The 72089-nt window shown below is 43.3% G+C and overlaps 4 protein-coding genes across 4 annotated transcripts in view; all 4 read left to right on the top strand.

The window, feature by feature from the left end:
• Window positions 1-8692, top strand: part of CFAP96 (cilia and flagella associated protein 96) — a 37698-nt gene extending 29006 nt beyond the window's left edge. The window contains exon 8 of the mRNA XM_089669603.1: window positions 8515-8692. Coding sequence (XP_089525729.1) covers window positions 8515-8563 — 49 coding nt within the window. The 3' untranslated portion in view covers window positions 8564-8692. The remainder of the gene's footprint in view (window positions 1-8514) is intronic.
• Window positions 8693-23805: 15113 nt separating this feature from the next.
• On the top strand, window positions 23806-24651 carry LOC149469177 (general transcription factor II-I repeat domain-containing protein 2-like). Its single transcript, XM_089669670.1, has one exon. It carries the CDS (start codon window positions 23806-23808, stop codon window positions 24649-24651), a length of 846 nt encoding a protein of 281 aa, XP_089525796.1.
• Window positions 24652-24747: 96 nt separating this feature from the next.
• LOC149469176 (general transcription factor II-I repeat domain-containing protein 2A-like) lies at window positions 24748-25629 on the top strand. Its single transcript, XM_089669669.1, has one exon. It carries the CDS (start codon window positions 24748-24750, stop codon window positions 25627-25629), a length of 882 nt encoding a protein of 293 aa, XP_089525795.1.
• Window positions 25630-33927: 8298 nt separating this feature from the next.
• On the top strand, window positions 33928-71323 carry LOC149469175 (cilia-and flagella-associated protein 96-like). The gene is made up of 8 exons (XM_089669601.1): window positions 33928-34109; window positions 36836-36969; window positions 43197-43416; window positions 45910-46047; window positions 46280-46355; window positions 48672-48851; window positions 53425-53597; window positions 71146-71323. Exons 2-8 carry the CDS (start codon window positions 36873-36875, stop codon window positions 71192-71194), a joined length of 933 nt encoding a protein of 310 aa, XP_089525727.1. The 5' UTR covers window positions 33928-34109; window positions 36836-36872; the 3' UTR covers window positions 71195-71323.
• Window positions 71324-72089: the final 766 nt, after the last annotated feature.

The following is a 72089-nucleotide window of genomic DNA, read 5'->3' as shown; positions in this document are numbered from 1 at the left end:
CTCAGGGACAGACACAGAATTGTTACTAAGGGACACAGAATTGTTACTGAGGGACACAGAATTGTTACTGAGGGACACAGAATTGTTACTGTGTCCCTCAGTAACAATTCTGTGTCCCTCAGTAACAATTATGTGTCTGTCCCTGAGTAACAATTCTGTGTCCCTGAGTAACAATTCTGTGTCCCTCAGTAACAATTCTGTGTCCCTCAGTAACAATTCTGTGTCCCTCAGTAACAATTCTGTGTCTGTCCCTGAGTAACAATTCTGTGTCCCTCAGTAACAATTCTGTGTCTGTCCCTGAGTAACAATTCTGTGTCCCTGAGTAACAATTCTGTGTCCCTCAGTAACAATTCTGTGTCCCTCAGTAACAATTCTGTGTCTGTCCCCGAGTAACAATTCTGTGTCCCTGAGTAACAATTCTGTGTCCCTGAGTAACAATTCTGTGTCCCTGAGTAACAATTCTGTGTCCCTGAGTAACAATTCTGTGTCCCTCAGTAACAATTCTGTGTCTGTCCCTGAGTAACAATTCTGTGTCCCTCAGTAACAATTCTGTGTTTGACCCTGAGTAACAATTCTGTGTCCCTGAGTAACAATTCTGTGTCCCTCAGTAACAATTCTGTGTCCCTCAGTAACAATTCTGTGTCCCTCAGTAACAATTCTGTGTCCCTCAGTAACAATTCTGTGTCTGTCCCTGAGTAACAATTCTGTGTCCCCGAGTAACAATCCTGTGTCCCTGAGTAACAATTCTGTGTCCCTGAGTAACAATTCTGTGTCCCTCAGTAACAATTCTGTGTCCCTCAGTAACAATTCTGTGTCTGTCCCCGAGTAACAATTCTGTGTCCCCGAGTAACAATTCTGTGTCCCTGAGTAACAATTCTGTGTCCCTGAGTAACAATTCTGCGTCCCTCAGTAACAATTCTGTGTCCCTCAGTAACAATTCTGTGTCTGTCCCTGAGTAACAATTCTGTGTCCCTCAGTAACAATTCTGTGTCCCTCAGTAACAATTCTGTGTTTGACCCTGAGTAACAATTCTGTGTCCCTGAGTAACAATTCTGTGTCCCTCAGTAACAATTCTGTGTCCCTCAGTAACAATTCTGTGTCCCTCAGTAACAATTCTGTGTCTGTCCCTGAGTAACAATTCTGTGTCCCTCAGTAACAATTCTGTGTCCCTCAGTAACAATTCTGTGTCTGTCCCTGAGTAACAATTCTGTGTCCCTCAGTAACAATTCTGTGTCTGTCCCCGAGTAACAATTCTGTGTCCCTCAGTAACAATTCTGTGTCCCTGAGTAACAATTCTGTGTCCCTGAGTAACGATTCTGTGTCCCTGAGTAACGATTCTGTGTCCCTCAGTAACGATTCTGTGTCCCTGAGTAACAATTCTGTGTCCCTCAGTAACAGTTCTGTGTCTGTCCCTGAGTAACAATTCTGTGTCTGTCCCTCAGTAACAATTCTGTGTCCCTCAGTAACAATTCTGTGTCCCTCAGTAACAATTCTGTGTCCCTGAGTAACAATTCTGTGTCTGTCCCTGAGTAACAATTCTGTGTCTGTCCCTGAGTAACAATTCTGTGTCTGTCCCTGAGTAACAATTCTGTGTCCCTAAGTAACGGTTCTGTGTCCCTAAGTAACGATTGTGTGTCCCTAAGTAACGGTTCTGTGTCCCTAAGTAACGATTCTGTGTCCCTAATACAGAGAGATCTGTCTCTCTTGAATGACCAGAGGCAAATGGAGAATTGTAAGATGGCCGCAATTTATAGCTCCACCATTACACAGTGCTGGCTGGCTGGCTGCTGATTGGCTAATGCGATCACATGTCATGAATGAATGCATTATGGGTCAGCGCGCCTTGTCTGCGCGCCTTCCCAGAGATCCCTGCTCCGTCGCCGCACATGTCGCCGCCATTTTTGGAAAAATTTCGATTCCATCCGAAGTCTGCTAATTTTCGGATTCGACGCGAATCGAAATTTTCCTAATATTCGAAACGAATTCCACTTCGCCGAGTTCGATTCGCTCATCTCTAGTCTTCACCATATTGGAGTTTGGAGTGAGACTGTTTGAGGTTGTGGACAGGTGTCTTTTATACTGATAACAAGTTCAAACAGGTGCCATTGATACAGGTAATGAGTGCAGGACAGAGGAGCCTCTTAAAGAAGAAGGTACAGGTCTGTGAGAGCCAGAAATCTTGCTTGTATGTAGGTGACCAAATACTTATTTTCCACCATAATTTGCAAATAAATTCTTTCCAAATCAGCCAATGTGATTGTCTGGATTTTTTTTCTCATTTTGTCTCTCATAGTTGAGGTCTACCTATGATGCCAATTACAGGCCTCTTATCTTTTTAAGTGAGAGAACTTGCACAATAGATGGCTGACTAAATACTTTTTTGCCCCACTGTATTTAGTCACCTCTGGGTTTTTCTTTTTTCTTAAACAAACCAAAAACCACTGAAAATTTTGAAAAAAAAACTTTTTTTTCTTAGTTTTTGTTATAAAATTTTTGTAAATAAGTGATTTTTCTCCTTCACTGATGTGCGCTAATTAGGCTGCACTGATGAGGATGCACTGGTAGGTGGCACTGATGGGCATTGGTAGGCATCACTGATGGGCACTGAAAGGCAGCACTGATACATGACACTGTTAAGCGGCACTGACTGGCACTGTTAGGCGGCACTGATTGGCAGCACTGATAGGTGGCACTGATTGGCATTGATAGGTGGCACTGACTGGCACGGATGGGTGGCACTGATATGCACTGGTAGGCACTGATATGTGGCATTGATATGGCACTGATGAGCACTGACACAAGGCACTGATGGACACTGACAGGTGGCGCTGCTGGGGCTACACTGATCATCAGAGCACACTGATCATCAGTGCCCTGATGATCAGTGTACATGTCCCCTCCGCGGAAAGCCGATTACCGTCTCTTCTCTCAAGCTGTCAGCGTGACAGCTCGAGAGGGGAGAAATGCCGATAACTGGCATTTCCCTGTTTTACATGTGATCAGCTGTGATTGGACCAGGGGTGGACTGACCATTTGGAAACTCAGGCACTGCCCGAAGGCCCGAGGCCAGTAGGGGGCCCCATGAGATGCCCCTGGTACCTTTTTCATAGGCTTTTTGAGCTTGGGCAAGGACACAGGGGCCCCATGATCCCCTTTTGCCCGGGGGCCCCATGAGTTGTCAGTCCGCCCCTGGATTGGACACAGCTGATCACATGACCGAGCCGACATCTTCGGCTCTTTTCGTGATCGGTGATCCGCTGTGTCCGAGGGACACAGCGCACCGCCGATCGCCGTGCTGCACGCTGAGAATGGGAGGATGTCATATGACGTCCTCCCAGAACGAGAGAACCACCTTGCGTCCGTCATATTACTATATGGCGGGCGGGAGGTGGTTAACAACCAGTGACTCACCTCTGCTGCCAGCAGGGTATTCCCGCTGACAGCTGAATGTAAACAGACCTGAAAAAAAAATGCCATACGCACAAACACACAGTGAAGTAAATAAGTATTTGATCCCCTGTTGATTTTGAATGTTTGCCCACTCATAAAGAAATGATCAGTCTAAAAATCGAATGGTAGGTGTATTGTAACACTGAGAGACAGAACAGCAACAAAAAATTCAAAATAAATCATGTCTGACAAATTATGCACTGATTTGCATGTTTATGAGGGAAATAAGTATTTGATCGCCTATCATTCAGCAGGATTTCTGGCTACCAGGTGTCTTTCATACAGGTAACAAGCTGAGATTAGAATCAGTCTCTTAAAGGGAGTGCTGCTAATTTCATTTTGTTATCTGTATAATAGACACTTGTCCACAGGAGCAATCAAACAATCAGATTCCAAACTCTCCACCATGGCAAAGACCAAAGAGCTGTCCAAGGATGTCAGGGACAAGATTGTAGACCTACAAAAGGCTGGACTGGGCTACCAAACTATCATCAAGCAGCTTGGTGAGAAGGTGACAACAGTTGGTGCAATCATTTGAAAATGGAAGAAAGAAAACCACTGTCAGTCTCCCTAGGTCTAGTACACCATGTAAGATCTTACCTCGTGGAGTGTCAATGATCATGAGAACAGTGAGAAATCATCCCAGATCTACATGTGAGGATCTTGTCAATGATCTCCAGGTAGCTGGGGCCACAGTCACCAAGAAAACAATTGGTAACACACTACGCCGACAAGGATTGAAATCCTGCAGTGCCCGCAAGGTCCCTCTGCTCAAGAAAGCACATGTCCAGGCCTGTCTGAAGTTTGCCACTGAACATCTGAATGATGCAGGGGAGGACTGGTTGAAAGTGTTGTGGTCAGATGATACCAAAATTGAGCTCTTTGGTGTCAACTCAACTCGCCGTGTTTGGAGGAGGAGGAATGCTGCCTATGACCCCAAGAACACCATCCCAACTATCAAACACAGTGTTGGAAACATTCTGCTTTGTGGGTGTTTTTCTGCTAAGGCAAAGGGACAACTGCACCGCATCAAAGGGATGATGGACAGGGCAATGTGCCATCAAATCTTGGGCAAGAACCTTCTTCCCTCAGACAGAGCATTGAAAATAGGTTGTGGATGGGTGTTCCAGCATGACAATGACCCAAATTACATGGCCAAGGCAACAAAGGAGTGGCTCAAGAAGAAGCACATTAAGGTCCTAGCCAGTCTCCAGACCTTAATTCTATTGAAAATCTGTGGAGGGAGCGGAAAGTTTGAGTTGCCAAACGTCAGCCACCAAACCTTAATGACTTAGAGATGATCTGCCAAGAGGAGTGGGCCAAAATCCTTTGTGAGATGTGTGCAAACTTGATGGCCAACTACAGGAAATGACTGACCTCTGTGATTGCCAACAAGGGATTTGCCACCAAGTACTAAGTCATGTTTTGTGAAGGGGATCAAATACTTATTTCCCTCATAAACATGAAAATCAGTGCATAATCTGTTAGACTGATCAAATACTTATTTCCTTCACTGTGTGTATGTATGTATGTATGTATATATATATATATATATATATATATACATATATACACACACACACACACACTATCTCACAGCAGCGGGTACACCCCTCACATATATACATACAGTTGTGTTCAAAATAATAGCAGTCAGACATCACTAACCTGATCAATCACTGTTTTTGGTAGAAATGATATTTCTACATGGCAAATAATTTACTAGCAGGTGTAGTAGAGTAATAGAAATCCAACAGACCCAACAGTCATGACATGCATGCTACTGATTCTGTGTAATTGAATCACTAATTGAAAGGGGCATGTTCAAAATAATAGCAGTGTGGAGTTCTATTAGTGAGGTCATTCATTCTTTGAAAAACAGGTGGCAATTATTGCCCTTATTTAAGGAAGGAAGGCAGCAAATGTTGTCAGCAAGGAAGTGCAGAAAATGATAGGCTGCTCAGCTAAAATGATCGCAAATGCTTTAAAATGGCAACCAAAACCTGAAAGATGTGGAAGAAAGCGAAAAACTACCATTCGAATGGATAGAAGAATAAGCAAAATGGCGCGGACTCAGCCAACAATCAGCTCCAGGAAGATGAAAGAAGGTCTAAAGTTACCTGTGAGTACTGTTACAATTAGAAGATGCCTATGTGAAGCCAAGCTATCTGCAAGCAGCCCCCGCAAAGTCCCACTGTTGAAAAAAAGACGTGCTGAAGAGGTTACAATTTGCCAAAGAGCACATTGACTGGTCTAAAGAGAAATGGCGCAACATTTTGTGGACTGATGAAAGTAAGATTGTTCTTTTTGGTTCTAGTGGCCGGAGACAGTTTGTCAGACGACCCCCAAACACTGAATTCAAGCCACAGTACACTGCGAAGACAGTGAAGCATGGTTGCGCAAGCACCATGATATGGGGATGTTTCTCATACTACGGTGTTGGGCCTATTTATCGCATACCAGGGATCATGGATCAGTTTGAATACATCAGAATACTTGAAGAGGTCATGCTGCCTTATGCTGAAGAGGAAATGCCCTTGAAATGGGTGTTCCAACAAGACAACAACCCCAAACACATCAGTAAACGTGCAACATCTTGGTTCCAGACCAACAAGATTGATGTTATGGAGCCGCCAGCCCAATCCCAGGATCTTAATCCAATAGAAAACTTGTGGGGTGACATAAAAAATGCAGTTTCTGAGGCAAAACCAAGAAATCGAGAAGAACTGTGGCATGTAGTCCAATCATCCTGGGCTGGAATACCTGTTCACAGGTGCCAGAAGTTGGTTGACTCCATGCAACACAGATGTACAGCAGATCTCAGAAACAGTGCTTATACAACTAAATATTAATTTAGTGATTCTAAGGAAAGCAAAATCTTCAAACATTTTTCAGTTTATATAGTGAATGTTTGAGTTTGTAAAGAAGAATACAAACACTGCTATTGTTTTGAACAGTCTAATATTCACTTTTCTTAAATTTTTTTAGAGGAACAACACAAATTTGATATATTTTTCTTCATGTTTTGATTTGGAATAGAATGTGTAGTGTTCCCAATGCATTTGTGTGTATGGAAATAAAGGCTTTTAGACGGATTTTGAGCTTTATTCACTTATTCAACACACTGCCATTATTTTGAACACAACTTTACATACTGTGGGAACTAGCACTAAGAGTAGAACTTTTGAAGCACAGTCACTGACTTCCTTCTTTTTTAAAGGCCGTTTTTGCCCAGTTTTATTTAAAAGAAAGTTCCATACACCATAGGTTTCCCACGCAGGGGTATCCACCATCAATGCAAACAGAAACAAAGATTCAGCCTCCTGGCTCTCTTTAGCAGCACCGTTGCTCAGGCTTCATGCCTCGGTCCTCTTGACCATCACATGCAACACATTGTACCTGGGTTAGCACCTTTTCTCAGCACTCCTGTTTTTCCAGCCCACAGGCTTGGGCCCTCTGTCAGACTTCTCTGTGCCACTATGCACATTTGTGGCTGCTCCCTTGCACCCACATGGACTCTTCGGGAGGGTGGAGCCCAGAACCCTGGTCCTGACTCTAGACGAAGCCCACACACACCTGACCAATCAGTCTCCTGGCCATTCCCAAAACCTGGTACGAGGATTGGAGATTTCATCCCTCCCAAATCACTTTGAAATCTCCAGGCTTCAGGTCCCAAAATGGACTTTACAACCAAATGAGGAAAGTGAAAAGCCAGTTTCCTCTGCATTAAACAAGTACCCTGGAGCCCCTCAACCTGCTTTGTTGAGAATTCCGGGTGAAATATCCTTTGTACACTGTGACAGGTCACCACACTGTCACTATATATATATACACACACTATATTGCCAAAAGTATTGGGACACTTCCCCAAACCATTGGATTCAGGTGTTCCAATCACCTCCATGGCCACAGGTGTATAAAATCAAGTACCTAGGCATGCAGACTGCTTCTACAAGCATTTGTTAAAGACTGGGTCGCTCTCAGGAGCTCAGTGAATTCAAGTGTGGTACTGTGATAGGTTACCACTTGTGCAATAAGTCCAACCGTGAAATTTCCTTGCTACTAAATATTCCATGGTCAACAGTTAGTGGTATTTTAACAAAGTGGAAGCAACTGAGAACAACAGCAACTCAGCCAGGAAGTGGTAGGCCATGTAAAATGACTGAGCGGCGTCAGCATGCTGAAACGTACAGTGCACAGAATTCGCCAACTGTCTGCAGTCAATAGCTTAAGACCTCCAAAGTTCATGTGGCTTTCAGATTAGTACAACAGTGTGTAGAGAGCTTCATGGAATGGGTTTCCATGGCCGAGCAGCTGCATCCAAGCCTTACATCACAAGGTCAATGCAAAGCGACGGATGCAGTGGTGTAAAGCACGACGCCACTCGGCTCTAGAGCAATGGACATGTGTTCTCTGGAGTGACCGTTCACGTTTCTCTGGCAGTCCGATGGACGTCTGTGTTTGGCAATTGCCAGGAGAATGGTACTTGCCTGACTGCATTTTACCAAGTATAAAGTTTGGTGGAGGGAGGATTATGGTGTGGGGTTGTTTTTCAGGGGTTGTGCTTGGTCCCATAGTGCCAGTGAAGGGGACCCTTAGGGTGTCGGCATACCAGGACATTTTGGACAATTTCATGCTCGATAGAACACCTTTGGGATGAATTAGAGCAGAGACTGAGAGCCAGGCCTTCTCGTCCAACATCAATGCCTGACCTTACAAATGCGCTTCTGGAAGAATGGTCAAACATTCCCATAGACACACTTCTAAACCTTGTGGGCAGCCTTCCCAGAAGAGTTGAAGCTGTTATAGCTGCAAAGGGTGGGCTCAATATTGAACCCTACAAACTAAAACTGGGATGCCATTAAAGATCATATGCATGTAAAGGCAGGTGTCCCAATACTTTTGGCAATAAAAAAAAGTATGTGTGTGTATGTGTATGTATGTATATATATATATATATATATATATATATATATATATATATATATATATTCTGATTTATCAGTTTAACCAATATTTTCATATATGTTCAACTATTTGGATTAATTGTACAATTCTCTTTAGGTCACTGAATCCAGTGAATTACAAGACTGTGAACCTAACATCATACTAAAAGCTGACAAGCCGAAGCTGTGGAATTTAACGCCAATATTCACTTGATAACACTAAGACAATCATAATAGTCCTCTGTACAGTTTTTATTTTTCTAAATAAACATTGCTGGTGGTATGAAATATACAAAGGTTTTCCATTAATTTAAAATATAAATGTATTTTTTATTTGTTGTCTTATAAATGCTATAAGCATTTGTACAACTGACAGTCTGAATCACCAAAGTGGAAAAAAAAAAAGTTTATAGGAAGTTCTGACTGCACTGGGTTACAAAGGACAGGTAAGATTTCAGATTATGTTATAGAATATTTGCAAATATCTTTTCCAAAATGGTGAAATTACTTCTTGGCAATTCCACTTTTGGATTTCAGGCCTTTATTGAATTCCCTGTTCACAGGAACCTTAGTGTCCTGTGAACTGTGGTTCCACCTGTCCTATAGTGACATACAGTACAAGCCAATGTTAAAGTGGAACTTTAGGTTAAAAAAAAAAATGGTGAACAGGCAGGAATTTTAATGCAGAAGAGACATGCTTTGTCTCTTTTGCATTAAAGTTAGTTACATGCCTGTCCGCCCCTATACAGTGACCCACGCATGCGCAGCTCACTATACACATTTGGTAATGCCGAATATGACTGAACTCCCATGTATGCGCGGGAGTGACATTATCCACTGACAGAGGCCAGTTATCGAGACCCAGAAGCCGCCTGCCTGAAGATGTCAGCAGCCGGTCGGGGAGCAGTGAGACACCTCATCATTGGAGCTGAGGTGAGTAAAGTTCCACTTTAAGATAGCCAAGTAGAAATCCCTTGACTCATCTGATGGCTGAATGCTTGCATGGGCTAAGGACCGGAGAATCTGCTGCTTTTTCTTAAATAGGCTGCTGCAAAGGTAAGTAAATGAATGCTTCTTTTAACCACTTGAGCTCCTGAGGATTTACCCCCCTTAATGACCAGTCCTCTTTTTGCTACTCGGCGCTGCACTAATTCAACTGATAATTGCGCGGTCATGCAACGCTGCACCTAAACGAAATTTATGTCCTTTTTTCACACAAATAGAGCTTTCTTTCGGTGGTATTTGATCACCTGTGCGCTTTTTATTTTTCACGCTATAAACAAAAAAAGACCAAATATTTTGAAGAAAAACGATATTTTTTACTTTCAGCTATAAAAAATATATAGTAAACTCAAAGTTAGTTATAAATTTAGGCCAAAATGTATTCTGCTACATGTTTTTGGTAAAAAAAATCCCAGTAAGTGTATATTGATTGCTTTGTGTGAAAGTTATAGCGTCTACAGTCTATGGTATAGATACTGCAATTTACAACATTTTTTTGCTATACAGCGCTGCGCTAGTTTAACGGACAATTGTGCGGTCATGCAATACGGTAAATAAATGAAATTTATGTCCTCTTTTTAACACAAATAGAGCATTCTTTTGGTGGTATTTGATCACCTGTGCACTTTTTATTTTTGGCGCTATAACCAGAAAAAAAACCCAATATTTTCTCATTTTGGTCATAAAAAATATCTAAAAAAACCCCTAAAATTTCGTCATAAATTTAGGCCAAAATGTATTCTGCTACATGTTTTTGGTTAAAAAAATCCCAATAAGTGTATATTGATTGCTTTTTGTGAAAGTTATAGTGTCTACAAACTATGGTATAGATAATGGAATTTACATAGCTTTTACTTTCTGGCTGCCCATCACATTTCTTGAGGTGCTAAAATACCAGGATAGTACAAACACCCTCAAATTACCCCTTTTCGGAAATTAGACACCCTAAGCTATCTGCTGAGAGGCATATTGAGTCCATGGAAGATTTATTTTTTTTCCACAAGTTTCTGGAAAATGATAAAAACTTTTTTTTTTTTTTACACAAAGTTGTCATTTAAATGATTTATTTCTCGCACAAGCCATGGGTATATGTGGAATTACACCCCAAAATACATTCTGCTACTTCTACTGAGTATGGGGATACCACATGTGTGAGACTTTTTGGGAGCCTAGCCACATACAGGAGCCTGAAATCCAATGACCACTTTGAAAGCCTGAAGGTGCGTAACTTCCTCATTACTCTTCCTCACTACCTATCACAGTTTTGAAGGCCCTGACATGCCAGGATAGCCCCGAACCCCCACCAAATGACCCCTTTCTGGAAAGTAGACACCCCAAGGAATTTAAAAAGAGGCATGGTGAGTATTTTGCAGATCTCATTTTTTCTCACAAGGTTTTGAAATATAGAAAAAATGTTTATTTTTTTTCATTTTCCAAAAACTTGTGGCAACAAATGAGATCTGCAAAATACTTACCGTGCTTTTTATCAAATTCCTTGGGGCGTCTACTATCCAAAAAGGGGTAATTTGGGGGGGTTAGGTGCTATCCTGGCATTTCAGGGCCTCCGAAACTGTGATAGGTAGTCTGGAAGTGTAATGAAAAAATAAAGCCCTTTAAAAGACTGAAGGTGCTTATTGGATTTTGGGGTCCTGTACTTGGCTAGACTGCCAAAACGTCTCTCGCATGTGGTACCCCCATACTCGGGAGAAGTAGCAGAATGTATTTTGGGGAGTAATTCCACATATAACCATGGCATGTGTGAGCAGTAAATCATTTAAGTGACAATTTTGTGTAAAAAAAAAAAAAATATTTATTTTTGTCATTTTCCAAAAACTTGTGGTAAAAAAATAAATTCTTCTATTGATTCAAAATTCCTCTCAGCAAATAGTTTGTGGTGACTACTTTCCAAAAAGGGGTCATTTTGGGGGGTGGGGGTGTTTTATGCCCAGCATTAGAAGTTTATGCCACACATCATTCACTCTTCTAACCACCTGAAGACCAAGCCTTTTTGTTCATATGAAAAAAATCTGTATTTTTTGCTAGGAAATTAATTTAAACCCCCAAACATTATATATTTTTTTAAAGCAGACACCCTAGTGAATAAAATGGTGGGTACTACAATTTTTTATGGCACATAGCAGCGATTTTTACCATATCTGGTACGCTGGCGGCCAGAAAAATTAATAAGGGACTCCTCAACGCAGATGTTTTGCTGGGGAGTATAGACATCTGCAAATTTTAGATTAAGGTGATTTGCGAGGGGCTGAATTTTGTGGAGCCGGTCAAATTCAGGGTTACCCCAAGGATGACAGAGTGTATTGTCGCTGAAATGCATAAAACACATTATACTCTCATATTTATGCCTGGCCATGGCAGCAGAGAACACGGCATATGATGAATCGGGTCTGAGGACCAATACAACCGCAATTCATTTCTTTTAGTAATGCCCATGTTGAGGGTTAGGCCCCAAAAAATGTAAATTTGAAAACCGTAATGAGTTTCCATGCGAATGGTCTGGCAAGGTTTGAATTTGGGTTGGCGGCAATAAATTGTTGTGCATATAAACTGCTTTGATCCACAATCAACGCATACAGATATTCCGTGAAAAACAGCTCCAAAAATCAAGGCGGTATGTGAAAGACCAGGATGCACTAGACCGCTGGTACTCGCCAGATCACCAAAATGTAGAGCAGCACTAGTATTGGCACTCTGCTGCATATGAGAGTCATCAAAATTTACCGGCAAGTGCTAACAGAGATCAGGCCTGATTCTGCGAACACTGCGGTTTTGTGTGCAATGTATCAAGTGACAGTGACCTACTGACACTGCACTTGCTGGGGGAGAAGGGGGGGGGGGGTAAGCGTAGGGGCTAAATGCAAGTGCTGGCAGGTGCCGGGGCTGATCCCGCTAACACTGCGTTTTTGGGGACGCTATACTAATGTGAACGCTGGTATAGTGCTGACCTGATCAAAGATATTGACCCCTTCAGACACTATACTAGCAATGGAGGCTTATTGTACATGAGCGTACTCCTGGCTGTCAAGGGGTTAAATGTGATGACTGGTGTACTGACGGGCAATCTGACGCTATCTGGGAGGGGTGTGAAAACCACGGGAGCGCAAATCACGTATATATATATATATGTGATTTTGCATACCCATGCCGCCCTGTAGCAGTATTTCTGCTGTAGGGTGGTCAGGAAGCGGTTACAGAAGAGGTTTGTGTTACGGCGCTGCGTTATTTTAACTGACAATTGCGCGGTCATGCAACACTGCACCCAAATTAAATTTACATTCTTTTTTTCCCACAAATTGAGCATTCTTTTGGTGGTATTTGATCGCCTGTGCGGTTTTAATTTTTTGCGCTATAAAAAAAAAGGCTGACAATTTTGAGAAAAAAAAACAATATTTTGGACTTTTTGCTATAAAACATGTCCAGTAAAAAAAATTAAAAAATCGAATTTTCATGTCTTTGCTAAAAAAAATCCCAATACGTGTAAATTAATTGGTTTACATGAAAGTTATAGCGTTTACAAATGGCGGGAAAGATACTGGGTTTTTACATTTTTTTTATACTAATAATGGCGGCGATCAGCGACATATGGCGGCGATCAGCGACTTATGGCGGGACTGCGGCGGACATTTTGACAGGGGGGGAACTGACTTTGGTCAGTGAAAAAAAAACCCACTGACACTGTACTAATGGCACTGGGGAGGAAGGGGTTAACATTTTTAGTGTTAACTGTGTGAGGGGAGTGTTTTACTAGGGGGCGGGGGTGTGTGCTGGACGGGGGCAGGCTGATCGAGAGAGAGAGAAACTCTTCTCTCCCTCTTCATCTTGTCATGAGCTGACAGGCAACTGACAGAAAGCAGGGCTGTGTATAAACAATGCAGCCCTGCTCTCTGTCAGCGATCACCGCTAATCAAGGGGAAACGGCCGGTAATGACCAGCCGTGACCTGGCGGCGGAGACCCGCTGGACAGGTAGGGCGGGCGCACGCCCCCTACCTGTTTTGCAAAACCACATTTTAAAAAGTGGTTTTACCCAGCCGTGCCGCCCTGCAACCGTTTTTATGCAGTGGCTGGGGCTGAAGAAGTTAAAGCTGGGTTTTTTTGTGTAAAAGTGACCTTGTGGTGACAAGATGAATTTAAAGTATTCCATGGATTTTGTTAACCTAAAACACAAAAGGCAGTACTGCTTAAGCCTGCAAAAGGAAAGAACAGGATGCCAGATTAGCATAAAGTAAAATCAAAACATGTATTTCCAATCTCACTTACATGTAAAGGAAGTTCTGTACTACTCCAATGGTTGGAGTGGAACTCAGTGATCTGAGCAAACTGATGGCAGCTGCAGGGCATGGGAAAGAAACTGCTGTGGAGTGACAGGTCGGCGGCGTCTCTCCCCTCACTTGTCCTCACTAGGAGGACATGACAGGCACACCCCTTCTACCTCTGGCATTTTGGGGTTTGTAAGATGGAAGAACTTTTATCATCTTCCTTTTGGTAGCTTGGTTACAAGAAAGATGTCAAGAACTATGTGACCTCTTGTCTAACCTGGGTCCACGCACCACCCTGATCTTTTCCTTTGGGGTTACTCCACCAAGTCTCTGTTCAATCAAGACCATGGGGGTCAATTTCTATAGACTTTGTGGTCAATCTTCCTCCCTTGAAAGAGATGATCACTATCTTAATAGTGACTGCCTCACTAAAATGGCTCATTCTGGCTGTCACGTAATAGGAGATTAACTAGAACTGGTTGACTCAGAATCTTGGGCACCTGTGCATGGTAGCCAATCAGCTTCTAACCTCAGCATGTTCAGTTAAGCTTCAGCAATAAAACCTGGAAGCTGATTGGTTTTTATGCAGAAGTGGACAAGATTCTGAGTCAACCAGGTTTAGTAAATAAACCCCTATATGTCAGTGCCGGCTTTTAAATGTAATTACCGGCTTTTTATTTCTTCACTCTAGCTCCGAGAATTAGCTGTCTATCTCCCCGGAGTTAAAGGAAACTTTGTTTATCTGGGGAAAAAACTAAAAGGAAACTTTTTGTTTCTTTTAACTCTGGGAAACAAACTAAAAGGAAACTTTGTTTCTTTTAGCTGGGGGAAAGTGAAAGCTAATTCTGTGAGCTATAGTGAAGAAAATAAAAAACTCGATAATTACATTTAAAAACTGGCACTGACCTATAGTGACAGCCAGTCACTGTATACACTGCTCCACTCCTGCCTTTCTTTCTTAGCCATCCCCTTCACATCTGCAGTACATACAGTCTCCTGTATCGGCTAAACTTTTCCTATCGGCATTTTCGGCCGGTGTGTTTCGGTGGCCGAAATTTCCGTGCATCCCTAGTTTATAGTGCACAAAGAACAAACATATTGCACCCAAGCACCAAAATTCCATCCTACACAGAAAAATAAAGTGAAATAAATCCCCTAAAATATCCCCATCATGTAATTGTGAGGGGTTACAGTGTTCAGGCACAACCAACACCCAATTCTTCTGCACCTGTTTCACAGGTGCATATAGTTTACATTTTTCACCATTTTTCTCTAATTGTTAACAATTTTTAACTGCTGGGCCCATTCCTGCGGCCAGCAATAGTAACTGTGAGGAGTTACAGTGTTCAGACACCACCAACACCCAAGGTCAAATTTTTCTGCACCTATATGACAGGTGGATATAACTAGAATTTTTAGAGCAGGGTCCAATCCTGCACTCGTCAAGAATAACTCTGAAGGGTTATGGTGTGAACGCACCACCAACTGTTCGCCCGTCAAACACCCCACAATGCACTGCGCCCTCACAGTGCACAGTATCCACCCCACACTATATAAGATAGAAGGGAGAATACTCTCCCCGAAAACCCCCCAAAAACAAACAAATAAGAATAATTTAAAAATACAAAAAAAAAAAATCTAGAGCTTGGCCAGGTGCTAGATCTGTAAGCATTCAAAATGAATGACAAGCAGCTTTTGGGAACACATTGGGTGCAGCTTTATTCAACATTATTACCGCCTTTTTGACAGTGATAGAGCACAACTAAAATCTACATATATTATCGTGCTCCACTAACAATTACAATAAAAAGTGAAAAGAATATTTTGAATAAAGTGAAATTAAATTAAAGCAGTCCAACAACAAATTAAATGTGATAATGCAATCACGCTTCTGCTGCATAAATGTCCTTAATCAATCCGTGACTTTGACATTCCTTCTAGTGATGTGATAGGAAATGATTTTGCGTGCAATCCACCAGTCATAAAATTCTGTACACCTTCAGCGACTGTGCTCTCACCTGGCATATATGACCAAACCGTTAAGTGAGATCATATAGAGCTCGTGTCCCTTTAATTGGACTTGGAGATGGATGGGATTCTCCCTCTTCACAGTTAGGGGTCTCCTTACTTCCTTAGGACTATTTTAAGTCTTGAAGCTTCTTTGAGAATGAATACCACTCAGGATAAATCTCCTCTGCAATTTCCAGCCATCCCTGGTCTTTTTTTCTATAATCCTTGTATTGTGGATCAGCACAACTGTAGAGGTATGGTCTGGGTCTCACCAGGCTGATCAGAACCTGTCTTGATCAAGTTTCTTGCTGCAAGGGCTTGAACTTCCTTTATGATTTTTGGTCCACTATGACACATTCGTATCAGTATGTGTAGAGTGTAGGCGACCCACTTATTTCAATTTTCATTCATATCTTTATTGTTGTAATTTTTATTTGAATTAGCATTTTCACAATATTGATTTAATACACTAAGAACACTTTTTTACACCATAGTAGCTCACAAGACCCCACAATTTAAAATCTATATATCCCATTGCTTCATGTCTGACTGAATGACAGCAATATCAAGGGAAGGATGCGGTTATTGAAAAATGATCCATGCTTCCCTTTCATTAGATACAGCATCACCTCACAAGACCCTCAGCCAACACCTGACAACTGTAAGATTAGTATGGCTGTAGGTCAGCTTAAGGCAGATGATGACCCTGTTATTGGATTACATCAGATGTTTTTTTATTAAGGAATGTTCAAGATATCTGGGTCTGTACAAACAACATGTTTCAGCTAGCCCTGCACAACTTTGATTGCATTTTGAAAGCTCATAGAGAGGAATATAGCATTGATCTGTCCTTATGGCTTTTTTTTTCTACTAAATGATGCTCCTTATCTAAACTTCTCTCTCTTTCTCTGTCTCTCTGTCTCTCTCTCTCTCTCTCCCTATCTATACACACACACACACAGCAGAATACTGAATACCAAACCTGTGGCTGATAAGTGTACCAGTTCAATCCTTGGAATTTAAAAGTAACATTTGCAATTAAATCATTTTGCCTTTCAACTTGGATTGCTCTTTATGTAACCGCCATTTAGTGATCAAAAATTGGAAACAAAATACAAAGTATGTCTTTCTGCTTTTCTGATAAAAAAAAAATCTGGTATAGATTGGGGGGGACCCCATGCTGTTTTTTTAAAATAAAAATTTAATTAAAAAAATGTCAGTCCTGCTGAAGCAGATTCTATGAATTGTACAGATGTGCAACTTTGCAGGTAGTTTTCGGGGGCCGCCCCACGCATGATATTTAACAGAATTTTTAGTTTTTTTTTTTTTTTATTACTTTAAGCAATGAAAAATGACTGCCCCTTTAAAAACAATACTTTTGGAAATGTTACTTTTCACTGATTCATGTTCCTCAGGGCAGTCCCAATACCCATTTTTTGGCCAATAACATATAAGCCTTAAAAATGGGCACTTTTTAATTTACAAGTTCGAGTTCCATAGACTTGCATTATGTTCGATGTTCGTGGTAGAACTTTTGTTCGGTTCGAATGTTCTGTGAACCGAATGGGGGTGTTCGTCCCATCACTGCTGACAAGCTTTTGTATCTGAATATTTTCAGAGATTAAATATTCTTTCACTTTTGAATAGATGTTTTCTCCCCTGGTATGGCCTTTCAAAGGAATGATTTTCATCACTTCTTCCTTTACTTCAAAGTTATTGAAAACCATTCTAAGAAACATAACTATTTGTGAGGTATCTGTAACATCAACTCATTCATCAAGTTGAAGGGAGAATTAGCTGCAGTCATCCAAGTCTTTTTTCAGTTGTGAATTGATGTCAGCTACCATGACTTCAACTCTTCTTGTAACTGTTTTAGCAGAAAGTTGATGAGAATTTATTGCAGATTTTTTTTGTTTTTGCTTTTAAAGGCACCAAAGAGAGAATCGGCAGCTTCCTCTTTAATCATCTCACTGTCCTCAAATTATTTTTTTCTCTTTGCTACGAGCTGAGACAGACAATAAGAGGCCATAGTTGAGGCTATGCTTTTCTCTGCAGGCCTAGTGAACATCCTTTGCTGTGTAGTAAGAAAAGTTTTTTCAAATATTGCACTGTTTTCTTAATTCAGACTTAGGTGGAAAGTCAAGTATTCTGAAGTGTCTCTCAACATTTCCTTTCTTGGCTTAAGCAACTGAAACTTTGAACAACAAACGCACTTCCCATTCACTTCCGTAAAAAAGTTGTTGATGTTCCCATTCTCAATGAAAATGATAGTTTGGGTTTTTTTTTTGTTGCTTTTTTGCCATTGTATTGGAGGCTGAACTGCCCTGCTTGGCTGGCTGGTCTTTGCTTTGGCTTAGCTGGCTGGTCTGTGGTCTGGCATGACTGGATGGTCTGCGTTCTGGAACGGTTGGCTGGCCTGAGTTCTCTCCTGGCTATTTTGGGGTCTGTCCTGATGGGCTGCTCTGAATTCTCTCCTGGCTATTTTGAGGTCTGTCCTGATGGGCTGCTCTGAATTCTCTCCTGGCTATTTTGAGGTCTGTCCTGATGGGCTGCTCTGAGTTCTCTCCTAGCTGCCTAGTCAGAGTTCTGTCCTGACTGGCCTGGCTGGCTGGTCCGAATTCTGGCTTGGCTGGCTGGTCTGACTTCCTGCCTGGTTAGCAGGAGTTCTGGCTTTGCTGGTTGGCTAGCCCGAAATCTGGCCTGGTTGACTTGCATCACTAATCTTCAGTGTTCAGATAAAAGCTCAAAGAAAATATAGAAAGGCCATCATATCACTACTATAGTGTATATTATAGTGCATACCAGGGGCGGACTGACCATTTGGAAACTCGGGCACTGCCCGAGGGCCCAGGGTCAGTAGGGGGCCCCATAAGATGCCCCTTGTACCTTTTTCATAGGCTTTTTTGAGTATGGGCATGGACACAGGGGCTCCATGACCCCCTATTGCCCGGGGGCCCCATGAGTTGTCAGTCCGCCCCTGGTGCATACTATATAAAAACCTTACATTTTATTAAAATTAACAAAAAGACACCCTCTTCAAAATTCCATGAAAAGTAATTTTGTGATTTAATGTACAGTATTTGCAACTGTCAAGGCACTACATCTGACTTGCCTGTGCTTTCTCCTGTGGTATACATGCATATACCATCTTTATCATTCGATCATTGTTCATCTGTCCTGATGTTGAACTATTGTATCATAAGATGCCTTTTCACTGTACCTGGCTACCATTCTATTGTTTTAAATAATTTCCAAAAAAAACCCTAACACATTCTATTTGAGTAAGTATTAATTTCAAAAAGTACCTTCTATTGCTCTCAGACTGAGCTCTATGAACTATGGCATTTGCAGTGTGCATAGATCAATGCATATAACTGCAACTAACCTACACTGCTTGTTCCAAACAAACCAAATGGAGAGGGAAAAGGAATGGTTTGGGAGCTCATGGAGGATATTACAAGAAGGCAGAGGAACACAGTAGGAAATTATTTCATGGAAAATCGATTACAGGGCCATTATGTGGAGGATATGTAAGGTTTATTTTTGGAGAATAAGGATATGCATTAGCTGAGTGTCACTTTAAAACTTGGGACCTTATCCACTGGGACTGTCGGGGTATTACTTTAGTTGAAAATGACCAGGTCAAAACCTAAGAACCCCATTTCTTGTAGAATTCCTCCTCCATGGAGTACAGCTGAGCGAGTCACTTCTGAGGTGAAAACACCTCCTCTGGGACCCTGGACACAAAGGAAATGTCAGATAGGGGAACAGATTGAGCCCAGGTTCACATCAATGCGATGCTGGAATTCTGCGAAACCTGTGCGTTTCCCACAACGCACTGCAATCGCATCATGTTCTGGCAATCTGGTGCTGGTGTCAATAAATTAATGACACCCCGATACAGATCGCAAAATGCAATGCAGTTGCCATAAATTGCATCACATGGGTGAGAACACCCATGGAATGCGATTCAGGTGTGGATTTAAAAAATAGAGTCCTGCACCTTTTTGGTGCGGATGCGATGCCATTTGCACCATACAAAGTCACACCCGCATAGCGGGAACCAGCTGTAAGAACTAGTCTGACCCTTTGGGGAGCCATCGTAGGGCAAACTGTGCAGAGGATGCTCCCTTTATGATTGAGGTCTTTGGGAGCCCACTCTATCATAGCCTTCCCTCTCCTCTCTGCCTGCATGAGGCCATCGATTTCTGAGGATCTGTAGGCCAATTACACTGGAAAGGCAAGGGATACCCAGCTGAAAGGAGTGTATGTGTAAATCATAGCACTTCAGTGGCAGTCACCCAATGTAGTATGGTATCCCCAATACCTGCACCCTGTGCTGAAGCCCCTGTACTGTGCAGATGCATGAACTGACTGTCCTGAGTTACAGGAACTGGAAGCCCATGTGGCCAAGTGTAGATAACAAGTAAAATGGTATATACATACTGTGCTCAGCATAAATGAGTACACCACAACAGATTTATCAGAAAACCTTTACTTTCCTTTCAGAATCCACATTTTCTATGGGACACTATACTACAAAATACTCCCACAAATGCGGGCTATTGATTGCAGACAGGATTTGTTAATTTGCACACACAAAAAAAAGTATTTTTTCTAACAAATTCCTTCAAGACTATGTTGCTAAAATTAATACACCCCAATGAAAGTCTTAGGAGCAAAGCTAAATTTTAGACAACAAATTCCTAATTAACAAGCATTCAACTACAGGTGAGTCTAATTATTCATTAAACAGGTGTTCAGCAGACAGCTGATTATAAAAGGGCACCCAGGACCCTGCATCCACTATATCTGATCTCCCACAGTACACAGAACATAGAAATGCAATTATTTTAGTAAATATAAACTGCTAAATACCTTTTCTCATCAGAAGTTAGAGCAGTCTGTGTCTGTGTCCAGCCCAGCACTAGCTAAAGCTTGTAGGAGTTTCCTTTCTGCTCTAGGAGGATGGAAATCCCCTGACTTCTGTCTGGACAGTGTAGATTGACCCTGTGCTGATCATATGCACTCTCCCAAGAAAAAAAAAACCTCTGGCAATATACACCAAACTGAGCATATGCATGCCTACGGTTCAGTCTGGAGATAAGCGGTGGTCGCTTGAAAAAGGGGAGGAACAGAGAAGAAAGGATCAAACTGCATTTTTACACAATGCAGAGGATTAACCCCTTAGGTTCCACAGTGAGTATAACAAGCATGCTTTACTGCATTTACAGACTGATTTTACTGTTGTGAGTTTAGTAATACTTTAACAAAGAAAACCCCTTCCCATTTCATGCTGTCAGCAATGGCACCACATGGAAATGTCACAAGGCCTGAGAAAGAAAATAATTTCTTTACAAAAGAAAGGTGAAGGCTACAAGATCAGCAAAGCTTTACTTATCAGTCAGAATACTGTAGCAAAAGTGATCCAAAAATTTAACAAAAGTGGAACGGCAACCATCTCACGGAGATGTCCAGGCCACCCACAGAAGTTAACACCTCGACAGGAGTGTCTTCTGATCAGAAGGGTTGAAGAAAATTGCCATGAAAGTTCACTGTAGTTAGCTAAAGAAGTAGAAAGCCAAACTGGGGTGATTGTTTCCCGTGACACAATATGGCATACACTGCAGAGGAATGGAATGCATTGGTGTCTTCCACGAAGGAAGCCTCTCCTAAAGCCTATGCACAAAAAAGCCTGCCTAGAATTTGCCAGGGCCCATGCTGAAAAAGAAGACGACTACTGGTACTCTGCAGTGATGGGACCAAGATAAATGTTTTTGGAACTGATGGCTTCAAAACTGTATGGCGTCACAAAGGTGAAAAGTACAGAAAAAAATGCATAGTGCCTACAGTGAAACGTGGTGGCAGTGTCCTTCTGTGGGTCTGCATGAGTGCTGCTGGTGTTGGGGAGCTGCATTTCATTGATGGTATCATGAGATTTTTATGAGATTTTGGAGCACTTCATGCTTCCTTCCTCAGACGAGCTTTATGGGGATGCTGACTTCATTTTCCAGCAGGACTTGGCACCTGCCCACACTGCCAAAAGCACCAAAACCTGGTTCAATGATCGTGGGATTACTGTGCTTGATTGGCCAACTCGCCTGACCTGAACCCCATAGAGAATCTATGGGGCATTGCCAAGAGAAAGATGAGAGACATGAGGCCGAACAATGCAGAAGATCTGAAGGCTGCTATTGAAGCATCCTGGTCTTCCATAACACCTCAGCAGTGCCACAGGCTGATAGCTTCCATGCCACGCCACATTGAGGCAGTAATTGCTGCAAAAGGGGCCCAAACCCAGTACTGAGTACATATGCATGCTTATACTTTTCAGAGGTCAGATATTGTTCTATGTACAATCCTTGTTTTATTGATCGCATGGAATATTCTAATTTTCTGAGATTGTGGATTTGGGGTTTTCATGAGCTGTAAGCCATAAAATCATCACAATGATGACAAATCACGGCTTGAACTATCTTGCTTTGCATGTAATGAGTCTATCTCATTTATTGGTTTCACCTTTCAAGTCGCATTACTGAAATAAATTAACGTTTGCACGATATTCTAATTTTTCAAGTTTCACCTGTGTGTATGTATATGTATATATATGTGTGTGTATATATATATATATATATATATATATAGTATTTCACAGAAGTGCGTACACCCCTCACATTTTTGTAAATACTTTATATCTTTTCATGTGACAACACTGGAGAAATTACACTTTGCTACAATGTAAAGTAGTGAGTATACAGCTTGTATAACAGTGTAAATTTACTGTCCCCTTAAAATAACTCAACACACAGCCGTTAATGTCTAAACGCTGGCAACAAAAGTGAGTACACCCCTAAGTGAAAATATCCAAATTGGGCCCCATTTGGCCATTTTCCCTCTCTGGTGTCCTGTGATTCGTTAGTGTTACAAGGTCTCAGGCGTGAATGGGGAGGGGAGCAGGTGTGTTAAATTTGGTGTTATCGCTCTCACTCTCTCATACTGGTCACTGGAAGTTCAACATGGCACCTCAAGGCAAAGAACTCTCTGAGGATCTGAAAAAAAGAATTGTTGCTCTACATAACGATGGTCTAGGCGGGCATGCGGCTCTTTTTCACCTTTGCTGCGGCTCCGGAGCACACTGTCCACCAGGTGACAGGCAATAGGGTTGCCGTAGCTACTAAACGTGGTTCAGCTCCGCCTCGCCACGAGTACAGTACCTGGTGACGTCAGGCCGCCTGTGTGCAAGAGGGAGGAGTGACAGAGCCGAAACCAGCGTGAGCTAGCGTTGCATGAGCGTGAAGAACACAGCACTGCGCGGGAGTGAAGAACAAAAAAAGGTAAGTTAATTTAACGTTTTCTATGAAAAGTAGTTCTGAGGGGGGTTAAAAAAATATTAATAGAAAAGTGACAATAATATAATAATATATTTATAATTTGGATTACATGGGGCCCTCATATTTACCTAAGGCTATGATTGTGATTATGACGATACACTGTGGCCCTGATTAACCCTTTGCTTACTGGGCCCTTAAACCCCCTTCATGACCAGAGCGCTTTTTGCGATTTGTCGCTGCGTCACTTTAACTAACAATTGCGTGATCGTGCGACGTTGTACCCAAACAAAATTGGCGTCCTTTTTTTCAAACAAATAGAGCTTTTTTTTGTGGTATTTGATCACCTCTGCGGTTTTTATTTTTTGCGCTATAAACCAAAAAAGAGCGACAATTTAGAAAAAAATAACATTTTTAAATAATTGTTTGCTATAATACATATCCAAAAAAATATTTAAAAAAATGTATTCATCAGTTTGGCCGATATGTATTTTTTTACTTGTTTTTGGTAAAAAAAAAAATCGCAAGCGTACATTGATTTGTTTGCGCACACATTGCCGCATCTGCTGATTTATGGCATTTTTATTCTTTTTTTTACCAGTAATGGCGGTGATCTGTGATTTTTAGCGGTACAGTGGTAGTGCGGCAGACATATCGAACAATTTTGACACAGGTTGCAGGGAAACGAGGGGAGGGGGTGGCTGGAACTTGAGGGGGGTGGGCATAGCAAATTTTGGCATGGGCCCTGTGATTTCTACTTACGTCGCTGTTTTCGACCCCCTGGTAGGTCAGCCATGGATAAAGGCAAGAAGAGAAAAATTTCTGAAGAAAACAGAGTGTTTAATGATACATGGACAGAATCATTTGCATTCTCTACTGACGAGATTGGTTTACCAGTATGCTTAATATGTGGTGAGAAATTAGCAAACCACAAAAAGTCCAATGTTGCAAGGCATTTCCAGAATAAACACACAGCCTTTGCTGAAAAATATCCAGATGGAGATGAGAGACGAAAAGCCGTTGCAGAACTTATGAGGAAGGTTAATATGAGCAAAAATAATTTCAAGAAGTGGGTGAAGTCTGCAAATTCCACAACATATGCTAGTTTTGTGGCCGCTCAGGAAATAGTCAAGCACGGGAAGCCCTTCACAGATGGAGAGTATATAAAAGAAACATTCATTAAGATTTCGGAACATCTATACATGGACTTCAAAAACAAGAATGAAATTGGACAGAAAATCAAAGACATGCCACTCTCTGCGAAGACTGTCAAAGACAGAACCCTAAAAATGGCAGAAAACATTAGCAAACAGCAAATTCAAGACATTAATTCAGCTGTGGCGTACTCCATCGCCTGTGATGAGTCCAAAGATAAAGGTGATATTGAACAAATAGCACTGCTCTGTCGTTATGTGAACTCTTTTGGGCCACAGGAAGAACTGATTGAGCTGATACCACTAAAAGACCAAACAAGGGGTGAGGATATCTGTAAGGCTGTTCTGGACTTTTTAACTGCTAAAAAAATAAACACCAAACACCTGGTCTCAGTGGCTACTGATGGGGCACCGAGTATGAGAGGTGCACGGAAGGGCTTTGTGGCTCTACTGCAGAAGGCGCTTGGTAGAACGCTGCTGTCATAACATTGCATCCTGCACCAAGAGGCATTATGTGCTCAAACATTTCCGCCAGAATGCACAAAAGTGATGGATGTGATAATTCAAATTGTTAATAAGATAATGGCAAAGGGTTTAAACCACCGCCAGTTCCGTTTGTTATTGGATGAAGTGGAAAGCATATATTCTGACCTCCTGCTCCACAACAAGGTTCGGTGGCTGTCCAGAGGCGAGGTGCTAAAACGCTTTGTCACATGTTTAGAAGAAGTAAAAACCTTCCTGGCCAGCAAAGAGCTCACCTTTGCTGAGCTGGAACAGCCAGAGTGGCTGGAAAAATTACATTTTATGGTAGACATGACAGCACATCTAAACACGCTAAATACAACCCTTCAGGGGAAAGGAGGCACAGCTCTGCACATGCTGGAAGAGGTTTTGGCTTTTGAGCGCAAGTTGACAGTGTTTATCAAAGATTTACAGAGAGGTACACTGTCTCACTTTCCCTCTTTGAGAGAGTTCAAACAAAGTCATGATACAATCAATTTGGAATATTTCAAGTCTGCAATCACCACAATGCAAAGTTCGTTTGGGAAACGATTCTGTGAGTTCAGAGAGGAAAAAAACACATTATCCTTCCCTGTCATTCCCCTGGCGATCGATCCATCCCTATTGAATATGACTGCATTTGCAGGTGTAAGTCAACCTGATCTTGAGATGGAATTGGCCGATATAGCCGACAAAGATATATGGGTGTCCAAGTTTAAATGCTTGACCGCTACTCTTGAGGATGTTGCCCGGCAGAAGGCCATTCTGGCACAGAATCATAAATGGAGTGATATTAAAAACCTTCCCAAACAGGACAAACTTGTATTTGAACCCTGGAATGCTATCCCCAACACTTATATAAACATGAAAAAGTATGCATTTGGAGTGCTTTCGATCTTCGGCTCCACATATGTATGTGAGCAGGTCTTCTCCAACATGAACTATATTAAAAACAAACATTGATCACGCCTCACAGATGACAGCTTGCAAGCCTGTGTGAAAATGAAGGTGACGCCTTACAGCCCTGATGTGCAGACACTGTGCACTGAGGTTCAGGAGAAAAAATCCCATTAACCAGATAAATTAAATATTTTAATTAGCTATTAATGTGCAAAAATATATTTTACATTGTTAAGTGAAAAAGTTCTTTTTTTCTTCAGATTGACAGCTAACTGCATGATCCTGTATAAAGCATTAAGGTAAGAAACAATATATGCAGTGTCGGATTTGTTTTAAATGTTGCAATGGTTTTGCGGCTCCCAGTCTTTTTTTCCCTTCGGAAACGGGTCCAAGTGGCTCTTTATGTCTTAAAGGTTGCAGACCCCTGGTCTAGGCTATAAGAAGATTGCCAAGACCCTGAAACTGAGCTGCAGCACGGTGGCCAAGACCATACAATGATTTAACACGACAGGTTCCACTCAGAACAGGCCTCGCCATGGTCGACCAAAGAAGTTGAGTGCACATGCTCAGCGTCATATCCAGAGGTTGTCTTTGGGAAAAGACGTATGAGTGCTGCCAGCATTGCTGCAGAGGTTGAAAGGGTGGGGGGTCAGCCTGTCAGTGCTCAGACCATACGCCACACACTGCATCAAATTGGTCTGCATGGCTGTCATCCCAGAAGGAAGTCTCTTCTAAAGATTATGCACAAGAAAGCCCGCAAACAGTTTGCTGAAGACAAGCAGACTAAGGACATGGATTACTGGAACCGTCCTGTATTCTGATGAGACCAAGATAAACTGATTTGGTTCAGATGGTGTCAAGCTTGTGTGGTGGCAACCAGGTGAGGAGTACAAAGACAAGTGTGTCTTGCCTACAGTCAAGCATGGTGGTGGGAGTGTCATGGTCTGGGGCTGCATGAGTGCTGCCGGCACTGGGGAGCTACAGTTCATTGAGGGAACCATGAATACCAACATGTACTGGAACATACTGAAGGAGAACATAATCTCCTCCCTTCGGAGACTGGGCAGCAGGGCAGTATTCCAACATAACCCCAAACACACCTCTAAGATGACCACTGCCTTGTTAAAGAAGCTGAGGGTAAAGGTGATGGACTGGCCAAGCATGTCTCCAGACCTAAACCCTATTGAGCATTTGTGGGGCATCCTCAAATGGAAGGTGGAAAAGCGCAAGGTCTCTAACATCCACCAGCTCCGTGATGTCATTATGGAGGAGTGGAAGAGGACTCCAGTGGCAACCTGTGAAGCTCTGGTGAACTCCATGCCCAAGAGGGTTAAGGCAGTGCTGGAAAATGGTGGCCACACAAAATATTGATACTTTGGGCCAAATTTGGACATTTTCACTTAGGGGTGTACTCACTTTTGTTGCCAGCAGTTTAGACATTAATGGCTGTGTGTTGAGTTATTTTGAGGGGACAGCAAATTTACACTGTTATATAAGCTGTATACGCACTACGTCACATTGTAGCAAAGTGTCAATTCTTCAGTGTTGTCACATGAAAAGATATAATAACATATTTACATAAATGTGAGGGGTGTACTCACTTCTGTGAGATAGTGTGTGTGTGTGTGTGTGTGTGTGTGTGTATATATATATATATACAAGTGAAAAAGTGTTGCACTGCGCAAACAATATTAATGATGTGAAAACAAACAAATAATATAAAGACAATTCCAAGGTAAGTCCAGCGTAAGTAAAAAGCGCTTCAAGAAATCCAGATGGAGAAGAGCATCTTCCTACTGGTGACTGCACCCAAAATCCCAGTGCTGTAAATCCTCAATGTAAATGCATCATTACAGTGAACATATAGATCCAGGTGGACCGTCACCTTCTTACATGGACCTGTGTAGGTAAACAGGTCAGATAGGCATCTCCCCTTTTAGTGGGGGTAACACATAGCTTTCTCCTCTGTGGGAAGTCCTCCCTTTTATATGCCACTGTGATCCTGCAATAGCACCTGATATCAATGCAGCTGGCTCTGTGGGTAAAGCTCAACAACCACAAAGATGACCATAGTACTATCCCTGATGAAGTCACGTTGTGCGTGAGGGTCCACCTGGATCTACAGTTGTGACCAAAATTATTCAACCCCCACTGAAATTGAGTGTTTTGGCCAGTTTGACATTGCTTTTGATCATTCAGTCATCTTGCTTACATTTACATTAAAGAGGCACTTGTAGGTCAGACAAATATAACATAACAGTTATAATGAAATAACCACAAATGTCTTTTCTGTGCTCACAGCATTATCAGTTTTATTCAACCCCCAAGTGACATTCAATCTTAGTACTTAGTACAGCATCCTTTTACAGTTATAACAGCTTTTAAACGTGAAGCATAGCTTGACACAAGTGTCTTGCAGCGATCTACGGGTATCTTCGCCCATTCTTCATGGGCAAAGGCCTCCAGTTCAGTCACATTCTTAGGCTTGCGCACTGCAACTGCTTTCTTTAAGTCCCACCAGAGGTTCTCAATCGGATTTAAGTCTGGTGACTGCGATGGCCACTCCAAAATGTTCCAGCCTTTCCTCTGCAACCATGCTCTAGTGGACTTGGAGGTATGCTTGGGATCATTGTCCTGTTGAAAGGTCCAACGTCTCCCAAGCCTCAGGTGTGTGACGGACTGCATCACGTTTCCATCCAATATCTCCTGGTACTGAAGAGAATTCATGGTACCTTGCACACGCTGAAGCTTCCCTGTACCTGCAGAAGCAAAACAGCCCCAAAGCATGATTGACCCTCCACCATGCTTCACAGTAGGCAAGGTGTTCTTTTCATCATAGGCCTTGTTCTTCCTCCTCCAAACATAGCGTTGATCCATGGGCCCAAACAGTTCTAATTTTGTTTCATCAGTCCACAGAACACTATCCCACAACTTTTGTGGTTTGTCCACATGGCTTTTGGCATACTGCAGTTGACTCTTCTTATTCTTTGGAGACAGCAAGGGGGTACGCCTGGGAGTTCTGGCACGGAGGCCTTCATTACGCAGTGTGCGTCTTATTGTCTGGGCTGAAACTTCTGTACCCACATCTGACAAATCTTTTCTCAGTTCCTCAGCAGTCACACGGGGACTTCTCTCCACTCTACGCTTCAGGTAGCGCACAGCAGTCGAAGTCAGCATCTTCTTTCTGCCACGACCAGGTAGCGTTTCAACAGTGCCCTTTGCCTTGAATTTGCGAATGATGCTTCCTAAGGTGTCTCTTGGTATGTTTAACATCTTTGCAATCTTCTTATAGCCATTGCCCTTCCTGTGAAGAGAAATCACCTCTTCTCTTGTCTTCCTGGACCATTCTCTTGCCTTCACCATGTTTGTAACCACACCAGTAAATGTCTAGAAGGAGCTGAGTATCACAGTCATTTTAAAGCTGCCTAATTGGTGCTTATTATGCTTGATTGCTGCTCGGTGACATCCACAGGTGTTTTCAATACCTGATGGAAAGCACCTGTATGAACCTCTGTTCTTCAGAGTGGTAGTCTTTAAGGGGTTGAATAATTGTGGCAATGAAGAAACCACATAAGAACCATTTACTACTGTATTACATAAACAATTGATGTCATTTTAGTTGCATTTGGGTAGTTACAACGTCCTTGTAGGATTTGATTCTGAATACAATTCCAAATGTACACTATAGTCCCTAAACCCCTTTACAGCATTGGGGGTTGAATAATTTTGGTCACAACTGTAGAAGGTAATGGCAGTGCACCTAAAAAAAAAAAAAAAAAAGCATATTAAAATAAAACATGGCACAGTAAAACACATCACACAGCTATAAATCCAGTCTAAGTCTGCATTTCATATTAGCACGGACTATTTGTAACTCTTCTCATCTAGCCTCTGAGAAAAACGTTTACACTTCATTCTTGAACATTTCTGAAAAGTTAATAACCCATGGCTCCCATTTTGTGTGGTGTACACATTTAAAACTTTCTGCAATTGCCAGGTTGTGCAAAAAAGATGATTCAATATGTGCCGGCTTTATTGTAAATTATAAGATAGCTATTAAAGTGGTATTAAACCTAAAAGTAAAAAAACAAAAAACAAGCTGACAGGCAGGGACTGACCGTGATGGCCTCTTCTGCCATAAATTCTTCCTCCTGCCTCGCAGCAGTAATGTACAGTGGTTTGAGTATGGGCAGCTTAGAGTATATTAAGGCACCTGATGTTCTGTACCATGGTGATGTGACTCCTGTGTGCACGAGCGGGAGTGACATCATCACGACTCGGCCATTCAAGTGGCCAAACAGAGCAAACCTGGAAAAAAGACTGGGTGAAGATGGAAGCGCCAGAGCACTGACAGCACTAATGCTAGTATGTGGTCTCTATACGAAAAATGACAAAATTTAGAAGCACTTTAAAGCGGAACTTCATTTTCTCAATCAGCATTGACTATTTTTAATCCTTATGCTGCTAGCTTTGGTACAGATAGGAAGGTATATTATATTTACTTATTTTAACCTTTTTTTTCATTTCTTCAGTTACTTCCTGGTTTCCATGCCTAGGCAAATGATGTAATACATCCCAGGAGTCTTTAGGAGGGGTTTGCTCAGTTAAGCACACCCCCCCCGTCTTGTAGTACCAGGAGTGGTCTGATTACTCAAACGCACAGATTTGTGCGCTATCTGGTTAGTGCATATTATATACACACCTATGAGCATGGGAATCACGGATACCTCACTTGCTGTTGGATGTCCACTATCACAACGTTGGGATGCATCAATATTGATTATTGATCACTATAAGCACATACTGCTGTTATTATATTGTACTTTTTGCATAATTTATAAAGACAAGTTTATATGTATATTAGTCTACATTGCATTTTATTTAGCGCTGCATTTTCTACATGATGTTTATTTGAAGGTTTTTAGGCTGTACCTTTATGCTAGCTGCTCACACTAATGTCCAAGCGCTCGTATTGACCCTCTATCGAGTTACATACACCCCCCCGTCTATTTGCCTGAGCTAAGGGCAGACTGACTCCAGGAAGTAAATGCTACATGAATCATCTGCCCTTACTCAATATGGCCACGACCAGAAATACTAGGAGGGTGTTTTTCAAAATGATTTTTTCAGTAAAAAAGTATGGAGACATGGATGGATGGGGAAGTTTGCTTTGAATGTTAAAAATGTATAAAATTGTGTTTTTGATTTGCAGTACTCAGGTACAGTGTACTTCCACTTTAAGGGCCTAATTACACCATATGAAGCGGGATGCATCCAAGTGCATAAACAGTCCAAAATAAATAGTTCACACCATTACAGTGGTCAAAAAAGTACAGCAAACTGCATGCCAATGCACTGCAATGCAGTGCACATAAACATCCCAGGAAGAAAAAGATGGAAGTGACCTCATAGGAAAAGTGAGCTTAAGAAAAATGCACTGCAAATGACAATAAAAAAACATGCATCAAATGTACGTCACTTCACATGCAAAAACGCACAGTAAACACGCAGTTTCTGGTGTGATGGGCCCTTATATGGCTTATATGGACTGATGTAATTATGCACAATACGTTCATAGGTTTGGTTTTTCAACCAGGGTACCTGGGCACCCTGGGGTGCCTTCTGGGTCCTTCAGGGGTGCCTAGCCAAAATGCCTAAAATTTGCTCCAAATTGGCCAAAAAATTTGTACAAGCCAGTGGGTGCATCGAGCCTGCTTTTTTGTTACACGCAGGTTTTCATTGTGCACCATGATGATTTTTGGCACTGTGCAGACCAGCTGCCAGTGCCCTAACAACCGCTGACATCATTGGTTGATAAGGAGGACATGCAAAGCATCCCTATTTGACCCCCTGCACCTCTCTGTCAGCACTGAGGTCACATTAGCTGCATGGGGGAGAGATAATTAAATGCTGAAATACTATTCAGTACTAATGTGAAAAAGTGTATTTGCTTTGAAAGAACAAATCCCCTCTAATGTTGGGTGTCCTATGTGTGTGGATGCTGCTGCGTTATGTAAAACTACTAGTTTATTCCATTTCACAAGGGGTGCCTTGACTGGAAGGAGGTTGAGAAACACTGGTATGGAGGATGTGTGGATACTTTGTATGAAAATAGTCGTTTGATACACTGAGTTGTTTCTAGTTTGGGAGTGACACTGATACATTTAGCACACTGTGTATTTAGATATCTCACCTGTGATTTTACAACACTACAGCTGACAATCGAAGGGTGGATAAAGTGTTTCCAAACCCACCACAGTAAAATCAGTCTGTATATGCAGTAAATCATGCTTGCTTAGAAAAGCACCTCCCCTCCCACTCTTAAGGCCCCTTTTACATGGAGATCCCGATATGGTCCGCCTGCCCGTTTTCCAGGTGGACCTGATTTGACCTCTATTCTCCTCTATGGAGCAGCGGGTGTAAACGGACATGTGTCCATTTATACCCACCGACATCCAATCCAATCTAATAAAAACCGACGGATGGGGATTCATTACTCTTCCGTCCATCAGATCCAATGGAATGACACTCGGATGAAAACAGACAGGCAGACCATTTCCATCCGACCACCCATAGAGGACAGCAGGCTGTGTCTGTGTCCGCTCTGCAGCAGAGTGGACAGGGACCTGTCATCCGCGTGCTCAGTGGAGAGATCCCCCGCTGAGCAAGCGGATCCACTGACGGGTCCACCATGTGTGAAAGGGGCCTGAACAGTGGGGTAGACCACATGGACATTACTCTTAGATATGAGCAGATTATTTTTCAACATTGGGGATGCCCAACGAAGTTTAATAAAGTGTGGGGTAACAGCTTGGACATCCACCGGTAGACCTGGTTATGGATAGACTGTTTGGCTGACATTTCATCATGCATTCCTACTACATTTTCCTTGTGTATTTGTAAGGATATTTGTTGGACCATGTAACTGCTGCATCTATGCCTTGAGTTATTTTCAGACACTGCATTGTAAGATCTGCAATGTTTGGTCTTTTTCTGTAAACATGACCTTTGTCTCAATAAAACCTTTTTTCTTGCTTGCTATTCTCATTGTGAAGCCTAAATGGTTAATCCTCTGCATTGTGTAAAAATTATGTTTGATCCTGTCTTCTCAAATCCTCCCCTTCTTCTACTGCCCCCCCCCCCCCCTTCCCATCTGCTAATAGAACAGAGCCTTGGGGACAAGCTGTACATGTTCAGTTTGGTGTGTATAGCTAGAGTTTTTATTTTTTTGGGAGGGTACGTGTGATCAGCACAGAGCCAATCAGCATTGTCCAGACAGGGGTTATTCAGAGGTCATGCAGCCTCATAGGACAATCAGGGGAAAATGAAAACTCCTCCTACAACCTTTAACCAGTGCTCTGCTGGACACTGATAGAAGTCACAAGACTGCTACTGTATTTACTGCTGATGAGAAAAGGTATTTAGCAGTTTATATTTACTAAAATAATTTCCATGTTGTGTGTACTGCGGGAGGCCAGATATAGTGAATGCAGGGTCCTGGGTTTAGTAACACTTCAAGGGTCCTTTCAGATGGGCGTTCTGTTTTTTCATCAACTCAGTCACGGTTATTCGACAAAAAAAACGGATCAGTTTACATATTCTCATCCGTTTACATCCGTTATTCATCCATTTACATCCGTTTTTCGTCAGTTCAGGGGTTTCTTCTGTTCAAAAGAACGGATGCGGACATTAACAGATGTAAACGGATGATCATCCATTTACATCCACTAGTCCATAGAAATACATGGGTGTCCGTTCTTCATCTGTAAACGGACATACGGAACGCCCGTGTGAAAGAGGCCTAAGGGAAGAGCTGCACTGAGCAAGATATACTGCATGTTCAATAAAGTGTGATGAAGGAGGTGATTTGTAGATCTCATTCTTCATCCCAGTGACAGTTCTCTCCTGGCTGCTGGTTCTGAGTTACTGACTCAAAGCCTTGAAGCCAGAGGCCCCCAGGGCCAGTAAATATCATCTGCGGAGTGAGGAGTGCTCCAGGTGTTCCTCTCCATGATGATTACACTCACCATGTCGCCGACCTCTCCTCTCTGTAGTCCAGCCGCACACAACGCCGATTCCTCTCTTTCCTCCAATCACATCACTCCGCACACAGCACGTGTCACTCACCAGGCCCAGAGGTGACTATCTCGCGTCTGATTGGTTAAACGTTCCCTGGAACCTCCCATCCTTTCCGACAACCTCGCTACACATACGAGTGTAAGACTACAAGTCCCGGCATGCACTTTTCCAGAGAAAACCAATCACAGACGGGCGCTACCAAGGTTGACAAAGAGGGAGATATAAATACACGTTTGCCATGTTATCGGCCGAAGGTGCACCACAGATCCACAATGAGAGTTGGGAAAAGTTGTACTGAGATGGCTACGAGTCTTATTTTTATATAGAAATGTTCGATTGGCTCTGACATTCTGATTGGCCGTGAGCAGCTCTCACTAAGAAAGAGCTGGTCTGCAGCCATGGCAACCATAGCTAACAGCAGGAGTCAGCAAGAGAACACCTGAAGAGGGAGCCAGAGGCAGCAGGTAGAGTTAGTCAATGGGGGGACAGGGAGGTTCTACTGGGGGGGCTCATACACTGCCATGGAGCAGGCACACTATTCTGGGGTCCCTATATCTACATAGCATGGTCCACCTTCATCCTCAGCGCTGAAGAGTCTACATCCAGATGAATGAAGAGTGAACAGTGCAGCACTGAGATCCAGGACTTCACTACTGGACTGACAAGCACAGCCCCTGCTCTGATCACTGAGCATATTTATTAGGAAAACACGCCAAGAACAGGAATAGTCTGACTGATACAGAAGTCATTGGCATGCAAGCTTTAAGGCAATGAGGCCCCCTAGTTGGTGCCAACCTGTGCTGTGTCTGTGCAGGGGATGGCAACAGGTTCTTCTTAAAGCCCAACGCCAGGGACAGGACAGATGCTCCTTTGTGGTGGGGCTGCACCAGCACTGCAGGGGTTAAATGGTCATTTATGTCTAATGGACCAGCAGAAGTTCTTCTGCTTACCCAATCCTCTGCTCCCCCAGCACCTGGTGGACCATCTTTTGGCACCTTCATGTCCTGTGCACTGCTATGGGCTCTGCATTGGACTTGATGACGTCAGAGGTCTTGTGACCAACCGAGCATAGGGGAGCAGAGGCTCTAGCAACACAAGACATTGGCTAAGTAAAACAGCATCCCATGTCAGCTCTAAGCCCAGGAACTGAGCAGTCACATGACTGCTGATCGCTCTGTTCTCAGTCTTCTCGGAGTGGACAGCAGTGAATGTCAGCCACCACTCTCCACTCTGGCACTCACTGGAGCGCCAGACAGGAGAGGGGGCGGGAGCATTTGGTTTTGGTTTTTAGCTGAATGCCAGCTGTCAATCAGGCAGCTGGGTAGATCCCGACAATATTGTCAGGATCCTTTCCAGAGCCTGGAGCTGCTCTGTGATGTCAGCTGATAGCAAGTGACAGGAGTGTAAATGTAAGTGTGCTCCTGTGACCCACAAGAGAAGTATGACCAGAAAGGCTTTGGTCATACTTCTATTTGAACCTTTGCAGGACAGAGGATATTCCCACTTCAAGGGAGCATTTTACTTTCCCTGGAGTTCAGTCTTAAAGATGAATTGCAGGTGCATCACCGCCCTGCTGCTCTACATGGTCCATTCAGAGTATACTTTGAATTCATTTAGAGGATGCAAAGCATTCTCTGAATGGCTCTCATGCTGAGCAGCCGGCCTCCTGTGTTTACAGTGCAGCAGAGCAGACACTCGGCATTGGACTCAGAAGTAAGTGGAGATCCCTGGTCCCTGGAGTGTCTATTTCAGTGATTTCCAGCTTCCACAGGGATTGGCCTGGTATGTCATATACATAATTACATTGGTCCCAGCTGGCCCAATGTAACAATGTATAAAATATCCATACCTCAAATTCTTACTAAAGGCTGAACTCCAGGAATGATCTTTTTTATTAACTTCATTGGTTACATTTAATCCTACATATCTCACATTCGGAGAGCTGCTAGGGATGCTTGGTGATTGGAATAACACTTTCACCTGGGGGCAGGGAAAAAGTCTTCAACCCTGTGTAAGCTCTACCTAGTTCTGACTCAGAGCTTACACAGAGCTCCCTTCCTTTTTTCTGGTGGCTGATTGATTCAGCTTGACTACATCTATACTTCATATGTTTCTGCTGGGGATGCAGAAATTCAGTACAGCAGCCTGTGCTATATGCTGGTCTCTTCCAGGTGCTGGAGTGACTTGCCATCTGTATACTGAACACAGTAACTTGCTCAACACCTCTGCCATTCAGTGTACATCTTGTATTATTTTTAGTGAAATCAAGGTATTCTCTGACTGGATGAGGCAGAGAGCAGGGGTGAATGACACCACAATCTCCACCTCAACCAATCAGAGAAGGTCTTAGATGTTCTCTGAATGGCAGAGGTGCCGAGCGAGTGACCCCCTGTGTTCAGTAGACAGATGGCAAGTCACTCCAGCAGTACCCAGAAGAGATCAGCACTGACTGTATTTAGTTCATTCTACTGCAGTAAATTTCTGTATCCCCAGTGGCCCTCCTGATTTGAGATACGGAGTATTAGATGTAACCAAGCTGAACCAATCCGCCACTAGGAATAAGGAAGGAAGCTCTGTGTAAGCTCGGAGTCAGAGCTAGTAAGAGCTTACACAGGGCTGAGGACTCTCTCTCCGCCCCAAGGTGAAAGTGTTAAGCCAAACATCAGCGCTGTCACAGAGGATGCAGAGTGATTCGCATGTTCCTCTACACCCGGAAGTACCAAGTATTTTCTTCATTTACTCCTGCCAACTAAGCGATGTGGTTGGGAAGTGAACAGTAAATATTTATCACTGAGGAGGGGTAGACAATGGCTGCAGAGACCACAGTAAGTGTGGACCTACCCGGGCAGCAGACTAGCAGGAACTTCAGTCTGCCATACCCCCACCCTTCCCAACTAAGCAAGCTGTAAAATACCACTTCAAGCAGACCCCAGATTCCCAGTGTGTGTGCTGTAGTACATGTTGTGGCAGCACAGAGAATGTGTCACCTCTGCAGCCGTCACTCACCCGCCTTACTCATTAAACAACGACACCTACACTTGTTAGTTAGTGTTAATAATGCATAGTCCTCTAGTATGTGCCTAATAAATAATTCTTGTCTGTACTCACACAGCATTTTCACTGATTTGTTGTGACAGCAAATAATTTATTGGTTTCTTGCAGCTTATATAAAAATATTATTCTGATTTAGGTCACAGCATAGCGTGCCATATCTGCATTGCGCAACAATGCCTTTAGACGGAAAAACCGATATGGATCGGATTGGTCTATTCCATGAGATGGGCTATATCAGTATTGGGGACAAATATGTCACTCCTGCCTCTAGTAAGTATTTTTCAGCAAGGATTCTTCACCACATCAGAGAGCAGTAGAAAGGTATTTTATTATGGTGTATGCTTGAAAATATCAAATGTGTACATATAAAATGAGGCAGATCAGGTACAGTGTAGGATGCTCTCTCTTTCCTTCACTCTCCATGTATGACTGTGTTGGAGATATTCCCACACTAGTTGTCACAGTGACTAGGCCATTCAGAAAGTAAAAGAAAATCTACAACCAGGAAAGCTACAGCAATAAAAAGCAGAGAGGACTTCTAGCCTTCCCCTGCTCTACTGATAAAAAGTATATTTACTTCTGTGCTGCTGTTGGAGATTTTGTCTCACTTCCTATCTGGTAAAAACATTGTCACCATGACAGTAGAGCTTCATCGTTGTATTAAAAACCAAACAAATACATTTTGACTACATATACTTTAGTTCTAATGCCAAACTCCAGCACAAAATAACAAGATAAAATTTAATAACCCATTAAAATTATATTTTTATTCTCCAAAATGAATCCATACTCATCCACTACTTTCTGGCCCCATAATCTATTTTTCATGAAAATGTTTCTTACTGTGTTTTTCTGCCTCCTTGTAACATCTTCATTGGGTTCCTGAACCACTCCTTTTTTAGTTGTGGTCATGTGCACTGCTCTATGTACATTACAAATCCCATAGTCCTTAATCCATTTAGTAAGCGAGCAAGAGAGGGTGGCCACGATCCTGCACACAGTTCGACCATGGAGAACAGACATAGCCACCCTCTAACAGGAAGTCAGATCTGAGCAGCAAAAAAAAAAAGAATCTGGAAATTTGAGGAGACTGAGAGCAATAGAAGGTACTTTTTTGAGTAAAATTAGAAATAGTAAATTTTTTTTTTTAGTTTTGGATAGAGCAAGCAGGGATGTTTGATTCCTATCGCCCGATGCCTGGGACATGTAGTTCCGGGCGTCGGGCAGGTCGTTTTTTTCTACCTTAGCTCTGATGTGAGCAAGCAGTGGGCTCACTTGTCAGGTGGAAGCATTCGGGTGGCAGTGCTGCTGCCCGATTGTTTCCACACAGTGCCAGTATCTCGCCCGCCATAAAGTCTACCGGGCTACGCTTGCCCATCTGCTCATCGCCTTCGGCTAGAGGGGAGGGAGGAGAGCGGACACGTCCCCTCCCCTTCTTCTCATGACCCGGAAGTAACGTTATGATGTCACTTTCGGGTCCCTGTTGAGAGATTCCAGGCCATGGAAGCCGGGAAAAAATGTAATGCGGTGCGATGTGCACCGTATTACATTCAGTGGAGCACAGGGGAGACATGCAGGGTCTTTTGGACCCTGGATGCCTCAATAAAAAGAACCTGGCACCAAAAAATCATCACATGGCCTATGTGATGAAAAAAAAAGTAAAAAGAAACAAAGTTATTTCTTAATTGTAAAAAATAAAAGTTACACCCAAGCACATACCATCCCCCCACAAAAAAAAATTGAGGCCCCCCCCACCCCCACATATACGAACGTACAAACGTTAAAGCACACGCTAGGGCGCCTACGCATGAAAACATCCATTGCGATACACATGTCACATATCGCTGCACACGCTAGAATGAGAGCAATAATTCTAGCACCAGACCTCTTCCGTAACACTAAACTGCTGACCTATAAGGAGCTTTAAATGCGTCACCTATAGAAAATTGAGGGTACTGAAGTTCGTCGCCATTTAACAAGTGGGCACAAATTTAAGGTTTGACAAGTTGGATATCTATTTACTCAGTGCAACCTCATCTTTTATATTTTACAAAAAATAGGGTAATTTATTGCTTTTTTGTTCCCTAAAATTAACTTGTATTTTTTACTGAAATTTTGTGGTAATATCATGCAACATAAAAAAATACAACTTTTATTCTCTAGGGTCTCTGCTTTCAGAAAATATATAGTGTTTGGGGGTTTTATGTAATCTTCAGGCCTAAAATTATTTTTTATACTTGTGCAAAAAATGCAAACATGGCTCTGGCAGCGAAAAAAAATATCTGGACAAGTAGATTGTCATGAGGGACAAGTAGATTGGGGCACCGATTTAGTCCCTGGACAAGTAGTTATTTTAAAAAAATTCCACACCCCGGTAAGGGAGGTATTATAAACCGTCAATTTATTTTTTGCTATCTTTGTCCCATTGGAGAGATTTACCTTCACTTCCTGTCCCATAGCCAAAGCAAGAAGTGAGAGGAAATCCCTGCAAATTAAGGAAATTCCTTGGGGACCTCAAGTCACCAGAACTAGTGTCCCCATTGGAAAATTTCCCCTCTATTACTTTACTGGGGACAACCCAAAATTGGAGGGTTCTTTTACTTTCACTTTCAAAAGAAGAGTAAACAGGACATATAGAGAGGGTGAATCTCCCTAATGGGGCACAGACAACAATAAAAACTGGCAGGCATTCTAATAAAAACTAATCTAAAACTAAAATAAAAGTTTTGCCTTTAGTTATACTTTAACCTCTTTATGCCAACGGTACGCAAATATGTGGCTGGGCCTTGACGCCTAGTGGCCGCATATTTGCGTACCATTTGCAAACAAACGTGTTGAGAGTGCACACCCTGCGCTCTCTCAGCACATGTCGGTGTCCGACAGAAAGGTTCCGATCTCTCCTTGCGATGGGGACCTTTCCGATCATTTGACTGCTGTGACAGCCAATCACGGCGGTTACATGACCCTAAACCCCGCCTCCCGGCATCAGAAACCCCTTAAAGGGCCAGGAGGCGCCAGCGTGAAGGGGTTAAGAATACATACTTCAATAGAGTTTGATGTCAATTTTAAATATGAAATAGCAAGACACAAATTTACAACAATTCAGCTCAAGGCCTTCAGATGGCCAACATTTAATCTACTTGAACCCAGGCACTCCCCCTCCTACCCTCATCTACCCCCCAGCCTGTGATTGGACAGTGAAAGAAGATGAGGAGAGTACAATGAGGAGCTCATCTTTCTGCCACTCTGCATTCTTATCTTATCAGCAGCTTTAAAGGTTTAGCTCACCTTTTTTAAAAAAAATTAATAGGTAAACTAACACCCTACACCCTCCCAATCCCTGCTGCACTTACCTTCATCAGTGATTAGCTGTCCACGCAGCTTTTGCAGCAGACCAGAGATTTGAAATCCCCACTCTTCTTCTCCTTCTTTGGAAGGACTTCTGGGACAGCTCAGAGCAGCTCTGATTGGTCAGCACCGGCACGTGACCACTTTGACCAATCAGAATCACTCTCTTCTGTTCCAGAAACCCTACAGGAAGAAGGGAAAGAAAAGCTGGAATTCCAAACCACTGGACCGCTTCACCAGCTGCATGGGCACTGACCGCTAATCACGAAGGTAAGTGCAGTGGGGAGGGTGTAGGGCAGGGCTTGAAATTTCCACTCGCCAGCGTTTCCCCCAGCGCCGTCTTGCTGAGCAGGCTTGGAGCTCAGGCCGGATCTGTCATTGGCACTGGGAGCCGTCAGACTGCTCAATAGCTGAGCGCAGTGAGCGGAGTGTGTGCTGTGCTCTCTGCCTCCCCCTAGAGTGCAGTACTCGGCTCTGTGAGTGAACAACGAAGTACTGCAACTTTTTATGGGGGGGTAGTGGTGTGTGTGTGTTTGTGTGTGTCTGTGTATGCATGTACATGTGTCTGTGTGTATGTACATGTGTGTATCTGTACATGTGTCTGCGTGTATGTACTTGTGTGTGTGTGCATGTACGTGTGTGTGTGTGTTTGTGTGTATGTACATACACGTGTCTGTGTGTATATACATGTGTATTTCTGTGTATGTACATGTATCTGTGTGTATGCATGTCTGTACGTGCCTGTGTGTGTATACATGTGTCTGTATGTGTGTGTACATGTGTCTCTGGGCGTGTGTGTAAATGTTTCTGTGTGTGTATGTACATGTCTGTGTGTGTGTGTGTACAGGTGTCTCTGTTTGTGTGTGTTTGTTGGTGGCGATTAACTCTTAAGACCTGGCTAGTAGCTCAGGACTTGAAATTTTAAGCCCTGGTGTAGGGTATTAGTTCATCTTTTCATATTTTTTTTCTGAAAAGGTGAACTAAAGGTGGCCATAGACGGTTCAAATCTCGCCCGGTTCAGCAGAGACCGGCCAAGATTCAAACCGTGTATGGGCAGGCTGAATGTACCCAAGTTGATTGGTAGATCAACAAGCCTGTCAGATTTTACATGCGATTATTAGCCACTAGCAGTAATCACTGTTGTGTTGATGGGGCAAATTAAGCGATTTTCTTTCCTGCAACCTGTTGTTGCAGGAAAGAAAGTCGCTTCATTTACGGCCATCTTCGCACTTTAAGTTAATGGTTGGTTTAGTCAGTCTCTATTACTGAAAAATAATGTGTTGTATGTGTACCGTGCACAGGTCATGGATTATTTTCTTTAAAACTCCAGTAATTGGGATATTCACTTACATGCATGCATGCAAACAAAGTAGCCCTTTTGGAAGGGGGTATTTGCAAACATTTCTGAGGGAGCAGTCCCTACAGTCACTGTGCTATCTGAAACATGAACTTTATTTTGGTTGGAATTTTCTTTTAAATCCTGACATTCTATGTGCTCGGCTCTGCATATCCTCTGTTACAATATGATTTGTTAGTCTGGTTCCCAGGTCTCTTGGTGGACTACAAAACACCCCCCTCTATGGTATAGAGAAGAGGTGAGGGTGAGGTGTTCTGTGGTCTTAGCACACATCCTGTTCTATACTGAAAACACTGCTCCTCCTTAGATACAGTACAGTGAATGAGCATTGTCACCTTAGGACAGGAAGTGTCTAAAAACTTGTAATCTGCAACGTATGACCTTTTCATTTTTTTGTTCTGGGGTTTAGATATACTTTAAAGTTTAAAGCAGTTGTAAAAGCTAAATGTTTTTTACCTTCATGCATTTTATGTATGAAGGTAAAAAACCTTCTGTGTGCTACTTACCTGAGCCTGATCTTCATCCAGTGCTGTGCAGGGGAGCCTTGGCTGTCCCAGGACCCCCTCTCCTCATTGGCTGAGACAGCAGCAGGAGCCATTGGCTCCCACTGCTGTCAATCACAGCCAGTAAGCCAATGAGGAGAGAGTGGGAGGCAGGGTCAAGCTGCAGCTCTATATGTCTTTATGGATGCATAGAGCTGAGCTCGGGAGAGAGCATGCACCACCGCCCCCGTAGCAAGTGGCTTTCTATTGGGGACACTGGTCAAGGGGAAGGAGCCAGAAGAGCTGGCGGCGGACCCGAGAAGAAGAGTATCGGGGGTGCTCTGTGCAAAACTATTGAACAGAGCAGGTAATTATGACATGTTTGTTATTTTTTTTTTAAACTGAACCTTTACTACCACTTTAACTAAGGAAAAAAATTTTTTTTTTTGTTTTGATAGAGCAAGGGAGAGCTATAATATATAGTTATGGGTTTTTTTGCCATCTGTATTCCTTTGTGGAGATTTCTCTACACTTCTAGTCCCATAGCCAAAAAAGGAAGGAAATTCCTCCAAAGTGAGGGAATCCCCAGTTGTCATCAGAACTAGTGTCCCCTTGGAAGATTTCCCCTGTTCCTATTCTGGTAACAATCCAAAATTTGGGATGCTCTTGGATTTTCATTCTTGGTGTTAACTGTAAATGGGACAAGTAAAGAGGGTGAATCTCCTCAATGGGCCACACATGGCAATAAAAACTGACAGGTGTTCAAATCCCTCTCCACTCTGTTATGCTTTAATGATAAAAAGTGTTTTTTTTTCTGGTAAATTACACAGTTGCAGTATATTGTGATATGCTAGGAATGTATTCATAAAAAATATTAATATATTTTGCTGCAACAAGCAAATTATTAGAGAATAAGTTAAGCTGTATTCTGGTTTTAAAAAACATAAGATATTTACTGCATCCAACAGAAGATCCCTTTCACCCTTGACCAGGACTGCAATATCAGATGTCTCCAGTGTTTCTGCAAGTGTAACCTTGCATTGCTGTACCTGTACAACAAATTGTCAATGCTGTTAGATAGAATTAGTGAGCCAAAGCAATATAAATAACAGTAGGATGACACTAATGCTAATGCTTAAGCCTTCTATGTTAAACAGCAATGTGTAATGCAGGGGTTCACATTTCTGTTAAGGCTGAAAACCTCTGAGCTTAATAGGAAAGAAATTGTTGAGTCTTACCAAAATATACAATTTTTGTTGTGTTATATTATTCATATGCAGAACTCAAGTATAATGTGTATGTTATTCCAGGGCCATTTAATGAAGCCGCAAGTAAAAACAGACAAATGCTTCCCGGTGGTTCCAAGTCCATGGCTAACACCTTGGCAGGATACTTTGATGCTCAGTTCAAACGTACATTTGAAGGTGAAGCTTATTCAGATCCCCTGAAACAAAGAAGGCAGTATATTATGCAGCAGAACAAGAAGAACTTGGGAAAAGCATTCCTCCCAGCTAATGGGGAAAAAAAGCCGTAAGTAGTGAATCCTTTAATTTAGGAAGATCATGCTAGGTCACCAACATTTTGTGTGCATTTCAGTTTTATAGTCCATCCAAGCATTCAGTCAAAATTTTCCAATGTGGATTAGACAAATTGAAAGCAGAATCTGCTACAGATTGTATTTATTCAAGAGGCCCTATCAAAAGGTTGTGTAATATGTGAAAAGTGGACACTATGGTGTTTATTTACTAAAGTTGGAGAGTGTAAAATCAGGCTCACTTCTGAATAGAAACCAATCAGCTTCTAATCTCGGCTTGTTTACCACTTGGTAACCGCGCTATAGCTGAATGACGGCTACAGCGCAGTTACCCAGTTCTGGGAGGGCGTCATATGACGTCCTCCTAGAACGCGCCCTCTCGCACGCCCCCAGGGGTGCGCACCCGGCGATCTCCGTGATCCTACGGACACAGCTGATCACGTGATGAGGTAAAAGGCCAATCACAGCGACCTTTTATCACGTGATCAGCTGTGTCCAATGACACAGCAGATCACGGAGGAAATACAGTTGCCAGTTATCGGCAGCACTTTCCTTACGCTGTCACAGCATGAGGAAAGTACCGGCGATAACCGGCAGCTGTCACATAGGAGATTGGCCCTGCAGTGCCATCCAGCAGTGCCCACCAGTGCCACCTATCAGTGCCCAGTAGTGCCGCCTAGCAGTGCCACCAGTCGGTGCTGCCAATCAGAACTGTCTGTGGCGTCAGTCAGCGCCACCCGTCAGTGTCGTCCATTAGTGATTATCATTGCTGCATATCAGTGCCACCTCATCAGTGCATCCTATCAGTGCCCATCAGTACTGCCTATCCATGCCATCTCATCAGTGCCCAGTGCTGCCTATCAGTGCCCATCAGTGTTGCTTATCTGTGCAGCCTTATCAATGCACATCAGTGAAGGAGAAAATGTACCTGTTTGCAAAATTCTATAATAGAAACAAAGAAATTGTTTGCTCTTTTTTTTGTTTATAATGCAAAAAATAAAACACCCATTGGCGATTAAATACCACCAAAAGAAAGCTCTATTTGTGTGAAAAAAAATGATAAAAATTTCATATGGGTACAGTGTTGTATGACAGCGCAATTGTCATTCAAAGTGCAACAGGGCTGAAAATTGGCCTGAGCACGAAGGGGGGTATAAGTGCCCAGTAGGTATGTGGTTAATTAAGCTTTGTCAATAAAACCTGGAAGCTGATTGGTTTCTATACAAAAATGAGCCTGATTTTTCATTTTCCAGCTTTAGTAAATAAATCTCAGTTTGTCACTCTACCAGCAGAAATACATGTATGGTACAATATTAACCTGTCTATGGCCGAAATAACACATATATGTAGCATCCAGGAAGTGAGTTTCTTCCTGGGTGCCACATATATGCACTCCTACGTTTTGCGCTGGATGTGCACTTGATCGAGTATTCCCAGTACAGAAACTGAGCTGTTACCGACTGCTCCGGTTGGCAGCTGGCAGAACCTGCTCCAGATCACTGTGATTAGCTAATTAAAGTGATTGGTACTGTAAAGTCCTGTCCCAGTGTTTCTTCTCCTCTGTGGGAAAGAAGGTCTGTTGAAAATAAATAAATATGACCCTAAACAGGGCTGAATCAAGTTTAGGGAGTGTTAGTATCAGTGTACGTGGCAGTTAGTGGCAGGGTTAGGGTTATTGTGTTTAGGCAAGGTCAAAAAACCCCAACAAAATGCATACTATTCTTTGTTGGCTGTACTACGGGACCAAAAACCACATTATGCACACACTTGTGGTCTCGCTGTGATCACCAGGCGTAAGAGAATTTATTTTGTGGATTTTTTTGGTGGTGAAACATGGCAATAGCCAAAAAATAGTATTATTGTTATTATTATTATACAGGATTTATATAACACCAACAGCTTGCACAGCGCTTTACAAAATTAAGGCAGAGATTACAGTTACAGCACAATTTGGTACAAGAGGAATCTGAGGGCCCTCCTCAGTAGATACAGCTAAATTAAAAAAAAAATGTTTTACTATTTTGGGCCAGTTGTACTTTAATAATAAAACAAAGTCAGGAGATATTTAATAACATTAAGCACACAATCTAAGCACAATCAGTCCTGATAAAAAAAATAGGCACAATCCACCTTGACACACCAAGTAGTTGCAATGAGATGCAAAGTTTTACTAACACACGTCAAAGTTGTATAATTGGGTTTGGGCATTAAGGTTTGTTTTGATTTTGGTCCTGAGGAAGTTAGGAAAAAGAAGATGAAAGGATGTTAAACCACTGGAAACAGGCTCATGAAAATTAATAGACATATGAAAGAAACTTGAACTGAATGAAAAAAATAAATCATATCCATTTATTTATATCACAACTTTATGATTTTGTTCTGTAGTCTACAGAGCATTGTTTTGCTGTGCATGTATTATTATAGTTTTCATAGAAAGCATGTATGTGAAAGTAATGTGGTAATCATACAATCTTCTCCCTCTTTTTTAGATCTGGTCTGGGTGGCTTTTATGGAACTTTGAGTGGTCCAGTTCCAGCTTTTAGTGCAGAATTAAAACCAAGGAAGGCATATACTGCACCAGGGAAGAACATCTATTCCAACCCTCCCAAGATGGGTACAGGATATGGGTAAGGTATTACATACAGTGGTGACAAAAACAGGATCTACAATAACCAGAGCAAAATTGGAACGGTAACCTATAGTAATTACATTTAATCTTTAGGATCATGCAGGGAATCTAATTTGGCAATTGAAAGCATAACTACTACATATATGATCTTGTTCTTGTAAATCAGGCCCTGTATTTTTTACTGCAGGCTGCTTTACTGTGCATTGAAATTACGGATTGCCTTTTCACAGGTATCCAAACCTCACTATAGGTAAACAGTACCCATATACTTCTGATGACTATGACAGATCAAGAGAACTGATGAAGGTTAGTACACTCTAACATACTCTGTTTCTCCCTAGCTAGGCGTCCTCCCCCAGTCTTTTCTATTTGTTGTATTGCATTTTTTGTAAAAGATATTCCATCAAACCATAGCATGCAGCAGGCAAAACCGGCCTTTGGAGCAGCACTCCATTAGCAGAATGCTGTGGCTTCAAGGGGGCCTCTTCTTTTCTTGTTAAACTTTTTTCTGCACTAAGTGGCCAGATATGTAGCTCCTGAATAAGAAAGTCACCTTCTTGGTTCTGCTTCAAATGTCATCTCTTCCTCAGTGGACAGCGAATCAGCATCTTCATCCAGTGAGATGGGAGCAAAAGTATTTATGCTAAACCAGGAACTAACCAAGTTATCTTTTGTGTATGTGTATCATAAAAATGGTCAGTCAGCATTATAAATCCCTTGGCAGCCAAAACAGTAAATCAAGAATTCAGGACTTTACTATTACTACAGTCTGCAGGGGCAGCAAGCTGCATTTTTGTAATTTTCAGTTCTAGCAGTGACGGTACTTTTTGCTTAAGGTTTGGTATATGCATTTGTTTCTAGCTTACAGCATGTGGATGAAGCTGGGAAAGTGGGTTATGCTAGAGCTAGTAAACATGCTGACCTCATTAATGGATAAGTACACGTTCAGAACATGTTACATATTTCACTCGTATTTAGAGTGGAATATGTAACATGTTTCAGCTCTTGCCACCTCTCCCTGATCCCTTTTCCCCTATGACAGCTGGTGGGGGTTCTTCTCCCTGTACCCACTGTCCCTTTATCCTTTCTGAAAAAAGCAGGACTGTGTGGGGTTTCGCCCACTCAGCCGCATCATTCATTCACAGTTTCCTGTGACTGAATAATCTACAAGTACCGTCTGACACTGTGACAGATGGACTTGTAGTTTCGAAGGGCTGCAAGGGCACTGATAAGCACTCTCATAGTCAGTTGACATGTCCTCCAGGTTTCAAACAGCCCATACAGAGGTATGGACTGAAAGCCAAAGGACATGTCTGCAGGAGCCCACATTGCACCCATGATCTACTGATCCCAGGTACAATGCTTTCCAGGCTCCTGCAGGAAAAAAATAATAAATGCCCATTTTTTTCACTGCAGAAATATGTGCATTTAATATTTTTTTCCAAAAAGATGAACTTATCCATTAAAGTATTTATATATGCTGAACAATTGCATTAAAAACACATGAAAACAAGCCCTAATTATGTAGCTACAGATATGGAGAAATTAATATTCAAAATGAATAACAGAGGCACTGAAATTACAGTTTCATTCTTCTTACTTTCTTTGGATGCAGAAGCTTGGCATTCTACCAGTTCTATAATGTAAACTCACAGTAGTTAAAAACTAATTAAAACCCCAGTTTAGAGTCTGAATTACTTAACACTACATGGAGCTAGAGAGATCAGTGGTGCTTTGTATTAAAGCTCTATTGCTTTTTGTTAAAGTATATCTAAAGGCAAAACTTTTTTTTTTCAGTTTTGGACAGAGTGGAGATGGATTAGACCCCTATTAGGTATTTATTGATGTCTGTGTCCTTGTTAGGGTGATTCACCCTCTTTATTTATCCTGCTTACCATTATCATCAAAAGTGAAAGTAAAGTAAACCCCAAATTTTGGGCTATCCCCAGAAAAGTAATAGAGGGGAAATTTTTTAATTTTCCAATGGGGACCCTAGTTCTAGTGACCTAGGGGTTCCCAAAGAATTCCCTTAATTTGCAGGGATTTTGTCTTGCTTTCTTTGTTGGCTATGAAACAGGAAGTGAAGGTAAATCTCCTTAATGGGGCACAGATGGCAAAAAAACTGACGGATTATAACCCTCCCTTACTGTATCCAAAATGAAAAAAAGGTTTAGTCCTACTTTAGGAATTTGTAAATACTCTAATATTCTTATTCTGGGCTTGGGTGCACTTTAAAGCAGCCAAAACTGTTTTTTTTTCTCTAGGATGGAGTGGGAAAAAGTTGGACCCCCATCTTTTATTGCTGTCTCCCACCCTATTGGGGAGACCACCTCTCACTGCCTGTCCCCCTGTCAACAGGAAACAAAATAAAGCAAAACCTTTCTAACAAAGGCACTTCAGCAATAGAAACATTCAGATTATGATGTACAAACCTGACATTTTTACAGGGGTGTGCAGACTTTTTTTATCCAATGTATTTGAAATACCTGATAGGAAGTTCTAACTGTCCCTTACATTCAAGACTAAAAATGTAAAAAAATGGCTGCTAATGAATCTGATACGTTGTGTAAGGCTTCTGAGCTGTGATGAGCACATAATGATTCTCTGTAATTTTCATTTCAGAAAGAGTTTGAGAGCCACAAATCTAAGTTAAAAGGTGGTGCTTTCCGATTAAACCTTTATCCAAAGGATTATTTTGATGTGAACCCTTATCGGTCTGATAAACCTCTGCCACCACTCAAGAAAAAGACAGAGAAAAAGCAGCTTGTGAAACCGTTTAAGCCAAGTTCACCTGCTAAAGATGTAGGTAAAACAAAGATGCCATCATGCAATGTTTATCTTCAGTGTCAGGGTGAGGTCTATTCACAAAATGCACATGCACAAGGAAGATGTTTGTTTCAAACATTTTACACATAGACATGCTTAGACTGGCCAAAGACAAAATATTATTTTTTAAAATGATTAAGAATAATCAACCAAATGCAACATACTTTGTTTTATGTGAATGCAGAGCATGTCATTCTATACAATTTTTTGCTTTGAACAAAATTAGACCAGTACTGCTTCAAACCTCGGCCCATGGGCCAAATGCGGCCCTCGGAGTACTATTCCTTCCACTGATACCAACAAAGAGCTACCATTTCTTCCTCTGGCACCAACTATGGGGCATTTTTCTTCCACTGACACCGTTGAAGGGGCACAATTCCTCCCACTGATATAAACAGTTAAGTACTTTTCCTCCAACTAATACCAACGATGGGGCACTATCCCTCCAATTAATACCAGGGATGGGCACTATTTCTTCCTCTGATACCAATGCTGGGGTGCTATTCATCCCACTGACACCAATGATGGGGCACTATTCCTCCCCCTGACACCAATGATGGGGCACTATTCCTTCCACTAACACCAATGATGCGACATGATTCCTTCTACTAATACCAATTATGGGGCACTATTGCTTCCTCTGATACCAGTGATGGGTCACTATTCATCCCACTGTCACCAATGATGGGGCACTATTCATCCCACTGACAACAATGATGGGGCACTATTCCTCCCACTAATACCAATGATGGGATACTATTCCTCCCACTGGCACCAATGATGGGGCACTATTCCTCCCACTGGCACCAATGATGGGGTACTATTCCTCCCACTGGCACCAATGTTGGGGCACCATTCCTCCCACTGACACCAATGATGGGGCACTATTCCTCCCACTGACACCAATGACGGGGCTCTATTCCTCCCACTGATACTAATGATGGAGCACTATTCCTCCCACTGATACTAATGATGGAGCACTATTCCTCCCACTGGCACCAATGATGGGGCACTATTCCTCCCACTGACACCAATGACGGGGCTCTATTCCTCCCACTGGCACCAATGATGGGGTACTATTCCTCCCACTGGCACCAATGTTGGGGCACTATTCCTCCCACTGGCACCAATGTTGGGGCACTATTCCTCCCACTGACACCAATGACGGGGCACTATTCCTCCCACTGACACCAATGACGGGGCTCTATTCCTCCCACTGATACTAATGATGGAGCACTATTCCTCCCACTGATACTGATGATGGAGCACTATTCCTCCCACTGGCACCAATGATGGGGCACTATTCCTCCCACTGACACCAATGACGGGGCTCTATTCCTCCCACTGGCACCAATGATGGGGTACTATTCCTCCCACTGGCACCAATGTTGGGGCACTATTCCTCCCACTGACACCAATGATGGGGCACTATTCCTCCCACTGACACCAATGACGGGGCTCTATTCCTCCCACTGGCACCAATGATGGGGTACTATTCCTCCCACTGGCACCAATGTTGGGGCACTATTCCTCCCACTGGCACCAATGTTGGGGCACTATTCCTCCCACTGACACCAATGACGGGGCTCTATTCCTCCCACTGATACTAATGATGGAGCACTATTCCTCCCACTGATACTAATGTTGGGGCACTATTCCTCCCACTGACACCAATGACGGGGCACTATTCCTCCCACTGACACCAATGACGGGGCTCTATTCCTCCCACTGATACTAATGATGGAGCACTATTCCTCCCACTGATACTAATGATGGAGCACTATTCCTTCCACTGGCACCAATGATGGGGCACTATTCCTCCCACTGACACCAATGACGGGGCTCTATTCCTCCCACTGGCACCAATGATGGGGTACTATTCCTCCCACTGGCACCAATGTTGGGGCACTATTCCTCCCACTGACACCAATGATGGGGCACTATTCCTCCCACTGACACCAATGACGGGGCTCTATTCCTCCCACTGATACTAATGATGGAGCACTATTCCTCCCACTGATACTAATGATGGAGCACTATTCCTCCCACTGGCACCAATGATGGGGCACTATTCCTCCCACTGACACCAATGACGGGGCTCTATTCCTCCCACTGGCACCAATGATGGGGTACTATTCCTCCCACTGGCACCAATGTTGGGGCACTATTCCTCCCACTGACACCAATGATGGGGCACTATTCCTCCCACTGACACCAATGACGGGGCTCTATTCCTCCCACTGATACTAATGATGGAGCACTATTCCTCCCACTGATACCAATGATGGAGCACTATTCCTCCCACTGATACCAATGATGGAGCACTATTCCTCCCACTGACACCAATTATGGGGCATTATTCCTCCCACTGACACAAATGATGGGGGCACTATTCCTCCCACTGATACCAATGATGGGGCACTATTCCTCCCACTGACACAAATGATGGGGGCACTATTCCTCCCACTAATACCAATGATGGGGCAATATTCCTCCCACTAATACCAAGGATGGGGCACTGTTCCTCCAACTAATACCAATGACTGGACACTATTCCTCCTTCCACTGACTGCAAGCACTGTCATTTTTTTTTTTTTTTTCATTTTGACGCTGGGACATTTTCTACTCCCACTGGCCACTCCAGCCCTCCTAAAGTCTGAAGGACAGTAAACCAGCCCTTTGTTTTTTAAGTTTGGAGACCCCTGCTTTAGACTGTGATCACTTTGTATGCTAAATTATTGTACTGATGCAAGTTGTAAAATACCTTTGATATCTCCCATTCTGTCAGCCGTCAGTCATCATTTTTGTAACTTAAATGGAGCAATATTATTTGTTAGTTAAAAATTAAAACAATGTATATAGAATCTTCTTAAATTTGGATTACATCCCAGAAAAATGCTGGCAAGACTAATTGCAAGATTTCCAGGGAACATTTTTCTGGCAGATTATCCAGTAAATTTTGATATTTTGTAAGCTCTAACGAGCAGGGTCCTCTGTTTCCTCTTGTACCAAATTGTATTGTAACTGTAATGTCTACCTTCATTTTGTAAAGCTCTGCACAAACTGTTGGCGCTATATAAATCCTGTATAATAATAATAATAATATTTGCCCATGTCTTGTACAAGTTATCTTGGAAGACTTGCATCTTAGTCTAATGATGCATCTCCAAGTGTATGTACAATATTAAAGCTTTTTTGTCTTTTGCAAATCAGTGGTGGCTGTTTATAAATGTCCTTAGGATATACAGTAGAGAATTGCTGCTTTCGGTGCCATTCTCACTCCTAAATTGAAACAGGGAGGAATAGTAGAATTACTGGTCCAAGTTGTAAGCAAAATCCTACTTGGATGAACCATGTACTGTATGTATCTCCAAAACAAGAATAGAGAGCAAACATGTTTTTAAATAAAAGCTAGCAAATATCAGCTGTGAACATGAGGTAAAAATCATTGCATGATTACATATATTACATACATACATACATACATATAGCACATAAAAGAGCCAGCCCTATCCCATCTGTTCTCATGGAACTTGTGGTATAGGTTTGGCTAACATGGGATAGAGGAATTGTTGCTGCTTCCAGGAAACTCTGAGCTTACACTTGGGAGGTGGGAATTATATATCACTTGTACACAGAGTGTACAAATCAATGATAATCAGTGTAGCGCTATTACATACAAAATCATAATGCAAAAATAAAAAAAATATAAAAAAACATATGTGCCCCTATATTCAGTGTAATTTTGTGTTTTTCTATGTATTTCTAATAAAAGATGAGGTCAGCTTTGAGAACATGTTACTGTACAGTACATGTTCCACCTGTTTTTGGATGGAACATGCAACATGTTCCCGCTCCTGCAGCGAGTCAGCAATCTGAGCTCTCTGTACGACAGTAGTGCAGGGTGGCGCTGTTGAGCGCTCTAGTAGTCAATTGATTCTTTCTGTCAGTGTGAAAATGCATGCCCATATGATGTATGGGTAGAAAGCCTACAATGACAGTCTGCAGGAGCTTTGCATGGCACCAGCGATGCTGGTGCAATGCTTTGCAGGCTCCGAAAAAAAATAAATAAAAGTAAATGCACAATTTTTTTTTACATGCAAAAAAAGTGCATTTATTATTTTTTGTTAAAAAGTGTACTTATCTTTTAAATAAATATCCTACATCCAGCAATTGTCTTTCTGTAATTTTCATCCAATTGTTATACTCTACACATCATGTGCCTGAACCATTTTTCTCCATCTCTGTGACCAAAACCAGTTATTCTCTCAAGTTCTGTCCATGACCCACTGATTACGATAGGTCATATATAGCATGTTTCCCCTTTCTTTAGGGTCCCCAGATATTCAAACCTTCTTTCTCCTCCTCTGATCCTCATAATAGGAAAACTCGACATAGTGCTTTGCTGCTTTAAAAAGACTTTATTAAAAATCTCATTCCAGTTAAAACCATATTTCTCTTTTACGCAATTCTACCAAGCCACATCTTGTCTAACCTGGTCTAGTATATATATCATGTATGAAAATTGTATTTTGTATGTCATTGGCAGCCAGGTGGCATGAAAGCAGGAACATTTGATCCTTACCCAACTCATTCCAATGATGCTTATGGGAAAAGACTTACTAAAAGTGCAACCATTGTTAAAGGGGGAAAGATTTTCCAGCCTCCAGCAGGACCCAAATCTTTTCCTATTAAAAGTGTAATTGCATCACACGTTCTCAGGTAAGTACTGTAAGAATGAAATACTACTTTGATGTTTTAATGTATTCTGATTTATGCAAATTAATTGAGAAAATAACAGGCATCCCCATAACATAGCAATGATTGTAATAATTATGCACCCTCCCTCTTGCTGAACAGCATTGCTTGGCAGCTTACTGGAAGATCCTAAAGTGGAACTTCACTCTCTCAATCATCATTGACTATTTTTAATCCTTATGATCCTGACATTAGAAAATACATAGGATTGTATATTATATTTAATTGTTTAAAACTTTTTTTTACATTTCTTCAGTTACTTCCTGGTTTCCAGGCCTAGGCAAACAATATCATATATCCCATGAGTCTTCAGGAGAAGGGGGGGGGGTCTCAGTTAAGCCTGCATACCTGAGCTAAGGGAAAATGGATTCCAGGAAGTATGAATCATTGCCCTTACTCAAGATGGCCACAGCCAGAAATGCTAGAGGGGTGTTTTTCAAAATGATTTCTCAACAAAATAAATGATGGAGACATGTATGGATGGGTGAGTTTGCTTTGAATATTAAAAATTAATAAAATAGCATTTTTGGTTTGTGGTGCTCAGGTGCAGTGTGGTTCCACCTCAAGTATTTTAAACTTTGGTGCAGTTACACGTTTTATCACTCTGCCCCTAGCTCTCCATCTCAGTTTTAAAGTAACAGATTTGTAAATGATATTACACTTGAATATACCATGTGTCTGGTTTAAAGTTGTAATCCAGGTACACAGCTTTATGCACAATTTTGCTTTTATGTAAAGACTACCTGCCAAGAGAATTGTAATTCTGCTTCGCTAACCTTGTGACCCAGACACTACTTCCATATAGCACAGCCAGATACCAATCCTCTCTGCAGAATATAATTACTTTTAATAAGAAATCCAGCCGTTGTTGATTTTTGGATACGGAGTGACTAATGCCCCCTGGATAGAACATGGGTACAAATCTACATAGTAGTTACTGTATATAGACATCCTTATGTAAGGGATTACTGGAGGTGGATATCAAGGTAGATTTAGGTATGTATGCTAGTTCTGTGTAAATATATATTTTAGAGGTTTTATATATACTTAAGTTTTAAGGATTACTTTTTTTATTCTACATCCATGTATACTCTTATTTAAGCAATAGCAAATATGAGATATTGCATATGAATATTTTATCTTTTCATTTTTAAACTTTTAATAGTTAGTAATTGTTCTACTATTTATATAAAGTAAATATTTTATACATATAGTATATTAGATAAAGAGGACATTTTTTAAACCCTGCCACTAGTGGAATCTGGTGCCAGTCGAATACTTGTTCCCAATATGAGTCATTTTTGTTTCTTTATTTTCTGCCAGTATATTGCACTGTGCATTACAGGATACAAACAAATGTTCACATCCATCTCTGACCCCAAACAATACCGCTCTAGATACCTTTCGAACAGCAACTGAGCACAGTTTTTGGGCCTTTTAGAATCTGACTCCTCCCCACAAAACAAGCCTAAGTGAAGGTTGTATGAGCAAAACAAACAAAGCACTGTGCAGCCTACACTATTGCTTGTTTAGTCTCTGACCCCAAAGAATACACAATATTAAGAAACTGTTTTGTTCAGATGCTAGCTCTAGAGTAAGATTTTTTTTAATTTACTCTCTCTCTCTCTCTCTCTCTCTCTCTCTCTCTCTCTCTCTCTCTCTCTCTCTCTCTCTCTCTCGCCAGCACAAGCCTGATCATTGCAGGAGAGCAGACTATGTTCTCAGCACAGCTAGAAAACTAACCATGCTATGCTGTACTGCCTAGTGTGCTAATTTTTTAAATAGGAAAGTAGAGTGACTGACAGGCACACCAGGTATTTCGCACAAAGAAAGTAAAACAAACAGAACAGGATACTTTTTTTTTTTTTTTTTATACAAGTACATGGTACAACAGACACATATCAAGAATACGAAATGTTGGGTTTACATATTCTTTAATAGGAACTTTTAATGAAAGCAGTATAATAAGTAAATTGCTACTGCAGGATGCCTTCTGAAAATGTAAGTTGGCTGGCTGTCTCTGGTTTCACAACTTCATGATTTTATCTGGAAAAACACATTAGCAAAGTCAGAAATCTTGATTTGAATACTATCTGAGTAATGTTTGTAGTCAGTAACCCAGAAAGAACTGAAGCCAAAGGGTAAGAATGGCACTACAAGCAAAGCATGTTCTGGGCTCATCTTTAGTTACTTTTTTTTTTCGTTACTGGGGCATTGCTATGCTGGCTTTTGGACAAAGTCTGAACAGTCAACATCAGTCTAATTTCACACTGGCATCATCCAGTTAAATTTTTCATAGAAAAAATAAATTCAGTTTATATCAGTTCAGTTGTTTACCAGTTTTTTTATATCCGTCAGCAAACGTCTTTAATCACTAGCCTACAGGGCACTTATACCCCCTTCCTGCCCAGGCCAATTTCCAGCTTTCAGCGCTGTCACACTTTGAATGACAATTGTGCAGTCATGCAACACTGTACCCATATGAAATTTTTATCATTTTTTTGTGACAAATAGAGCTTTATTTTGGTGGTACAGTGGGGCAAAAAAGTATTTAGTCAGCTACCAATTGTGCAAGTTCTCCCACTTAAAAAGATGAGAGAGGCCTGTAATTGGCATCATAGGTAGACCTCAACTATGAGAGACAAAATGAGAAAAAAAATCCAGACAATCACATTGGCTGATTTGGAAAGAATTTATTTGCAAATTATGGTGGAAAATAAGTATTTGGTCAATATCAAAAGTTCACCTCAATACTTTGTTATATATCCTTTGTTGGCAATGACAGAGGTCAAACGTTTCCTGTATGTCTTTACAAGGTTGGTGCACACTGTTGCTGGTATGTTGGCCCATTTCTCCATGCAGATCTCCTCTAGAGAAGTGCTGTTTTGGTGCTGTCGCTGGGCAACACGGACTTTCAACTCCCTCCAAAGCTTTTCTATGGGGTTGAGATCTGGAGACTGGCTAGGCCACTCCAGGACCTTGAAATGCTTCTTACGAAGCCACTCCGTTGCCCGGGCGGTATGTTTGGGATCATTGTCATGTTGGAAGACCCAGCCACATTTCATCTTCAATGCCCTTGCTAATGGAAGGAGGTTTGCACTCAAAATCTCACGATACATGGCCCCATTCATTCTGTCCTGTACATGGATCAGTCGTCCTGGTCCCTTTGTGGAGAATCAGCCCCAAAGCATGATGTTGCCACCCCCATGCTTCACAGTAGGTATTGTGTTCTTTGGATGCAACTCAGCATTCTCTCTCCTCCAAACACGACGAGTTGTGTTTCTACCAAACCGTTCTATTTTGGTTTCATCTGACCATATGACATTCTCCCAATCCTCTTCTAGATCATCCAAATGCTCTCTAGCGAACTTCAGACGGGCCCGGACATGTACTGGCTTAAGCAGGGGGACACGTCTGGCACTGCAGGATCTGAGTCCCTGGAGGCGTAGTGTGTTACTGATGGTAGCCTTTGTTACGTTGGTCCCAGCTCTCTGCAGGTCATTCACTAGGTCCCCCCATGTGGTCCTGGGATTTTTGCTCACCGTTCTTGTGATCATTGTGACCCCATGGGGTGAGATCTTGCGTGGAGCCCCAGATCAAGGGAGATTATCAGTGGTCTTGTATGTCTTCCATTTTCTAATTATTGCTCCCACAGTTGATTTGTTCACACCAAGCTGCTTGCCTATTGCAGATTCAGTCTTCCCAGCCTGGTGCAGGTCTACAATTTTGTTTCTGGTGTCCTTCGACAGCTCTTTGGTCTTCACTAGAGATGAGCGAAGTATTCAAAAATTCGATTCGGCTGATTCGGCGAATTCGAGGAATAAATTCGATTCGAGGCGAATATATTCGCTGCGAATTTAACTTATAAAAGGGTGTTTCTAGGCTTCAGAGAGCCTTTATATTAGTGCAGAACACTGTACCTTTAATTTAAATGCCCTTGGAGTCTGCTGGGGAAGAGAAATAATACTGTCAGTCAGTATGACATGCAGATGAGTGCCGTCGATCTTAGAATCACCGCACACTTCACTCATTTGGGCAGTCACGGGGCCAAAACCAGAGTGTGGAGCCACAGTGTGGCGGTGGAGGCAGCAGCAATGGGAGGCCATACAGCACCCTATGACAAAAATGGAACCCACCAGCAGTGTGAGGAGACCTGAAAGTGGCACATGGCAGAGTGTGGCGATGGAGACAGCAGCAATGGGAGGCCGTACAGGGACCCATGACACACTCTGGACCTGGCAGCAGCATGAGGAGGCGGTACAGGGGTCCATGACAGATTACGGGCCTGGCAGCAGCATGAGGAGTCGGTACGGGGGCCCATGGCAGATTACGGGCCTGGCAGCAGCAATGGGAGGCCATACAGCACCCTATGACAAAATGGAACCCACCAGCAGTGTGAGGAGACCTGAAAGTGGCACATGGCAGAGTGTGGCGATGGAGACAGCAGCAATGGGAGGCCGTACAGGGACCCATGACACACTCTGGACCTGGCAGCAGCATGAGGAGGCGGTACAGGGGCCCATGGCAGATTACGGGCCTGGCAGCAGCAATGGGAGGCCCGTAATCTGCCAGCACCCTATGACAAAATGGAACCCACCAGCAGTGTGAGGAGACCTGAAAGTGGCACATGTTTGGGGCATGATTCATGGCGGATTTAGTCAGTTGTGTCAGGAACTGGTGGTTTGAAATCCAGACTAATCCACGCCTGATTCATTTTCACAAACGTGAGTCTCTCCACACTTTGGGTGGACAGTCGTGTCCTCCGCGGAGTTACAATACCTCCTGCCGCACTAAACACGCGCTCCGATGCCACGCTACTGGCCGGGCATGACAGCCTTTCAAGGGCAAATTCAGCTAGTTGGGGCCAAAGGTCAAGTTTCGTTGCCCAGTAGTCAAGGGGATTGTCTACCTCGGTTGGCAGGGTGCTGTGCAAGTAGGCCCAAGCCTGTTGTTTGAGGTCCTGCTCCAGGTCCACCTGATGCTGCTGCTGCTGCGGCTGGTTAGTAGTTTCCTCACTGCGCTGGTGAAGAAAGCTACTCATCATCGACTGCAGACTGAGGCAGCCGCTGCTGGTGGAGCTGCCACTGCTCCTACCACCCCACCGCTCCCCTGCTGCCATGGCAGTGGAACGCGAGCGCACAGGGCCCACAGTGTCTGAGGATGGACGTTGGCGCAGAAAGGCAGAGACCAACTGACTACATAGGTGTTTTTTATAGTACTTTATTTTGGCCTCCCTCTCAGCAGGTGTGAAAAAGGCCACCATTTTTGAACGGTAGCGAGGGTCCAACAAGGTGGACAGCCAAAAGTCATCCCTCTGTCTGATGGTTATTATTCGGCTGTCGCTACGCAAGCAACCGAGCATGCTATGGGCCATTTGTGCCAAGGAATGCGAGGGACTCCCTGCCTCCATCTCCACAGCATACTGCCACGGTGCGTCTGGGTCCTCTGTCTCCTCCTCCTCCTGCAGATGCTCCTGCTCCTCCACTCCTGTCCGCTGAGTGGAAAAACCACCCATTTCACTCAATAATTCCTGAGCACCAATGTCCTCCTCTACCTCCTCCTCTTCTTCCTGTCCTGCCTCCACAGGGGTCATGTGGCGTTGAGATCTGTGCGTCACGTCTACCGCACCCTGACCAGCCATTGTTAACAGCATTTGTTCCAGGACGTGCAACAGAGGAATGACGTCGTTCATCCCATAGTCCTGCCGACTCACGAATAGCGTGGCCTCCTCAAAGGGCCTGAGCAAGCGGCAGGTGTCACGCATGAGCTGCCAATGGCTGACATCTAAGTTACACAGGGGAGTACCTTTATCCGCTTGTAACATCAGGAAATCGGTGATGGCCTTTCGCTGTTCGTAAAGGCGGTCTAACATATGTAGGGTTGAATTCCACCTTGTTGCAACGTCACAGCATGAGGAGTCGGTACGGGGGCCCATGGCAGATTACGGGCCTGGCAGCAGCAATGGGAGGCCCGTAATCTGCCAGCACCCTATGACAAAATGGAACACAACAGCAGTGTGAGGAGACCTGAAAGTGGCACATGGCAGAGTGTGGCGATGGAGACAGCAGCAATGGGAGGCCGTACAGGGACCCATGAGACACTGTGGACCTGGCAGCAGCATGAGGAGGCGGTACAGGGGCCCATGGCAGATTACGGGCCTGGCAGCAGCAATGGGAGGCCCGTAATCTGCCAGCACCCTATGACAAAATGGAACACACCAGCAGTGTGAGGAGACCTGAAAGTGGCACATGGCAGAGTGTGGCGATGGAGACAGCAGCAATGGGAGGCCGTACAGGGACCCATGAGACACTGTGGACCTGGCAGCAGCATGAGGAGGCGGTACAGGGGCCCATGGCAGATTACGGGCCTGGCAGCAGCAATGGGAGGCCCGTAATCTGCCAGCACCCTATGACAAAATGGAACACACCAGCAGTGTGAGGAGACCTGAAAGTGGCACATGGCAGAGTGTGGCGATGGAGACAGCAGCAATGGGAGGCCGTACAAAGACCCATGAGACACTGTGGACCTGGCAGCAGCATGAGGAGGCGGTACAGGGGCCCATGGCAGATTACGGGCCTGGCAGCAGCAATGGGAGGCCCGTAATCTGCCAGCACCCTATGACAAAATGGAACACACCAGCAGTGTGAGGAGACCTGAAAGTGGCACATGGCAGAGTGTGGCGATGGAGACAGCAGCAATGGGAGGCCGTACAGGGACCCATTAGACACTCTGGACCTGGCAGCAGCATGAGGAGGCGGTACAGGGGCCCATGGCAGATTATGGGCCTGGCAGCAGCAATGGGAGGACCGTAATCTGCCAGCACCCTATGACAAAATGGAACACACCAGCAGTGTGAGGAGACCTGAAAGTGGCACATGGCAGAGTGTGGCGATGGAGACAGCAGCAATGGGAGGCCGTACAGGGACCCATGAGAGACTCTGGACCTGGCAGCAGCATGAGGAGGTGGTACAGGGGCCCATGGCAGATTACAGGCCTGGCAGCAGCAGTGGGAGGCCCGTAATCTGCCAGCACCCTATGACAAAATGGAACACACCAGCAGTGTGAGGAGACCTGAAAGTGGCACATGGCAGAGTGTGGCGATGGAGACAGCAGCAATGGGAGGCCGTACAGGGACCCATGAGACACTGTGGACCTGGCAGCAGCATGAGGAGGCGGTACAGGGGCCCATGGCAGATTACGGGCCTGGCAGCAGCAATGGGAGGCCCGTAATCTGCCAGCACCCTATGACAAAATGGAACACACCAGCAGTGTGAGGAGACCTGAAAGTGGCACATGGCAGAGTGTGGCGATGGAGACAGCAGCAATGGGAGGCCGTACAGGGACCCATGAGATACTGTGGACCTGGCAGCAGCATGAGGAGGCGGTACAGGGGCCCATGGCAGATTACGGGCCTGGCAGCAGCAATGGGAGGCCCGTAATCTGCCAGCACCCTATGACAAAATGGAACACACCAGCAGTGTGAGGAGACCTGAAAGTGGCACATGGCAGAGTGTGGCGATGGAGACAGCAGCAATGGGAGGCCGTACAGGGACCCATGAGAGACTCTGGACCTGGCAGCAGCATGAGGAGGCGGTACAGGGGCCCATGGCAGATTACGGGCCTGGCAGCAGCAATGGGAGGCCCGTAATCTGCCAGCACCCTATGACAAAATGGAACACACCAGCAGTGTGAGGAGACCTGAAAGTGGCACATGGCAGAGTGTGGCGATGGAGACATGGGCTCCCTGGCCACGCTTGACTTTCTGGCCACATAGTCGACATACGGCTACGTTTACTTCCTCGGGCGGCTTGACGAAAAATTGCCACACCGCCGAGTAGGAAACTTTGCCCCCGCTACTCCTCACTGGCTGACTGCTACTTCCTCCGTGCACACCGGCACCACTACTGGCCGTGGTGGTAGGCTGCAGTGGAGCTGGTGCTGTACTCCGTGGCCGTTTGCCTCCACTGACACTGCTGCGACCCTGCTGCCTCCTGGGCAACCCACCGACTATTTTGCTCGCTGCCAAGCTGCCACCCTCTTCTCCTGATGATGCGGAAGCAATAGCCTGATGACGACGAGGCTGCCAAGTGCGATCAGCCTCATCATCATCAATTAGGGTCTCCGCCTCACTACTAGCCCCCTCGGCTGCGTGTGGGTCAGGAGACAGACCTGTCTCTAGACCGGCTACCGAGCCACTCTCCTCGCCAGTACTTCTTCGCCTGGCTGCTGAAGAGGCGGATGTCTCCCCCCGTTCCTGACCGCCCTCTGTTAGCTCTTCCTCACTGTACAGTGGGGCTGAGCCCACAGCATGCGATACTTCGCTTGGTGAGGGAACACCAAAGGACAGGGGCAGGTAGAGGACACGTGATTTCAGTGGGCTTGCTCCCGGGCCATGCCAACTAACGGTTGTGTCTGACGTACCCACCGACCGTTGGCTGTAGGTGTCAGAGGTGACCTGGGAAGAGGAAGACGACCGAGCCAACCAATCGATGACGGCAGGGTTGTCGGTGGAGACACGACCGCTGGATGACACCGGGGGCACTGGCCTCTGGCTGCGACTAGTGCTGCCTCGACCCCTTCCTCTGCTGCCACGTCTGCTCGCTCCTAAAACATTGCCTCCTCTGCCACTCCTCTGCATGTTGTCTGACATACTCTTTAATTCAAAGATTCTGTGTCCCTGAATAACAATTCTGTTTCCCTCAGTAACAATTCTGTGTCTGTCCCTGAGTAACAATTCTGTGTCCCTGAGTAACAATTCTGTGTCCCTCAGTAACAATTCTGTGTCCCTCAGTAACAATTCTGTGTCTGTCCCTCAGTAACAATTCTGTGTCCCTCAGTAACAATTCTGTGTCTGTCCCTCAGTAACAATTCTGTGTCCCTCAGTAACAATTCTGTGTCTGTCCCTCAGTAACAATTCTGTGTCTGTCCCTCAGTAACAATTCTGTGTCCCTCAGAATTGTTACTGAGGGACACAGAATTGTTACTGAGGGACACAGAATTGTTACTCAGGGACAGACACAGAATTGTTACTAAGGGACACAGAATTGTTACTGAGGGACACAGAATTGTTACTGAGGGACACAGAATTGTTACTGTGTCCCTCAGTAACAATTCTGTGTCCCTCAGTAACAATTATGTGTCTGTCCCTGAGTAACAATTCTGTGTCCCTGAGTAACAATTCTGTGTCCCTCAGTAACAATTCTGTGTCCCTCAGTAACAATTCTGTGTCCCTCAGTAACAATTCTGTGTCTGTCCCTGAGTAACAATTCTGTGTCCCTCAGTAACAATTCTGTGTCTGTCCCTGAGTAACAATTCTGTGTCCCTGAGTAACAATTCTGTGTCCCTCAGTAACAATTCTGTGTCCCTCAGTAACAATTCTGTGTCTGTCCCCGAGTAACAATTCTGTGTCCCTGAGTAACAATTCTGTGTCCCTGAGTAACAATTCTGTGTCCCTGAGTAACAATTCTGTGTCCCTGAGTAACAATTCTGTGTCCCTCAGTAACAATTCTGTGTCTGTCCCTGAGTAACAATTCTGTGTCCCTCAGTAACAATTCTGTGTTTGACCCTGAGTAACAATTCTGTGTCCCTGAGTAACAATTCTGTGTCCCTCAGTAACAATTCTGTGTCCCTCAGTAACAATTCTGTGTCCCTCAGTAACAATTCTGTGTCCCTCAGTAACAATTCTGTGTCTGTCCCTGAGTAACAATTCTGTGTCCCCGAGTAACAATCCTGTGTCCCTGAGTAACAATTCTGTGTCCCTGAGTAACAATTCTGTGTCCCTCAGTAACAATTCTGTGTCCCTCAGTAACAATTCTGTGTCTGTCCCCGAGTAACAATTCTGTGTCCCCGAGTAACAATTCTGTGTCCCTGAGTAACAATTCTGTGTCCCTGAGTAACAATTCTGCGTCCCTCAGTAACAATTCTGTGTCCCTCAGTAACAATTCTGTGTCTGTCCCTGAGTAACAATTCTGTGTCCCTCAGTAACAATTCTGTGTCCCTCAGTAACAATTCTGTGTTTGACCCTGAGTAACAATTCTGTGTCCCTGAGTAACAATTCTGTGTCCCTCAGTAACAATTCTGTGTCCCTCAGTAACAATTCTGTGTCCCTCAGTAACAATTCTGTGTCTGTCCCTGAGTAACAATTCTGTGTCCCTCAGTAACAATTCTGTGTCCCTCAGTAACAATTCTGTGTCTGTCCCTGAGTAACAATTCTGTGTCCCTCAGTAACAATTCTGTGTCTGTCCCCGAGTAACAATTCTGTGTCCCTCAGTAACAATTCTGTGTCCCTGAGTAACAATTCTGTGTCCCTGAGTAACGATTCTGTGTCCCTGAGTAACGATTCTGTGTCCCTCAGTAACGATTCTGTGTCCCTGAGTAACAATTCTGTGTCCCTCAGTAACAGTTCTGTGTCTGTCCCTGAGTAACAATTCTGTGTCTGTCCCTCAGTAACAATTCTGTGTCCCTCAGTAACAATTCTGTGTCCCTCAGTAACAATTCTGTGTCCCTGAGTAACAATTCTGTGTCTGTCCCTGAGTAACAATTCTGTGTCTGTCCCTGAGTAACAATTCTGTGTCTGTCCCTGAGTAACAATTCTGTGTCCCTAAGTAACGGTTCTGTGTCCCTAAGTAACGATTGTGTGTCCCTAAGTAACGGTTCTGTGTCCCTAAGTAACGATTCTGTGTCCCTAATACAGAGAGATCTGTCTCTCTTGAATGACCAGAGGCAAATGGAGAATTGTAAGATGGCCGCAATTTATAGCTCCACCATTACACAGTGCTGGCTGGCTGGCTGCTGATTGGCTAATGCGATCACATGTCATGAATGAATGCATTATGGGTCAGCGCGCCTTGTCTGCGCGCCTTCCCAGAGATCCCTGCTCCGTCGCCGCACATGTCGCCGCCATTTTTGGAAAAATTTCGATTCCATCCGAAGTCTGCTAATTTTCGGATTCGACGCGAATCGAAATTTTCCTAATATTCGAAACGAATTCCACTTCGCCGAGTTCGATTCGCTCATCTCTAGTCTTCACCATATTGGAGTTTGGAGTGAGACTGTTTGAGGTTGTGGACAGGTGTCTTTTATACTGATAACAAGTTCAAACAGGTGCCATTGATACAGGTAATGAGTGCAGGACAGAGGAGCCTCTTAAAGAAGAAGGTACAGGTCTGTGAGAGCCAGAAATCTTGCTTGTATGTAGGTGACCAAATACTTATTTTCCACCATAATTTGCAAATAAATTCTTTCCAAATCAGCCAATGTGATTGTCTGGATTTTTTTTCTCATTTTGTCTCTCATAGTTGAGGTCTACCTATGATGCCAATTACAGGCCTCTTATCTTTTTAAGTGAGAGAACTTGCACAATAGATGGCTGACTAAATACTTTTTTGCCCCACTGTATTTAGTCACCTCTGGGTTTTTCTTTTTTCTTAAACAAACCAAAAACCACTGAAAATTTTGAAAAAAAAACTTTTTTTTCTTAGTTTTTGTTATAAAATTTTTGTAAATAAGTGATTTTTCTCCTTCACTGATGTGCGCTAATTAGGCTGCACTGATGAGGATGCACTGGTAGGTGGCACTGATGGGCATTGGTAGGCATCACTGATGGGCACTGAAAGGCAGCACTGATACATGACACTGTTAAGCGGCACTGACTGGCACTGTTAGGCGGCACTGATTGGCAGCACTGATAGGTGGCACTGATTGGCATTGATAGGTGGCACTGACTGGCACGGATGGGTGGCACTGATATGCACTGGTAGGCACTGATATGTGGCATTGATATGGCACTGATGAGCACTGACACAAGGCACTGATGGACACTGACAGGTGGCGCTGCTGGGGCTACACTGATCATCAGAGCACACTGATCATCAGTGCCCTGATGATCAGTGTACATGTCCCCTCCGCGGAAAGCCGATTACCGTCTCTTCTCTCAAGCTGTCAGCGTGACAGCTCGAGAGGGGAGAAATGCCGATAACTGGCATTTCCCTGTTTTACATGTGATCAGCTGTGATTGGACCAGGGGTGGACTGACCATTTGGAAACTCAGGCACTGCCCGAAGGCCCGAGGCCAGTAGGGGGCCCCATGAGATGCCCCTGGTACCTTTTTCATAGGCTTTTTGAGCTTGGGCAAGGACACAGGGGCCCCATGATCCCCTTTTGCCCGGGGGCCCCATGAGTTGTCAGTCCGCCCCTGGATTGGACACAGCTGATCACATGACCGAGCCGACATCTTCGGCTCTTTTCGTGATCGGTGATCCGCTGTGTCCGAGGGACACAGCGCACCGCCGATCGCCGTGCTGCACGCTGAGAATGGGAGGATGTCATATGACGTCCTCCCAGAACGAGAGAACCACCTTGCGTCCGTCATATTACTATATGGCGGGCGGGAGGTGGTTAACAACCAGTGACTCACCTCTGCTGCCAGCAGGGTATTCCCGCTGACAGCTGAATGTAAACAGACCTGAAAAAAAAATGCCATACGCACAAACACACAGTGAAGTAAATAAGTATTTGATCCCCTGTTGATTTTGAATGTTTGCCCACTCATAAAGAAATGATCAGTCTAAAAATCGAATGGTAGGTGTATTGTAACACTGAGAGACAGAACAGCAACAAAAAATTCAAAATAAATCATGTCTGACAAATTATGCACTGATTTGCATGTTTATGAGGGAAATAAGTATTTGATCGCCTATCATTCAGCAGGATTTCTGGCTACCAGGTGTCTTTCATACAGGTAACAAGCTGAGATTAGAATCAGTCTCTTAAAGGGAGTGCTGCTAATTTCATTTTGTTATCTGTATAATAGACACTTGTCCACAGGAGCAATCAAACAATCAGATTCCAAACTCTCCACCATGGCAAAGACCAAAGAGCTGTCCAAGGATGTCAGGGACAAGATTGTAGACCTACAAAAGGCTGGACTGGGCTACCAAACTATCATCAAGCAGCTTGGTGAGAAGGTGACAACAGTTGGTGCAATCATTTGAAAATGGAAGAAAGAAAACCACTGTCAGTCTCCCTAGGTCTAGTACACCATGTAAGATCTTACCTCGTGGAGTGTCAATGATCATGAGAACAGTGAGAAATCATCCCAGATCTACATGTGAGGATCTTGTCAATGATCTCCAGGTAGCTGGGGCCACAGTCACCAAGAAAACAATTGGTAACACACTACGCCGACAAGGATTGAAATCCTGCAGTGCCCGCAAGGTCCCTCTGCTCAAGAAAGCACATGTCCAGGCCTGTCTGAAGTTTGCCACTGAACATCTGAATGATGCAGGGGAGGACTGGTTGAAAGTGTTGTGGTCAGATGATACCAAAATTGAGCTCTTTGGTGTCAACTCAACTCGCCGTGTTTGGAGGAGGAGGAATGCTGCCTATGACCCCAAGAACACCATCCCAACTATCAAACACAGTGTTGGAAACATTCTGCTTTGTGGGTGTTTTTCTGCTAAGGCAAAGGGACAACTGCACCGCATCAAAGGGATGATGGACAGGGCAATGTGCCATCAAATCTTGGGCAAGAACCTTCTTCCCTCAGACAGAGCATTGAAAATAGGTTGTGGATGGGTGTTCCAGCATGACAATGACCCAAATTACATGGCCAAGGCAACAAAGGAGTGGCTCAAGAAGAAGCACATTAAGGTCCTAGCCAGTCTCCAGACCTTAATTCTATTGAAAATCTGTGGAGGGAGCGGAAAGTTTGAGTTGCCAAACGTCAGCCACCAAACCTTAATGACTTAGAGATGATCTGCCAAGAGGAGTGGGCCAAAATCCTTTGTGAGATGTGTGCAAACTTGATGGCCAACTACAGGAAATGACTGACCTCTGTGATTGCCAACAAGGGATTTGCCACCAAGTACTAAGTCATGTTTTGTGAAGGGGATCAAATACTTATTTCCCTCATAAACATGAAAATCAGTGCATAATCTGTTAGACTGATCAAATACTTATTTCCTTCACTGTGTGTATGTATGTATGTATGTATATATATATATATATATATACATATATACACACACACACACACACTATCTCACAGCAGCGGGTACACCCCTCACATATATACATACAGTTGTGTTCAAAATAATAGCAGTCAGACATCACTAACCTGATCAATCACTGTTTTTGGTAGAAATGATATTTCTACATGGCAAATAATTTACTAGCAGGTGTAGTAGAGTAATAGAAATCCAACAGACCCAACAGTCATGACATGCATGCTACTGATTCTGTGTAATTGAATCACTAATTGAAAGGGGCATGTTCAAAATAATAGCAGTGTGGAGTTCTATTAGTGAGGTCATTCATTCTTTGAAAAACAGGTGGCAATTATTGCCCTTATTTAAGGAAGGAAGGCAGCAAATGTTGTCAGCAAGGAAGTGCAGAAAATGATAGGCTGCTCAGCTAAAATGATCGCAAATGCTTTAAAATGGCAACCAAAACCTGAAAGATGTGGAAGAAAGCGAAAAACTACCATTCGAATGGATAGAAGAATAAGCAAAATGGCGCGGACTCAGCCAACAATCAGCTCCAGGAAGATGAAAGAAGGTCTAAAGTTACCTGTGAGTACTGTTACAATTAGAAGATGCCTATGTGAAGCCAAGCTATCTGCAAGCAGCCCCCGCAAAGTCCCACTGTTGAAAAAAAGACGTGCTGAAGAGGTTACAATTTGCCAAAGAGCACATTGACTGGTCTAAAGAGAAATGGCGCAACATTTTGTGGACTGATGAAAGTAAGATTGTTCTTTTTGGTTCTAGTGGCCGGAGACAGTTTGTCAGACGACCCCCAAACACTGAATTCAAGCCACAGTACACTGCGAAGACAGTGAAGCATGGTTGCGCAAGCACCATGATATGGGGATGTTTCTCATACTACGGTGTTGGGCCTATTTATCGCATACCAGGGATCATGGATCAGTTTGAATACATCAGAATACTTGAAGAGGTCATGCTGCCTTATGCTGAAGAGGAAATGCCCTTGAAATGGGTGTTCCAACAAGACAACAACCCCAAACACATCAGTAAACGTGCAACATCTTGGTTCCAGACCAACAAGATTGATGTTATGGAGCCGCCAGCCCAATCCCAGGATCTTAATCCAATAGAAAACTTGTGGGGTGACATAAAAAATGCAGTTTCTGAGGCAAAACCAAGAAATCGAGAAGAACTGTGGCATGTAGTCCAATCATCCTGGGCTGGAATACCTGTTCACAGGTGCCAGAAGTTGGTTGACTCCATGCAACACAGATGTACAGCAGATCTCAGAAACAGTGCTTATACAACTAAATATTAATTTAGTGATTCTAAGGAAAGCAAAATCTTCAAACATTTTTCAGTTTATATAGTGAATGTTTGAGTTTGTAAAGAAGAATACAAACACTGCTATTGTTTTGAACAGTCTAATATTCACTTTTCTTAAATTTTTTTAGAGGAACAACACAAATTTGATATATTTTTCTTCATGTTTTGATTTGGAATAGAATGTGTAGTGTTCCCAATGCATTTGTGTGTATGGAAATAAAGGCTTTTAGACGGATTTTGAGCTTTATTCACTTATTCAACACACTGCCATTATTTTGAACACAACTTTACATACTGTGGGAACTAGCACTAAGAGTAGAACTTTTGAAGCACAGTCACTGACTTCCTTCTTTTTTAAAGGCCGTTTTTGCCCAGTTTTATTTAAAAGAAAGTTCCATACACCATAGGTTTCCCACGCAGGGGTATCCACCATCAATGCAAACAGAAACAAAGATTCAGCCTCCTGGCTCTCTTTAGCAGCACCGTTGCTCAGGCTTCATGCCTCGGTCCTCTTGACCATCACATGCAACACATTGTACCTGGGTTAGCACCTTTTCTCAGCACTCCTGTTTTTCCAGCCCACAGGCTTGGGCCCTCTGTCAGACTTCTCTGTGCCACTATGCACATTTGTGGCTGCTCCCTTGCACCCACATGGACTCTTCGGGAGGGTGGAGCCCAGAACCCTGGTCCTGACTCTAGACGAAGCCCACACACACCTGACCAATCAGTCTCCTGGCCATTCCCAAAACCTGGTACGAGGATTGGAGATTTCATCCCTCCCAAATCACTTTGAAATCTCCAGGCTTCAGGTCCCAAAATGGACTTTACAACCAAATGAGGAAAGTGAAAAGCCAGTTTCCTCTGCATTAAACAAGTACCCTGGAGCCCCTCAACCTGCTTTGTTGAGAATTCCGGGTGAAATATCCTTTGTACACTGTGACAGGTCACCACACTGTCACTATATATATATACACACACTATATTGCCAAAAGTATTGGGACACTTCCCCAAACCATTGGATTCAGGTGTTCCAATCACCTCCATGGCCACAGGTGTATAAAATCAAGTACCTAGGCATGCAGACTGCTTCTACAAGCATTTGTTAAAGACTGGGTCGCTCTCAGGAGCTCAGTGAATTCAAGTGTGGTACTGTGATAGGTTACCACTTGTGCAATAAGTCCAACCGTGAAATTTCCTTGCTACTAAATATTCCATGGTCAACAGTTAGTGGTATTTTAACAAAGTGGAAGCAACTGAGAACAACAGCAACTCAGCCAGGAAGTGGTAGGCCATGTAAAATGACTGAGCGGCGTCAGCATGCTGAAACGTACAGTGCACAGAATTTGCCAACTGTCTGCAGTCAATAGCTTAAGACCTCCAAAGTTCATGTGGCTTTCAGATTAGTACAACAGTGTGTAGAGAGCTTCATGGAATGGGTTTCCATGGCCGAGCAGCTGCATCCAAGCCTTACATCACAAGGTCAATGCAAAGCGACGGATGCAGTGGTGTAAAGCACGACGCCACTCGGCTCTAGAGCAATGGACATGTGTTCTCTGGAGTGACCGTTCACGTTTCTCTGGCAGTCCGATGGACGTCTGTGTTTGGCAATTGCCAGGAGAATGGTACTTGCCTGACTGCATTTTACCAAGTATAAAGTTTGGTGGAGGGAGGATTATGGTGTGGGGTTGTTTTTCAGGGGTTGTGCTTGGTCCCATAGTGCCAGTGAAGGGGACCCTTAGGGTGTCGGCATACCAGGACATTTTGGACAATTTCATGCTCGATAGAACACCTTTGGGATGAATTAGAGCAGAGACTGAGAGCCAGGCCTTCTCGTCCAACATCAATGCCTGACCTTACAAATGCGCTTCTGGAAGAATGGTCAAACATTCCCATAGACACACTTCTAAACCTTGTGGGCAGCCTTCCCAGAAGAGTTGAAGCTGTTATAGCTGCAAAGGGTGGGCTCAATATTGAACCCTACAAACTAAAACTGGGATGCCATTAAAGATCATATGCATGTAAAGGCAGGTGTCCCAATACTTTTGGCAATAAAAAAAAGTATGTGTGTGTATGTGTATGTATGTATATATATATATATATATATATATATATATATATATATATATATATATTCTGATTTATCAGTTTAACCAATATTTTCATATATGTTCAACTATTTGGATTAATTGTACAATTCTCTTTAGGTCACTGAATCCAGTGAATTACAAGACTGTGAACCTAACATCATACTAAAAGCTGACAAGCCGAAGCTGTGGAATTTAACGCCAATATTCACTTGATAACACTAAGACAATCATAATAGTCCTCTGTACAGTTTTTATTTTTCTAAATAAACATTGCTGGTGGTATGAAATATACAAAGGTTTTCCATTAATTTAAAATATAAATGTATTTTTTATTTGTTGTCTTATAAATGCTATAAGCATTTGTACAACTGACAGTCTGAATCACCAAAGTGGAAAAAAAAAAAGTTTATAGGAAGTTCTGACTGCACTGGGTTACAAAGGACAGGTAAGATTTCAGATTATGTTATAGAATATTTGCAAATATCTTTTCCAAAATGGTGAAATTACTTCTTGGCAATTCCACTTTTGGATTTCAGGCCTTTATTGAATTCCCTGTTCACAGGAACCTTAGTGTCCTGTGAACTGTGGTTCCACCTGTCCTATAGTGACATACAGTACAAGCCAATGTTAAAGTGGAACTTTAGGTTAAAAAAAAAAATGGTGAACAGGCAGGAATTTTAATGCAGAAGAGACATGCTTTGTCTCTTTTGCATTAAAGTTAGTTACATGCCTGTCCGCCCCTATACAGTGACCCACGCATGCGCAGCTCACTATACACATTTGGTAATGCCGAATATGACTGAACTCCCATGTATGCGCGGGAGTGACATTATCCACTGACAGAGGCCAGTTATCGAGACCCAGAAGCCGCCTGCCTGAAGATGTCAGCAGCCGGTCGGGGAGCAGTGAGACACCTCATCATTGGAGCTGAGGTGAGTAAAGTTCCACTTTAAGATAGCCAAGTAGAAATCCCTTGACTCATCTGATGGCTGAATGCTTGCATGGGCTAAGGACCGGAGAATCTGCTGCTTTTTCTTAAATAGGCTGCTGCAAAGGTAAGT

Source organism: Staurois parvus, unplaced genomic scaffold, assembly GCF_062004578.1.
Source record: "Staurois parvus isolate SC_StPar_1 unplaced genomic scaffold, SC_StPar_1.0 ptg000080l, whole genome shotgun sequence".
Taxonomy (NCBI): Eukaryota; Metazoa; Chordata; class Amphibia; order Anura; family Ranidae; genus Staurois; species Staurois parvus.
Note: the sequence above shows the minus strand (reverse complement) of the source record. Positions and strands in the feature narration are given on the sequence as shown.

Coding starts and splice junctions, on each gene's coding strand:
- LOC149469177 (XM_089669670.1), top strand. CDS start 23,806: ATGGATAAAGGCAAGAAGAGAAAAATTTCTGAAGAAAACAGAGTGTTT.
- LOC149469176 (XM_089669669.1), top strand. CDS start 24,748: ATGGCAAAGGGTTTAAACCACCGCCAGTTCCGTTTGTTATTGGATGAA.
- LOC149469175 (XM_089669601.1), top strand. CDS start 36,873: ATGCCTTTAGACGGAAAAACCGATATGGATCGGATTGGTCTATTCCAT. Junction 46,356..48,671: donor GATCAAGAGAACTGATGAAG/GTTAGTACACTC, acceptor TTTTCATTTCAG/AAAGAGTTTGAGAGCCACAA. Junction 53,598..71,145: donor ATTGCATCACACGTTCTCAG/GTAAGTACTGTA, acceptor AATTCTCTTTAG/GTCACTGAATCCAGTGAATT.